This window comes from Malania oleifera, chromosome 1 (assembly GCF_029873635.1).
Source record: "Malania oleifera isolate guangnan ecotype guangnan chromosome 1, ASM2987363v1, whole genome shotgun sequence".
NCBI classification, from domain to species: Eukaryota; Viridiplantae; Streptophyta; class Magnoliopsida; order Santalales; family Ximeniaceae; genus Malania; species Malania oleifera.
Window position 1 is genome coordinate 108,391,461 of NC_080417.1, and position 72,089 is coordinate 108,463,549.

Sequence of the window (72,089 nt, forward strand, 5' to 3'; positions counted from 1 at the left end):
AGTTGTAAGGGGGAGATTTTTTACGCTTATTCATATTTTTTGCTCCTCATTTGTCATCATAAAAAAGGGGGAGATTGTTGACCTAACTGGGCTTTTCAATTTTGTTTTGATGATAACAAAATGAAGGATGTTTTAACATATGATGTTAAGTGATGTGTTTTAGGTAAAAGAACTCTCAAGATTGATAGGTTGAAGCTCAATATTAATATAGTGAAAGCTCCTTAAAATATTGAAGGCAATGAACGACAAATGAAGAAGTTTAAGGGCAAGCAAACTCAAAGTCAAAAGTGAACCTTAAAAGACTGAAGGAGGTTGAAGGATTTAAGAAGATCATAATTAGAAGAACTGTTGTAAGTACTTCAAAACTAAATGTCATTTAGATATGTGAAGCTCTTATAAAAAAAAAAAAAAGAAACTGATAAACACTTTGTTTTAAAGAGCTTAAAACATGTTTTTTGAAATCAAAGTAACAAAGGTCTTAAAGGAAGGAAAGTTTTCAAAATAAAAAAAGAGTTTTTGATAAGCCATGTACTTGACAGACGACTGTCTGTCTATGGACAGATGACTGGCAAGTTAAAGGGTTTAATCAAAGTGTTTTGAGTTTAAAATTTTAACTATGACAGACGATTGCTTATGTTCTGGAAGACGACTGTTAGTATTTTGGGTTTAAATTTTAATTATGACAGATGACTATCATGTCGTGGCAGACGACTATCACGTAGAACAGATTTCAGATCTCAACAGGAAGCTTCTTTTAAATTTTTGAATTTCAAAATTTAGTCAACAATTTTAATGTTTTTTCTAAGTTTACCTAATTTGATGTGGATGTTGATCTTTCAAAATTTTGAATTTCAAAATTTAATCAACAATTTAATGTTTTTTTAAAGTTTACTTAATTTGATGTGGATGTTAATCTTGTAAAATTTTGAATTTCAAAATTTAGTCAACAATTTAATATTTTTTCAAAGTTTACTTAATTTGATGTGGACGTTGATATTTTAAATTGTCTATAAATACCTGTTTGGGTAATGAAAAAAAATATGATAGAGAAAATATAAGAAAAGAGAGAAATCAGACAAAATTTGAAATTCATCTTGTGCTGAAAATTCTCCTGAAGTTTTTATTTGCTCACATCTTTTGCTGGATAGGAATTCTATAATTTTGGTAGATTGAAAATATCAAAATTTGGTTCCGTGTTGCAATTCCATTTCTCTTTTAAACGAACCATTGATGACTTCTAAAAATTTTAGAGTTTCATATATTCTCTTTTGCTTTGGTTTTTTGAAGTACAATTTACATCTCAGTTTGTACAACCTGCTCTAAATTTTAAGAGTATTTTTTGTAAGCAGAATTTATATTATATTCTTGTAGATTGTGATGATTCCAGGTTTGCTGGATCATTGGCTAGGTGAGGGATTATCGTTTAGAGAGGTGCTGCTTTAGCCTTTTGAATGAGTTTGTAAAGGTATTGTTACACCCGGTAAAGGAACAGATTTAGTGAATCCTTTGGTGGTTTTGCCAAATGCGAGGACGTAAGCTATGTTGATCCTGTGTCTCACTCTCTTTTTCCCTTACCCTTTATTTTCAGCATATTTATATTGCGTGAATGGTTTAAATTTGAAATCATATACACTACGTATATTTGGAAATCAAACAAACTTAAAGTTTAATTTTGATTTGGGTTGCGGAAACCGAAAGGGAGTTCGTTGGTTAAACCATATTTTACGGAAATCATACGAGAGTACGTTACTTGGTTAAAACACCCAAAGAAAATTAACTAAGAGTTTACTTGAATTCTAAATTTTGGGAAGAGTGTGGATGTGTGGTTGTAAATCATATAAAAGAAGCAAATTTATTTTAACAAGCATATTATTCAACTACAGGGCTTGATTCATATTTATAAGACATACATAAATAAACAACCATCCTAATTTCTTACTACTGTATATCTTAATTTTGGTTTGGTTGTTTGCTTTCGAATTGTATTTGATTAGTTTGGATAGTGTGGTTGATTGATGATTTAGTTGTTTAAGTGCTTGTATTGTTGATTATATAAAAGAAATCAAGTTATTGTGTATTTGATAAATTAAACAAACAAGTAAGAGAATTGATTAAATAATAAAAGAAGTTAAGAATTTCTAAAAAGATTTAAAAAGAAAGTTTTTAAATTTTTAATTCACCCCCTCTTGGGAAGCTATCCTAATTTCACTTTCTATGTATGTTAACTTAGATGATAATGAAAAGTTCATTTCTTTTTGTCTTTTATTCTAAATTCTATTAGTAATTATAAATAATATATTTTAAATTCTAAATTTATTAGTGTTGTCAATGTATCATATACCTACTCTTATAAGATAGATAAATAATTATTAATAAATGTATAGTCCCATTAATAAAATAAAAAATCTAATAAGGACATTACACATCAATATGTATTATGTATTAGTGAATGCATAAATTTAAATAAATTTTGTAGATGCTAATTAAATTAAATTACAAATTCATGAGATGATTCCAACAAATTAATTTTATTTATAAGATGATTTCAAAAATAACAATTATAAGTACAATTTTTATCTCATCAATAAAATTAAATGAAAAGAAGCAAATTGGGAATGTAAAGGTCAGCTTATATAAGTGGTTACAAAAAAATGTAATTAAGTTATGATAAGCGGCTATTGAAAAATTAAATCAATAACCAATGACTACTATAAAAACTAAACTATAAATTTATGATACAATTTCAAAATATTATCTATCAATTTCAAATAGTAATCATCTTATTAAATTATAAATTTACATGACAATTCCAAATTAATGAAAATAATTTTGAAAAATAGCACAATACTTTAGGTTTTCACCAAAATTAGGTCTAAAGAAAATGTTTGAAACATATGAAAAAAAAAATCGTGAAAATTTTGAGATGTATATCTAATTAATTACTTGGTTAAATTATTTTACAAACACTTATTCATTTTAAATTTAATTATGAATAGTGATTATTAAATATATTTTTATATTCATAACATAAATAAATAATTATGAATAAAAGAATACTCTTGTTAATAAAATAAAAAATTTTACAGTGAGTGTAGATATCAATAGTTATTAATAACCGTAAATTTAATTCAATTATGATTAAATACTAGATAAATCAAATTACAAATTTATAATATTCTTTTAAAATATGAATTATATTATTTATGCAGCGATTTTAAAAAAATAGTTATAAATAAATTTATACTCTCTTTATTAAAATAAAAAAATTAACCAGTATGGTAAACATTACCCTATACCGCGATTACAAAATAATTTAAATTCAATTATGATAAGAGATTATAGAAAATTTTAGTTCAAATGTCATTGATTATTACAAAATTTAAATTACTAATTTATTTTGCAATTTCAAAAAATTAAATAATTATTTATAAGTTAGTTTCAAATTATATATATATATATATATATTAATTGAGCAATTTAAAATTATTAAAAACAACTTTAAAAAACATCTCAACACTTAAGATTCCATGAAAGTTGGGTGCAAGAAAAATATTTGAAATATATGTAAATTATAGTCAAAATTGCATGGTCCGGTGAAAGTAGCAATCGAAAAATAAAAAAAGAAAACCTTAATTTCATTGTCACTTGAAATAATATAATTTTAAAAACAGTGAATACTATGTATAAATGAAGAAATTATATAAAATCAACAACTCACGTGCTATTTCTAGATAATCAATAATATTTTTAAATTTTGGATATTTTTAATTCATGAATATTGATTTAAAATAAATTTTCTGGCTCAATTTTTCCATTCAAATTTATATAAATTTGAACAGAAATAATATAAATTTATATTATATTTTATCTAAATTTATACATATTTAACTTTAAAATTTGAAATTAAGATCACCTAAGGAGATTGCGTTTAATTGACTGTGACTAAGTTGCATAATTTTATAATTTTTGATAAGACTAATATGGTAAACTATTGCGGGGCCCACTTTCTCTAGCGAAACGTAAAGCCTCCACGGTGGCACTAGCCGGCCTGATCCGTCTCTCGCTCCTCTGTGTCGCGTGGCATCTCCTTTTTACACTAAACCGCCGGGTTGGAATTTTCATCTCTCTCTCTCTCTCTCTCTCTCTCTCGCCTGTGGAAGCTCTGTTTCCTGCAAGCTATTCAACCAGTGCCCGATTATCAAAAACAGGTGTCTTATGTATGTGGTGCAATTTTTCTGTTCGGAATTCTCGATTTCTATGTTTTCCCAGTAAATGATAATGATACATGGGTACCTCGTTCATGGCTTTGATGTTCTTATTAGGTTGATTTATCATTCTCTGCTCTGAATCCTGGTACTGTTATGCTGCTTCTGATTTGGGTATTTTGGTTCCTGGATGGTTGTTGACTCGTTATTGTTTTGAATTCAGTTACTCCTGTATTTTAGTTCCTGGCTGCTGATTTGGGAATTTTAAACGTATTGGTGTTTGTTCTTCGTTTCTCCACAGTAGTTCTTTGGTTCTGTTTGGATCAATAATTTCATAACAGAAAACGAAGAAAAGGAAAATGAAATGAGACCAGTTTTCTATTATACTGTCTCTATCTCAAATACTGTTAACAAAAATTATACAAATGTGATTACAAAGAAGAAAAATCAAGAGTTAGAAGCATGAGTAATATAGTTAGTAAATTTGAGGACCACACTAATTCCTAGTTGTATGAAAGCAAAGTTCGGAGGTTTTTACAATTCATTTAAGAAAAAATCTAAGTATATAAACCAAATGGTCCAAATTAACAGGGGGGAAGCCATGTTTACTGATTGAATGATGCCTCTGAAAGTAAATGAGCTGACCTGGTATGGGCTGCTAACAGTGAAGGGTAAATGATCATCTTGTAAAGTATGGCTAGCAGCAAGGTGTTTTTGGCATTTACTTTACCTTTTCTTTTCCTTGATAATGCCCTTATTCAGCGAGAATTTAACCTAATAGATCATGAATAAGCATTGTAATGGTGAAATGACTTTAGAATTAAACTGCACTTTATAATTTAAATTGATGCACTTTGTTATGCTTTCAGCTTGATTCATTCAATTACTTCAAATTTTTTTCTGGTTAGATATCAAAATCATGTACTCCAATGGTTATACTGCCGAAGTTACAAGTCTGCCTGCTAGGGCAACGGAGAAGGATGTTTATGACTTCTTCATTCACTGTGGCATTATTGATCACATTGAAATCATCAGGTAGTCTTATCAGCTCTTGGTTACTGAATTCAATTCATTCTAATAATTCTTCATATCAAGTTTGGATTGTGATCCTCATTCTGTGTGAATTTACCTTTTGTTGTGGATTTATAGAACTGAAAGGCTGCTGATTTCATTATTTGAAAAAATTTTAGGTGTTTTTCTAGGACTTCGCTTATTCTTGATATCTCTGCTACATTTTTCAGTTTTCCTCGTTGAATGCGCATGGATTTTAAAGTCTTGATCGAGAGTGCATTTTAAAATCTTGATTTCAGGGTGCATTTATATGTTTATAGCCTTTAAAGGTGCATTTCCACAGGGAAACTGTTTAATAAATGGTACCATCATCCCAAATTACGATATAAAATTAGTTATATAATTGCAGAGAATGATAAAAATCTAATATTTTGATAATCATTTGTGCTTGTGGGTGCTAATTTTTTCCTTGTGATACATATAGGCAACTAAACTATTCCTTGGTGATTGTTTCTCTTGAAATTTTTGCCACCCATCTCTCATGAATAAATGATATTAGATAGCCTAATGGTCATAGGCTCATCCCACCTGACAATTGAACAGGGTTTAAACCTCACTATTCACCTCCTCCAAGTAGCTATCCAAAATAAATATATCATACAATTTTGATGAAGTTGGAGCCTTATGCTTACTTGGGTTCAAGTGGCTGTTACAAGATGTTTTGTCACCAGCTTGAGGAAACCAAATGTCCTGCAGAATGTTGCATTTAAAGTTTGAGCTTTTTTTGCTGCCTGAAATTTGTGCAGTGTCCATGAGTCTGGATTTTTTTTATTCATCCATGAAGAATTTTTTTTAGTCCTTATTTGATGGGCTATGATATTTTCTTTTCTTCCTACAACACCATAAATTAATAGAGAATTTCTATAAGATGTCTATAAAACAGGCTATGCTATATGAATCAAAATGTTAGGCAACTAATACGTAAGATGTCCAAAAAGTAATAGTTGCTAAAATAAGAATGCTGAGGTGTGCTAAGGTGGATAAATGGTATAACTCTAAATAATTAAATTGAGAGATGAACACATAAATTTGGCCTAGTACGTGTAGAAGATAAGGGAAGAACGGTTGAGATTGTTTGGGCACTTGCAATGTAGGTCAAATAATTTACAAGTGAGGTGAGCTAGTTAATTTAGTGTCCGTAGGGGGGCTAGGGGTAGACCTAAGATAACTTGGACTAAGGTTGTTAGGATTTAACAAGACTCTAAAGAGAAATTGGTTTAGATGCATGGAAAAGTGGGAGAGGATTCATGTTGCTAATCACTCATAGTGTGACTTATGGCTTGATTGTTGTTGTTGATGATGAAGTTTTGCATTTCCAAGTATTCAAAAAATCCTTTTCTCAACTTTTCTTTATCTTGCTTTATTTTGTTCTTACCTCATGAGAAACAAGACTTGTTTATGATATTGTGAGTTGGTCTTTTGTTCGAAGCAGAGCTGGTGAATATGCTTGTTCTGCATATGTGACTTTTAAAGATGCTTATGCTCTTGAAACTGCCATCTTGCTCAGTGTAAGTTTCCATTTGCTCCCCCTGGTAGGTTCTAATATCAATAATGACACACATTGCTTACATAAGAGTATTGCAAACATGTTTAAGAAATCCCATTGTTGGCGTTTTTGAATTGTGAAATATGGTGTACAAGCATTTTGCATTTGTTTAACTTCTGCAATATGATTTGAGTTTAACAGCAAGGACAGTCAAAAACTATCACCCCATCTCTAAAAACAACTGCTGTTGTGTTTTGAGCAACTTTACAGATTCCAAATAACTTTTTTAATGAAAAATAAAAAACAAAAATAATTTATACATTAGTGTGAAGACTTCTATCTTTCAGCCCATAAATTGACCCTTTTAACTTCTCCAAACAATCTGCAGAATTACTCTGGAGCTTCACATAGCAAGTGGAGCGGAATAATAATTCCAAATACTTTCCTAGAGTCTTATATTGTCATCATTTTTTGTATTATTTTGTTATTGTAAGAATTGCTAATAAGTCTTCTATTTCTTTGATAGGTAACCTTCTTTTATTGGTCATGGGGTGTCATATTTGAAAATAGTTTGGCTATACCAAGTCAACCTTAATTATTTAAATTCCTCTTAATTAACCATGAAATAAATGGTTCTTGGGCGAGGGCCCTCTTTTTTATTTAATTTACTCATGGACTCATAACCAGTGATACTATTCTTTTCTTGTTGGACTGGTCTTTGGGATGGGTTCTAGTCAATGTTGTTCATCAGACTGTAATTGAGGGACGATCATCAATTCACAGTTCTTATTTCAATCTAAAAAGAAAAAAGAAAGAAGAAAGAAATTAAAAATGAGAAGGTTATTTGCAAGGACTAACATGCACCCAAAGGTACTTAATTATTGAAATTTTGGAAAAGGTCCTCAATTAACATTGGATCTGTCTTTGAATTAGAAGGAGTTGGCTTGGTGTGCTCTGGTTGGTGCCCATTAGGGAAGGCCTACAAACCTTAACCTTCCCTAAAGAAGTGAAGTACCATCCATGTGCCTTCCCAAGACACACAAGAGTCAGTTTGTCACCTGCTCATTAGTTGACCATATATCCCATTCTTTTTTGCTTCCATTCCGACTGGCATAACCCTATTTGACAATGCTCATGGTTTGAAATAGTGGTAGAGGGTAGCGTAGCACAATAGTAATGAGTGTAGTGGGAAGTGGGAGTAGTGGATGCTACATAATAGGAAGTGGGTGTAATGCTGGTGAATACTTTTTCAAGCACACACAATCTTATGTATATTGGTTTATATGCATGTTTTAAGCTCTCAATCCTTTTTATTAAGGAGTTCTAGTGTATTTTGGATCCTTTAGTTCAACTTACTGGCGTTGTTTAGTAAGAGCAATAGATTTTACATTTGTTTTAAACAGCTATTAATAGAAAAATTATATTTTTTTCCCTTTTTCATTAATGATATGTGTGATAAATTAATTAATAAAATAGAGTACATTATCCACTCCATTAATCTATTAAGCACTTTTGACATACAAATTATACAATAAATTAAACAAGTTCTATTATTTTATTTGTTAAAGTAATAAAAATCTAATAAATTTATACCAACGAGTTATATTGTATAACTATAACCTAAAAGCTTTAAAGAATAGAAAAATAAATTACTAATATTATCAAAAATTAAATATACGTGTTTTTAACAAAATAAGGGTCATATTAAATTGTTCATTAATGCATCTCTTGCCATCATCATTCTTATTATAATCTTCTCAACCCCCTTTTCACATAGCTTATAGAGAATGTCTTATCAAAGGTGAAAAAAAAAAATTGAGAAAAATAAAATATAAAAAATATGCTTTTACCGTAAAAGTCTTATGGCCATTAAATAATGGTCATAGCGACTATTATGTAATTATCGTGGTTTGTAACGGCCATTATGCCTGTATATTTCCTTTCCACCAATTTAGTAGTTTGTAACGGTATCAAGAACCCAAAAGACCATTACATGATGGTGATACATAATGGTTGCAAAAGTTGTTTAAAACCACTGATTATATATGGTTTTAAATAGCGATGCGACCATCATGTAATGCCATTACATAACAATTTTTTGTTTTCTCGATACTGTTACAGATTGCTTAAATCAATGGGAAGAAAATTCATAGCTGTAATGGCTGTTGCAGACTGCTACCATTATGTATTGGCTGCTACGACTGTTACAGAAAAAAAAAATTTTATTTTTTACTTTTCATTTTTCTTTTTCCTCATTTCATGAGCCATTTTGGTTGAGCTATGTGAAGGGGCATGGAGAAAATTATAATGAGGATGATGATGCTATACAAATTATTTTTTTTAGTAACATTTGCACAAGATGCATTCATTAACAATTTGATGTGGACTCTATTTTGTTAAAAGAAATATTTATTTTGATAATATTAGTAATTTTATATTTCTTTTTCTATGTTGCTTCAATATTCAAGTTAGCATTTTATTTATTCAATGATAAATTAAATAAATTTATGTATAATAATTTTAAAGCTTAGGTTATAGTTATACAATATAACTTGTTTGTATAAGTTTATTAGATTTTTATTAGTTTAACAAATGAATTAATAGGATTTGTTTAATTTATGATATTATTTGTATGTCTTATGTGCCTAATAGTTTAATGGAGTGTATATTGTATTTTATTTTATTAATCAATTTTGTCACATATGTGGTTAATGAAAAAGTGAAAACGTACATAAGTTTTAGTGGTTTAAAACAAATTTACAACTTATTTCCCTTACTAACGACATCTATAAGTTGCTTAAAAGATCCAAAATGCACTAAAACTCTTTTTAGAAGAGTTGAGAGCTTAAAACAATAAAAAAAGAAGAAAAAAAAAAAACCAAAATACGTAAGATTGTGTGTGCTTTTAAAAAATTCATAGTTTTAGGTCTGCTCCCTTTAAAAAAATTCATAGTTATCCCTTCTCCCCATTATGTAACATCCGCTACTTCCACTTCCTGCAATTTCCATTACCGTTACCCTAGCTAGTGCTATTCAAAACCATGCAAATCCAAGATTTCACTAAGGGGAAAGGTAAAATATTCATTCGTCTAAAGTGGAAGGCATGAATTCGTCTCTAATGTATATTATGTGCCAAATATGAAAAATAACCTTTTAAGTTTGGAACAACTTTTAGAAAAAGGATATAACATCCATATGAAAAATCATAACCTTTTGAGATAGCTAAAATTGAGGCAAGGGAGGTTGAAACTAAATTTGGATGGGAGCAGCTTGGGGAAATCAGGGCTGGCGGGTGGTGGTGGCATCCTTAGAGACTGTACAAGTTCTTTTATTTTTGGATTTTCAAAATATTTTGATTCTTGTTCCAATAATGAAGTTGAATTGAGAGCAGTGATGGAAGAAATAAAGCTTTGCAAACAATTGGGCCATACTAGTATTGACATTGAATATGATTTGAATATTGTAGTAAATTGGATAAGATCCAATAAATGCTCTTTATGGTATTTATGAGATTTTTGGGAGCAGCTTATTGATTTATTGGAGGGAGTAGATTTTTCTATAAATCATTTGTATAAAGAAGGGAATAAAGTGGTAGATGCTTTGGCTTGATAAGGTGCCATAGGGAGGAATAATTTGTTTACAAATAGTAGTCAACTTCCTAGAGTTATCAAAGGTTTGTATAGATTGGATAAGATGGGTATGACTTATATGAGGTATGTTTAGTTGGTTTCCTTTAGGTATTGGTTTAGGTTTGTTTCCTTCTTTTATTTGGTTTAATGCATGGGGTGTTTTTTGGTTTTATGTAAGCCCCAAGTGTCCTTTTGTTTTCACAGTATTCCTCTGCCATACGTGAGGGTTATTAATAAACTTGGGATAGGGCCGCTATGTGGGTGGCTTCTGGCTCTTTTAAAAAAAAAAAAACTTCATAACCTTTTGATAAAAGATCCAAAAAATGAAAATTGTTTGGTGGCAAAAGTGATGATGACTAAAAATAAAATGTTTAAATTAAATATCCAAACTGGTGTTGCCAAATGTTTGAAGGCTTGCCTAAATGATTCTTCTCGGCTTTGGCATCTAGGTGTTGTTTGGTAATTGGGAATCAACTCTAGGAATCAAAATCGGAATGATTGACTCCCGTTCCTAACATTTGTTCTATGCTAATCTTATTACAAATCCCATTCTATGTAGGAATGGGATTCTACCTTTTACTTACTTTTTAATTCCTAACTTTTACTCTAGAGTCAAATCCTAATTCCTAGAAACATAACATTTAGTGTAATATGATAATTTATATAAATAATATAATATATATTACATAAATTTTAAAAATAATATCAATATTATGACATCATTATTAATATTTATTATAAATTTTATTATAAATATTAAACCATCATTATTAATACTTTTTATTATATATAATAACATTATGACATATAAAAATTAATAGAAATATATTATATGTTAAAATATTGCAATATACTTATGGTCTGATTATTGATTTATTATGCAACAATTTATAATCTTAAAAATGAAATAAAATATTTATTATTATCAATAATTACAAATATATAATAATAAAATTTAATAATGATATAGTTTAGAGAAAAAATATAATTATTGTATATTAAATATACATTGGCACATATATATTATAATGTAATATTATATATAATATAATAAAATATATATTATATAAATATAAAAAATAATATTACATAATACTATATATATTATAATATAAAATATTTTAACCATTTTTAATAATATTTACATTACATATAATAATATTATATTACATAAAAAGTAATAGAATAGTATTAAATTATAAAATACTATAATGTAATTGTGGTATGATTATATTATTATGTAGAACCTTAAAACAAGATAAAATTAATATTATTAATATCATTAATACAAGTATATGATAGTAAAGTTTACTAATTATATAATATGCAAAAAAATAATAAATTACTATTGTGTAATAAAATATAATTCTATGGTGATTATATTATTAATTAATATTATTAATTCAAGTATATAATAGCAAATTTTACTAATTATATAATATATGAAAAAGAATAAAATACTATTGTGTAATAAAATATAATGCTATGGTGGCTAATTTATTATATTATTATTTTATATTGAATAATAAATTATGTTGTCATGCTATAATATATGAGATTTTTATTTTTATTTAATAAGTTACATATTAAAATATAATACTTATGAAACATAAGATAAAATATGCTATTAATGATATAGTTAAAACAAAATAATACTAATAAAAAATATGATAAAATATAATACGCAAAGTATAATCAAGTATATGATTATCAAAATGATTTTATTGTAAAAAATTATTTGTTACATAGCATAATAAAATAATAATATGTAATAATTATATTTATAATATTATTTCATATTAAATTAATTGAATAAATTTTTTATACTAGCTAGACTCATTTGTGATTTCTATGTTTATATATTCCAAACACTATAATACAATTTTGATTCCGATTCTGTGTTGAACCAAACAAGAGAGAGGAACCTGGCATTCCGTTTTCGATCATAGTGAATTTTGATTCCGAGTCCGATTTCAGTTCCAACTGTAAACCAAACGCTACCTTCAGGTAAGTTATGGCCATTTGAATTTTAATAGTTTGAAATCAATTGTTGAATAATTGGGTAAAATGGAAGATCTTATCACAATGATAGGAGTTTCCCTCAATTTATGATATATGTCAAGTACATGCCAAGGAGTCAATGACCATAATACCCTTACTAGCTCTCACTTAGTAACCTAACATTAACACACTAATGACGCTAAATGACTAAAATAACCATCAATGCTCCCCTTAAGTTGGAGTATATATATGTATATATCATATGGTCCTAGCTTGTTACAAATGAATTTAACACAACCAACCCGCAAGGCTTTAGCAAAATAAATTAGGTAGTGGCAAATTAGACTTCACATGAATGGTGGTAATGAACTTCTACACAAGTTTCTCCCCAACAAAGTGGCAATCAACTTCAATGTTTTTTGTCTGCTCGTAGAAAATTGGATTGGAGGCAAAATGAATGGCATCTAAATTATCACACATCAACTCCATAGAATGAGAATGTGGAAAAATCACTTCTTCCAATAGGTTTTTCAGTCAAATAAGTTCACATGTAGTGTGTGAGGCATGGTCTTATACTCTAACTTAGCACTTGACCTAGCAACCACAATTTGTTTCTTTTTCCAAGAAACCAAATTACCACTAGCAAAGATGCACTACCCAATTGTGGATCTTTTGTTGGAAGGTGACCTAGCCTAACCTACATTAGTACATGTTTGAATACGAGTGTAACTTCGATTACGATATAAAAGACCTCTCCCAAGTGCACCTTTGAGAAATTTCAGGATGTGAATTATCGCATCCTTGTGACTTGTTCTTGGAGAATCAAGAGACTTCCTCAGAACACTTGTTGTGAAATATATATTTGGGCGAGTGACCATGAGATAATTCAACTCTCCAAGAGATCTCCGAATAGACTCCGATATCGTCCTAGGTTGGGCAAATATCACCCATATCTAGCTCTAGCCTTTTTTAAGGATCCATAGGTGTTTCAACGGGTTTGGATCCCAACATCCTAGTCCTAGATAAAAACATACTTCCTTTGTGACAAAATAGTTCCTACACAAGATCTCGATACTCCTATACCCAAGAAGTACTTCAATTATCCCGTATCCTTGGTCTGAAACTTAATTTACGGGAAATGCTTAAGGCTCTACATACTTTGATCATCATCGCCAATAATCACATTGTCATCCACATACACAATAAGTATAATCTTTTCGGATGGAGTATGATGACAAAATACAAAATGATTTATTACACACCGTCTAAGGCTACTCAAGTACTACTGCACTAAATTGACCTAACCATGCTCTGGGAGACTATTTAAAACCATATAATGACTTCTTGAGCCGACAACTAAGCCTGAACCCCTTAAGCAACAAACCCAGGTGGTTGCTCCATATAGGCCTCTTCCTTAAGATCACAATGCAAAAAAGCATTCTTCTCATTTAACTGATATAGAGGCTAGTCATAGGTGGTGGCTAAGGAGATAAATAAACGTACTGAGCCAAGTTTGGCTACAGAGGAGAATGTGTTTGAATAGTCCAAGCAATACTCTTGAGTATATCCCTTAGCGACAAAGTGATCATTTAATTGAGCCATATAACCATCTGGATTATCCTACACAGTGTACAACCAATGACAACCAACCACATACTCATCAAGAGGAAGAGGTATCAACTCCCAAGTTTCATTATCTTGTAGCATATGCATCTCTTCTACCATTGCTTACTCCACTTAGAATGGAATAGGACTTTAGAAGAGCAACATGAGATAAGAGTACTAACAAAACAGTAGTATAAGGTGACAGGAAAACATAACAAACTAAATCAAAGATTGAATGTTGGATACAAGTGTGTTTATCTTCTCAAATAGTAATAAAAAGATCAAGCACTTGGGAATAGGATCATCTGACAAGGGAACTAAAGGCATAGAAGTGGAAACTAGAGGTGGTTCCTCCTCCTTTGAGTCACTGTGTGTATACTTGCAAATTTGGATGATCCAAGTGACAAGAAGGATACAAACTGGATGAAGATGTTGGAGGATTGGATAAAGAAAATAGGTTAGGATCTGAAAGATTAAGTAGAGGAAAGGACTCATCAAGGTCAATAGAACTCAAGGAATCAAAATTGTATGGTGTAGAGTAAAAAAAGGTGACATCAGCAGAGACAGAGAGTTTGTGGAAAGTAAGGCTATAACATTGATATCCTTTTTGAGTATAAGAATAACCCAAAAAAATACATTTGATCACATGAGGATCCAACTTATTTCTTCCTAGATTTAATTGATGAATCAAGGACACATAGCTGAATATTCGAGGAGGAATGGAGAACAAAGGAGCCTTAGGAAAGATAATTGAATATGATATTTTACCAGCCAGAAGAAGATGACATTTTATTAATGAGAGAGCAAGTAGTGAGCATAGAATCACTCCAAAAAACATTGGGGACATTCATTTGATACAGTAGGGTTGAGTGACTTCCAGAATGTCTTTTTTTCAGATCTGCAACTCCATTTTGTAGTGGAGTGTGGACACAAGATGACTATGGACCATGCTAGAGTTAGTCATATGGACAGTGAATTGAGTACTTAAGTATACTTCTTAGCATTATTACTACAAAGTATCTGGATTGACATATCAAATTAATTCCTTATTTGAGAACAGAAGGCAAAAAAGATATTAAACAACTTAGAACGGTCTTTCATTAAATACAACCAAGTCATTTTGGAGTAGCATCTACAAATGTAACAAAGTACCAAAACCCAACTTTTAAGTGACACGACTAGGACCCCACACATTGAAATGAGCTAACATAAAAGGGACATGACTAGGACCCCACTCATTGAAATGAGCTAACATAAATGGGCTAACAACTCTTTTATTGACTTGAGAGGCAAAGGGAACAGGATGATGCTTTTCTAATTGACAAGAATCATATTCAAGGTTAGACATGGAACTCAAAGTAGGAACTAGCTGTGTTAACTTGTCCAATGACGGTAAACCAAGGTGATAGTGGATTTGATGTGGTGTGGCAGCAGAACTACAGGTAATAGGTGAAGAAATTGACTCAAAGTAGTAAAGTCCACTAGCCTCACGTCCTGTGCCAATTGTCTTCCTTGTCTTTAGATCCTGAGTAAGAACTGAATTAGGAAAGAAGGTTATAGAGCAATTTAGTGACTTTTTAATTTTACTAACAATCATGAGATTGAAAGGGAATTTAGGAATATGCAAAATAGAAGATAGAGAGATGGAGGGAGTAGGCTTTACTATTCCTATTCCTTAACAGCAGTAGGGACCATCAACAAGAGTTACTTGAGGTAGATTTTTAGAATATTGGAGAGTATAAAAGAAGTTGGTGACACCTTTCATATGGTTAGTAGCAACAGAGTCGATAATTCAGCAACTAGTGGGAGAGATATCAGATGACAGATAGACAATATGATTACTTTGAGCAGAAGATGCAATGTGATGAGATGCTTTTTGGGATGCTTGATATTGTAGGAACCTTGAATACTCCTCCTCTTAGACAATTATAGTACATTATTCACTCGAACAAGTGACGGATGAGGGAAATACCCTTTTGGGATTTGGGGACTCTATCCCAATACACATACCACCTCAATAGAGCAGCAGATCAGAAATACACAGCAAAAACATGTTTTTGGAATTCACCAACTTCATCCGAACGCGCACAATCTTTGACAACCAATGCAAACCACAAGCACAGGATGAACAAATAAAAAGCACTGCAAATACCACTGTTTTAGGCCCCAATAAAATTAATAAATATTACAACTTCAGGAAGCATCAAAACCATTCCATAGGTGCTATACATTAGCAACAAAAAAAGGCGAGGTCTATGCACTAAAAACATCATGAAAAGTTTCAACGAACTGCTGAATGAATTCAAGTTAGAAACATGCCTGAAATTAGCTTCGCGTGCCAGCGCATGGGGTCAGCCCTGGCTTCCTTCATCCGACACATGTGGCTGTAAGGGAGAAGCTCTAGAGATGGGATTTCAGTGGGGTGGGGGGGCACATTGGCAGTGTCTTCGGGTGACTCTGGTGTTGTTTTTGCAAAATCTATAGTGGTTTTGGTGTTCCTGAACTGGCAGTGTCGCCCCTCTTGCATTTCATAGCTGCTAGCTGTTTTTCAGGGCTATGGTGTTGCTGGAAATTCTTCTATGATGGTAAACATCCAGCAGATTCAGGGTTTTAGGCTTCAGTTTCGATGAAGGTATTTAGGTATCAGAACCATGTTCTTATGCCATGTTGAATAATTGGGTAAAATGGAAGACCTAATCACAATAATAGGTCTCTCCTAATATAAATCAAGTACAAAACGATGACCATTATACCCTTACTAACTATAACTTATTAACATAATACAGATACACTAATAATGCTAAATGACTAAAATAACTGTCAACATTGATGAACAACAAGAAGATGGTGAGAGATTTACCTTTGATTGTCATCCCCGCCAATTATGTGAAGGATGTGTTTTTTGTCAACAGTTTAGGAAGAGTTTCCTGAAAGAAACGGGTACAAGGGTGAAGAAGCTGCTAGAACTTACCCAGTATCTGGGCAATTGATCCCCCATCACTTGGTGAAGACAATTATTTTTGCTCTTAATTGATGACTTTAGTAGAAAATTTGGGTTTTATTTTCTCAAACAAAAATCAGAGGTGTTTAACTCTTTAAAAAAAAAAAAAAAAAAAAAAGAAAAATTCTAGATCCTTAATTGAAAAGGGAAAAGTGGCTATGAAATATAAGATATACAATCAGACACGGGGAGAATTCACATTAAATGAATTCAGACAACATAGTGAAAATGGAAGTCATCATCGTATGACGGTTCTAGGATCGTCTCAACAAAAATGTGATTGCGGAGCACAAAAATTGAACGCTCCTTAATATGGCAATAAGTATGTTAAAGAGTTCAGAAATGTCTAAAGAATTTTGGGCCAAAGCAATTGATTGTGCAGTTGTTGAACCAGTGCGCTAATAGAAATGTGTGATGAAACCCCCATGAAGCTTTGAGTGAAAAGAGGCAAAGTGTTTGTCATTTGTGAATGTTCGGGGGCATAGCATATGCGCATACAGCTTATCAAAAGCATTCCAAGTTGGATGACAAGAATGAGAAGCGTGTCTTTATCGGATATGACTCAAATTCCAAGGAACACAAGCTGCACAATCTAAGTACTGAAAAGTGATCATAAATTGAGATGTCGAATTCGATGTGAGCAAGGGTTTGGACACTCAAGTGAGAGGTATAAATCTTCATTTAAAAAAATGGGTAGAAAAAAGACAAATCCATTGAAATGCCTATTACTCCACCACTATCACTGCCATCACCTCATGGAAATCCATTATCAACATCATTGGAAAGAAGGCCACCTCAGATAAGAAGCCTTTAAGAAATCTACAAGGTAATGGAACATATGAATGACCTAATCATTTTTGTCGTTTTGCTGATTATGGACTGGATTTCAGTGAGGCAGTGCAAAATGCAAAGTGGAGAATGAAATGGATGAAGAAATTGTAGGAATCAACGAGAATGCTACATGGAAGTTGACCACTCCATCAAAGGGACATAAAGCAATTGGATTCAAATGTTTTTACAAAATGAAAAAAAAAAAAAAAGTTTAGGAGGGTGTTGGAAATTAAATTTGAATGTTCATTGTGTTTGTTACAAGCATTTGGGAAGTCTTTGTGAATTTGATGTATCTAAATGAACTCATGTACCTAGGTAAATAGACCACATTAAATATATTAGTTGTAGTTAATATTGGTTCATGTATAAGGCTTCATGAATAGCCTATGAATGGCCATGTACCCAAGCCATTTTCATCAACTAGAATCAAAGTTTCAAAGTGGTCCATCATTTCTCCACTGCTTTGTACTCATATTGAATTCTCGATTTTCCAGCAAGGTTAACCTGCCCTTCACATCCTGAACAAGTTTTGTAACAAGCAAATCTATCCCTGTTTTAGTAGAATGGTGGACAATCAAGTTTCTAGCTTTCCATATATAGTAGATGGGAGCAGATAAGAGCAGCCTGAATTTTGTGGAGGTAGCAGAATCTGGAGAGCCGGACTGTAGAATCCAACAAAACTCTTGATTCCAGGTAGGAGCCAGCTCGGGAAGATGAAAAACTTCATAAATCCTGCAATAAACAGAGGTGGAGAAACTACAGGAGAAGAAAAGATGGTCTCTTGATTCAGACATATTTTTTGCAGTAAGGACCTTGAGCATCAACAGCTGGATTCCATTTGTGAATCTCTGCTGCAGGGTCAGGAGCTTATTAAGAATAAGTCAAAATTAGACAAATAAGCAATGAAGGAGAACCTGGGGATGCATTTTTTGAACCAAAGAACTGTGTCCCAATTCACTGTACTGCTCTCTCCAATCTGAAACCAGTTTGACATTTCAGAGAAAGTTCCCATTGGAGGAGACCCGGAGATGCAATAAGGAACTAGAGAGTTGTACAAGCAACTGCATCCTTGAAGGATCTAATTGCAGCACTTGAGGTATGACACAAGTGCCATTGTCCTTGTGGGTTAATAGCAGCATCCACCAAAGAGTGATTAGTATAGCCAATGAGTTAAGAAATGTTACGCCCAAAGTATTTTCAGAAAAGTACTCTTGGACTTTCCCGATAAGATTACCATTGCCCCATTCCATTTTTTTCTCTTGGTCCGTTGAGCTAGACAAAACCATTATCCTATTCTTCTTCTCAATCCCTGCCCACCCATCCCTTTATTTTTATAGCATTATAAATTATTAACTAGAAGTGAAAAGAAAAGAAAGACAACCAGCAACAAGATGACAAAAGAAATCCAAACACACCACACAAAAGAAAAAAAAAACCTAATCCAAATCAATTGGAAAAACTTCCTCTTCCCATCATAATTTGTAGAGCACTTATTCACATTGACCATTTTTCATCTAAAATTTTAAATCTCAACCTTCCGATGACAAATGATTATATATTAGAATATCCTATTAGAGACTGGGGTCCTGCTATATTGCTGAGTAATAATGTGATTGAAGTTTTGTTCATAAAAGGTTTTAGATATGTTTTTTTAAAACTATATATATATATATATATATATATATATATTTTGTTACTGTTTGGCCTTCCATTTGGGTGTTACAAGCATATTATTAGATTAAACACAATATAAAGTCATGTTTAGTTATTCCCTGATGGTATGTTAGAATTGTGTTATGTCAGGTTGAAAGACTTTTGAAAAAGCTCGAGCTTGTCAGTTTTTGAGAACACTGCCTTTCGGCAACCTCTAGGTTTATACCAAAAGCTGTCACTGCTCCAAATGGGCCATGAATAAGGAAATGCAACTCCTTTTTCAATTTTGAAAACATACAATTTGCTTTAGCTTCTCTACTCATGACTTAATACTTCAATCAACTTCTTTACAGCACACTATAATGACATCGTGATGAACTGCAATGAGGCAGTACCGAGCCATCTTCATTCATGATTAGCTAAAATTAATATAAATTAACACTCATAAAAATATTACTTACATAAAAATGTTTGGTATTCCCCAAACAAATTTTAAAAATTAGCTTTAGCATTTAGATAAAAATGATATTTTGATAAAATATTTGTTCCATGTAACTTCATATTTGATGAAACTTGTTTCTTTATCCATTCATTTGTGTGTGTGTGTGTGTGTGCATGTGTGTGTAAGCAAGAAGAAGAATATTCAAAGCTTTAAGTACCACTAGGTGGAATTAGCCATATGAATCGTTTTTTAACAAATTTGCATGGTCTAGAATGTCAAATATTATGTGAATGGCCGAATGAATTGGCCTTGAGTTCTGTATATTATATATAGACTTTACAAGACTGCTATACATGGAAAGTAAATAAGGTCTAGCATGATTTTGGCCCTATACAAGTAAATTATAATCTGTCAAGCCCAGTACATGTAAACTAAATATATGTTAACTGTACAAAATAATGAATTGAAATATAAGTAAATAAATGTGGGCTGAAATAAGGAAAGAAATCTTTTTTCTTTGCTGTTTGTTGTTCCGTTGACAGCCCCCCTCAAATTGATGCGGGTTGATCAACAAACATCAATTTGCTATTTAGGAAGCAATGTCGATGACAAGTGAGAGCCGTGGTGAAGATATCCACAATTTGTAATTCAGTGCAAATGTGTGGAAGAGTGATAACACGAGCGTCAAATGCTTCACGGATAGAGTGACAATTGACTTCAATATGCTTCGTGCGCTCATGATAGACAGGATTGGCCATGATCTAGATAGCACTCGTATTATCGGCATGTAGAGGTGTAGGATCGGTCTCAAAAAAATTTAGCTTAGAAAGCAAGCCTCGAAGCCAAATAATTTCAGAACAAGCAAGAGACATCGCCTGGTATTTAGATTCTGTCGATGACTTAGAAACTTTGTCTTGCTTCTTACTCTTCCAAGAGATCAATGCATCTCCTAAGAACACACACCAACTAGTGATGGGGTGACGTGTATCCGCACAACCAGCCTAATCAGCATCGCTGTAAGCAACAAGGCGAGTAGAATTGCGTACAGGAAAGAACAAACCACGGGCATAAGTGTCCTGAACATAGCGTATGATCCTACAGATAGCAGCCAAATGAAGATGACGAGGAGTTTGAAGAAATTGGTTGACTTGTATAGCAAAAAGAAATGTCTGGTCTAGTAATGGTGAGATAGACAAGACTACCCACCAACTTCCGGTATAAACTCGGATCATGAAGTAAATCAGCCTCCTCTTTGCGAAGCTTGACATTTAACTCCATGGGAGTATCAACAAAAGTACCCTTCTGAAGGCTAGCTGTGGCCACCAAGTCACTAGCATACTTATGTTGATTGAGTGAAATACCTAAGGGACTACGATTCACCTCAAGACCAAGAAAATATGTGAGAGACCCAAGATCTTTCATATGAAAGGACTCTAAGAGATGAGTCTTGAGTTGGGCAAGTAAAGCAAAATCGGAACCAGTAATCACAATATTATCAAAATAACCAAAAGAACAACAATACTCATGTCGGATTTCTGAAGAAACAATGAATTGTCATACCCGCTCTGCCTGAATGAAAATTGTAATAAAGTGGTGCATAATTTATCAAACCAGGCCCTTGGAACTTGTTTGAGACCACAAAGAGAACGATGAAGCTTACACACATGTGAAGTTGGAGATGGAAACAAGCCTAGGGGTGGCTTCATATAAATACACTCTTTAAGATCCTTGTGAAGAAAAGCATTCTTAACATCCATCTGATGTAGTGGCCACTCACTGGAAGCAACAATAACCAGAATCATACGAACAGTAGTCATCTTAGTCACAGGAGCAAAGGTCTCTTTATAATTGACACCATATTCCTGATTATTCCCAAGTGCAACAAGTTGAGCTTTGTAACGATCCAGACTTCCATCAGATCGGACCTTGATTGAGTAAACCCATTTACAACCCAGAGGAACAATGGTGGGAGGACAAGGCTTAATGTCCCAGGTGTGATTGGCCTCTAGAGCGGCAATTTCTTCCTGCATAGCTTGTTGCCAACAATCATGCTTGGCAGCGTGTGAGTAGGAAGTGGGAATATCTAAATTGGACAATGCAGCAGTAAGAGCTGAAACAGAGTTACCAGAACTTGAAGAGGGAAACCTATGCCTGTTTGGGGGTATAGACACTCAAGAAGAGCAGCGTACCAAAGGCTCTGGAAGTGTTGCAATTGACTGAATTTGAAGTGTGGTAGGATCAGATATCGGATGAGCTACCGGAAGAGACTTTGGGTGGGGGTGCCGCATATACACAAGACCTGGTTTAAAACGAGAACTAACTGGATGAGGATTCGAGAATTGCTCCTCAAAGGAGGGGAGAATCACAATAGGAGAGGAGGGTACAAAGGACATAGGAAATAAATATTGATTTTCAAAGAAAATAACATTTCTAGAAATGCGTGTATGATGTAATGTAGGATCATAGCAAACAAATCCCTTTTGACACACATTGTATCCCAAGAATGCACATTGAACAAATTGAGCAGATAATTTATGTCGCTTATGAGGAGGTAAATGAATAAAACATACACAACCAAAGGTACGGAGGTTATTGTAACTAGGATGTTGAGCAAATAAACAGAAATAGGGAGACTCCATGAGTAGGACTTGAGAAGGTAAACGATTAATCAAGTAGCAGTTTTCATAGCCTCAACCCAGAACAAGGATGAAATAGGGGATTCCAACAAGAGAGTTTGGACCACATCTAGGAGATGACGATTTTTTAGTTCGGCTACTCCATTTTGTTGGGGAGTAGCAGGACATGAATGCTGATGAATAATGCCTTTAGAAGCCAAAAAGGCCTGAAACTTAGTAGACACATATTCACCACTAGAATCTATGCATAATGTTTTAATAGAAGCATAAAATTGATTGTCAACATACGCTAAAAACTCAGTGAAAGTACAAAAAACCTCAGATTTAGAGCGAAGAAAGTAGACCCAAGTAAATTTGCTATGATCATCAATGAAAGTCACATAGTATTTAAATTTTTCAAGTGAACTAACCGGGGAAGGTCCCCCAACATCACTATGGATAAGCTCAAAACACTGAGAAGCTCTACTAGCATACAAAGGGAAGGGAAGAGTTGAGTTTTGCTTTTACCAAGTTTGCAAGAGGCACACCCAAGAGATAAAGAAGAACATTCTTTATTACCAAGTAAACCAGAGTTCAATACATGAGATAAGATATGAGTATTGGGATGGCCTAAACGATGATGCCACACCATACTAAGATCGGAAACATTATTACAAGCAAAAGACTTAATAGAAGAAGCTAGAGAACGTGCTGGAATAGGCAAAAGTAGTGGAAACAAGTGCCCCACTTTAGGTCCCTTCACAATCGGCTCCCCCATTACCTGATCCTACACAACCCAACCATTACCAGAAAAATTAATAGCACAATTGTTTTCAACTAATTGACTAAAAGAAATAAGATTCATGGAAAGCTGAGGAGCAAGAAACACATTAGTGAACTTAGAAGAGTGTAGAAATCCCGAGTATCTTGGAGTAATTTAGGGAAGTATATATGTAAAGAATTATATATTCTTGAGAGAGATTCTTTTAGGAGATTATTTCCATATTTAGATTTTCCGATTGTATTATAAATATTGTGTATTGATTTGTACAAATTTATTCAAGAAATACAGAAATCATTCATTCTGATTTCAAAGAGGCATCTCCGACACAGCTATTGGCAAAGAACTGCCATTGGCAGTCTGAATAGCAGATTGACTAGCGTAGGGCCAAACATGACACAAGGTAGTGGGATTATTCATCATTGTGATTAGAGGCACCTGAGTCTACATACCAGAGATTAGTAGAATTGTTACCTTGGAGCCTCATTGCTGATAATGCCGAAATTGGCATCTGTTGCGCCATTTCGAGTGTGCAATCATTCACTGGAGGCAGTGCAGGAATAGAGAAGTTACCTGAAGAAAAGCCAGGGGCTGCAAAAGTCATTGTGGGGGGTACACTAACCGAAGTCTGGAATGCCTGGGCCTGACGATTTTGCGGGAGGATACGACATTCTTTGATAATGTGACCCTTCTTCTTGCAATAAGAGCATAATTTCTTGGAATAATTAGCAGCGATGTGTCCAAATTCTTTGTAGCAAAAACACTGTAAAGTGCTAGAATGCATAGACGGTCCTCATCGTTAAGCAGCATAAGCCACAAGGACAGACCTCGAACTACCATGAGATTGTGCCAGAGTAACTTGAGTACTAAGTCGTTGTTCTTCACGAAGTAATTCACCAAAACAAACATCTAGAGAAGAAACAGGAGAGCAATTTAGCAGAGACGAGTGAACAGATTCATACTCAGGGTAGAGTTTCATAAGAAATTGATCACGACGACTAGTCTCGTGAAGACGTTAAATAATGGGAAGAGAAGCCACAAGAACATCCTTAGTAACCAGATCAGAATATTCATTCCAGAGAGTCAGAAACCTTGAATAATAGTCTTTGATGGAACGATTGTCATGTTGAAACATGGCTATCACATGCTTTAATTGGAAATGATGGGCACCGTTATCTTGATGATATATTGTTTTTAAATAAGTCCACATGGATTGAGCGGTGTGATAAGGTCGCAAGTTGGGGACAATATGTGGCATGACCGAGCCAAGAAGCCAAGACATAATCCGAGCATCAAGCACGGCCCATGAAGGAACAACTGCTGACTCCTTGGATTTATCAAGATTGGGTGCACAATCTGTGCCATCAATATGACCCCAAAAATCTTTTCCCTTCAAAAGAAGTTCAAATTGAAAAGCCCACGTAGAATAATTGTTGCCCGTAAACTTGGCACACGGAGTCCATGCTAAATGATGGAGAAAATTGAGAAGCCCTAAAAGAAATAGACTGTGCCGAAAGAACAGACTAGAAAATCTAAAAGTCCAAAATAAACAATGCAGGTACAAAGAAAAATCAAGAACAACCTTGCTGCACTAAAAAATGAAATCTTGAACCAAAAAACTGCACTAAAAATTAAATCTTGAACCAAAAACCTGCTGTGCCGAGAAGATAAGTGCCAGAAATAGCAACACAAAATTGTTGCCTCCTTGCCGAGAGTCATAGACAGCAACAAAAACTGGAGAAATAAGTGGCAAACCAAAAACCTGCTGTGCTTGCTTGCTGAAAGTCACAAGCCTGCTTACCGAGAGTCACAAACAGCAATAGAAACTGGAGAAATAAGTGGAAAACTAGAAAGCTATTGTGCATGCTTGCCGAAGTCACAAACAACAACAGAAAACTGTTGCCTGCTTGTCGAGAATCACAAGGACATAAATTGGAGGAATAAATGGCAACCTGGAAACCTGCTGTGCCGACAGCCACACAGCCATAGAAGTACCGAAAGAAGAGATAAAAATTCCAGAAGTGAAAACAAAACCATAACAACCACGAAACCGAGATGACAAAAAAATTGAAGGGAAAAAAAAAACCTAGTAGTCGGCTGGCTCTGATACCATGTCAAATATTTTTTGAATGGCTGAATGAATTGGCCTTGAGTTCTATATATTATATATTGACTTTACAAGAATTCTATACATGGAAAGTAAATAAGGTCTAGCATGATTTTAGCCCTATACAAGTAAACTATAATCTGTCAAACCCTATACATGTGTAGAAATCCCGAGTATCTTGGAGGAATTTAGGAAGGTATTTATGTGGAGGATTGTATATTATTGAAAGAGATTCTTTTAGGAGATTGTTTCCATATTTAGAATTCCAGAGTGTATTATAAATATTGTGTATTGGCCTTGTACAAATTATTCACAAAATACAAAAATTATTCATTTTGATTTCATGGTATCAGAGCTAGGAGATTAACCGTAGCTATCAATGGTGGAAACTGCCGACCAAAGTAGAGGTTTGATGACCTTTGAATCTCACGAGGTCCCTCAATAGAGTTCCACAAGGTTTGAGAACTTCATGGGTTCTTCTTCGTCACTAGCGTCGTCACTGCATCTGGCCATCTTTGTCTTGATCAGTGCCTCCGCCAAAGCATCGCCAAGGCCCTTGTCGCCTTCTACCGTCGCCGAGCAGTCCAAGAAGGAGATCAAGGACAGCTTGGTCCACTACGACTGGGCCCTCCTCGTTGTTGATCCCCGATGGTGCGAGCCCTAGAAGTTCAGTGGTCGTAGTGCTCGCGCCAAGTTCCAGAAGTTCTACCACTACAAGGAACTGGAACCCATCCTCTTGCTCGGCCGCCACCGCTTCAACAACGTTGACATGCCCATCCGCGTCAAGGGCGAAGGCCACACCTCCTAGATCTACGCCATCCGCCTTCTACATTCACAAGCGTAGCATCGAACAGGTCCTCCGCCGCCTCATTGACATCAGACGCAAGCTTCTTCCTGATAACGCTGATTGTCGATCCGCGTTGTGTGGCCTAGAGGAGGAAGGAAAGACTGGAGCGAGACTTTGACGTCCGGCGAGACTTTGACGTCCGACGAGACTGACGTTTTTGGTTTAGACAAAGAAATTGGGATTGATGAGAAAATGTTGAGGCAGTTGGCGGACTAGACCTCGTTTAGTTATTACAGAGCTTCATCTTCCACAAATATTTCTTCGAGTTATTTAGCCCAAAGAGGAAATTTTTTGCAAGCCTTGAATATAACCTTTAGATCCAAAGCTCCTTGGATTATTGATTCTGGTGCTTCTGACCACATGACCGACGCCTATCATTTTTTCTCATCATATTCGCCCTGTGCTGGAAATTTGAAAGTTAAAATTACAGATGGATTACTCTTGTTTGTAGTAGGCAAAGGGAATATTCGACTCTTTGACTCTATCACACTAGAGTTCGTTCTTCATCTTCCTAATTTATCCAGCAACTTACTATCCATTAGCCAGTTAACTAAGAATTCCAATTGTTCTGCTAAATTTCTTCCCTCTCATTGGTTTTTCAGGAGCTATAATCGGGGAAGACGATTGGTAGTGCTAAAGAGTGTGGGGGACTCTACTAATTTGAGGAGGCTAATATGAGTGAACAATGTCAAACTGCTATTTGTGATTCTGCATTTGTTTCTTAGGATAGTGAAATTTTGTTATGGCATTTTAGGATGGGTCATCCAAATTTTCAATACTCAAGATGTTTATTTCCTTCCATTTGTTCAAATAAAACATTTTCTGAATTTCAATGTGAGACTTGTGAACTTGCAAAACACCAATGTAATTCCTTTCCAAAGTCCACATGCAAACCATCCAGACCTTTTACTATGATTCACAATGATTATAGGGGGGCCCTCACACTCGCTTAATCGTACTCACACGAAATGGTTTGTTTCTTTTATTGATGATCATACTCGTATTTGTTGGGTCTACTTGTTGAAAGATAAAATTGAAGTCCGTTCTATTTTTGTCAGTTTCCACTCCATGATTCAAACACAATTCCAAACTCACATTCTTTGAAAATTTTTTGGTGTACTGCATTTGTACATGTTCATGCTCACAATCGGGATAACTTAGAATCTCGTGCCATTAAGTGCATTTTTATTGGTTACTTTCCTACTCAGAAAGGCTACAAATTTTATGATCTTGTCGCAAAAAAATTGTTTGTTAGCCTTGATGTCACGTTCTTTGAAACCACTTTTTACTTTCAAAAGCCCTCTTTTCAAGGGGAGAAGTGGAGTGAAGATCGATTTTTTGATTTCTCTGTTGTTGAATCTGTGCCATATATTGAGTCTCCCATTGCATCATTTCTTGAACAGTCGTGTGCAAAAGATCACTTAAACATAGGGGGAGATGTAGAAAAACAAATTAACAAAGGAAATACTTGTTTACTCAAGAAAGCCAAAAACAAAGAATCAGGAGAATCTCATACTTGAGGCACCAAGAGAGTTGGAATTGGTGATAGCTCTAAGCAACCATGAGTCCACGCCCAATCCCAATTAGGTAATAGATGGCCATAAGCTTCCTTCTAATAAGTTTGCACCTGATGACATCAATTTACTCATTGTAGTCAGAAAACAAACTAGGTTATGTACTCTATATTCCTAGTCAAAATACAATAATACATGTCTTATAAAACTTTGTCTATAGGGTATCATGCTTTTACCTCTAACCTTGACAAGATAAAAATTCTAAAGAATATCCCGTAAGCCCTGGAGGTTCCTGAATGGAGGACAACTGTCATGGAGGAAATGTGGGCCCTGGAAAAAAAATGGAAGTTGGGACGTTATGAATTTGCTGAGAGGGAAGAAGCCAGTAGGTTGCAAATGGGTCTTTCACAGTGAAATATAAAGTTGATGGGACAATTGAACGGTATAAAGCCCGACTTGTTGCAAAAGGGTTTACACGGACCTATGGCATTGACTACATGGAGACATTTGCACTAGTGGCAAAATTGAATACAGTTCGGGTCCTCTTATCCTTGGCAGCCAACTTAGATTGGCCACTACAGCAACTCAACATTAAGAATGCATTTCTAAATGGCGAGTTAGAAGAAGAAGTCTACATGACGGTACCACCAAGCTTCAGTAAGAAAGGTGAAGAAAACAGAGTATGTAAACTAAGGAAGTCCTTGTATGGCCTCAAGCAATCTCTCAAAGCATGGTTCGACAGATTTGCGAAGGTGATAAAGAACCAAGGATATCAATAGGGGCAATCAGATCACACTATGTTCTTCCAACAGTCTGAAAGTGGTAAGAAAACAATTCTAATTGTGTATGCTGATGATATAATCCTAACTGGAGATGATATAGTGGAGATGGAAAGATTGAAGAAAGTCCTAACTACTGAGTTTGAAATTAAAGACCTGAGACCAATGCGGTACTTTTTGGGAATGGAAGTTGCTATATCAAAAATAGGTATCAGTGTCTCTCAGTGAAAGTATATCCTTGATTTCCTAATAGAAACTGGCATGCTTGGACGCAAACCTAGTGAAATCCCAATTGAAGCAGTAAAAAGGGTTGAAGACTGCGGAATACCAGTTGAAAAGGAGAGGTATCAGAGATTGGTTGGTAAACTAATCTACCTATCATATACCAAACCTGACATTGCATTTGTGGTAAGTGTGGTAAGCCAACACATGCATTCACCAAAAAAGACTCTCCTAGATGCTGCGTACAAAATTCTCAGGTACCTCAAGGGCTCTTTGGGCAAAGGACTCTTCTTCAAGAAATGTGAAAGCAAGGAAGTAGAAATTTTCACAGATGCAGATTGGGCAGGATCAGCAGAAGACAGAAGATCTACCACCGGATATTGCACCTTTGTATGGGGTAATTTGGTGGCTTGGAGGTATCAAAAAACAGAATGTAGTGGCTCGAAGTAGTGTTCAAGTTGAATTAAGGGCAGTTGCGCAAGGGATATGTGAAGGACTATGGTTATGAAAATTCTTGGAAGAATTATAGATCCTGTTGAAATTCCCTATCAAACTCTACTATGACAACAAAACAGCTATCAGTATCTCTCTCAATCCAGTTCAACATGACAGGACTAAGCATGTAGAAGTGGGCCGACACTTTTTCAAAGAGAAGGTTGAAGAAGGAACCATCTATATGACTTATGTACCTATCAAGGAACAAACAGCAGACATCTTTACCAAAGGGTTAGCTAGACAGAGCTTTGATGATTTCATCTGCAAATTGGATATGATCAATATCTATGATCCAACTTGGGGGGGAGTGTAGAAATCCCAAGTATCTTGGAGCAATTTAAGAAGGTATTTATGTAGAGGATTGTATATTATTGAGAGAAATTTTTTTAGGAGATAGTTTCCATATTTAGAATTCCCGAGTGTATTATAAATATTGTGCATTGGCCTTGTACAAATTATTCAAGAAATACAGAAATTATTCATTATGATTTCAACATGTAAACTAAATATATGCTAACTATACAAAATAATGAACTGAAATATAAGGAAATAAATATGGGCTGAAGCAAGGAAAGAAATCTTTTTTCTTTGCTGTTTGCTGTTCCGTTGACATAGAAAGATATCCTCAAAAAGTTGGGAGTGTTATCAAATCTTTCTTACTTATTTGCTCCAAGATATTCTATGTTGACCCCTACCCTTCTTACAACTTCTAACTTCAACTAATCCACTCATCTTTATTAGTTTTGCTTGGTCTACATTGCAAGTGCCAAAACTATTTCTGTCGCTCTTCCCTTATCTTCTTCAACTGTTACACCTTACCCATTGTAGTTGTGTTCATTCCTTGCTTTATGTTTTATAGTAACGCTATTAATCCATCTTAACATTCTCATTTTAAATATATTTATGCTTTGGATTGTTTTTTAATCATTCAACATTCTCATCCATCTGGCATTATTAAAACTAATTTTTCCAACCCCACCCTGACACTAAAGTGGGGAAAAAACAGATAATGCACAAAGTATGAGTCACAAATCCTAGTTCTGCCATATATTCAATGTACATATGCCTCTAGAACATAGTGCCTCTATTGTTGTGCTTGGATATTCATATTTTAGCCTACTAGAATTCACATATCTGATGTTTTCTAAAACTGTTGTAATGCTTATTCTGATCTAATTTTAATATTTCAGGGGGCTAAAATTGTAGATCAATGTGTACATATATCACGCTGGAGATCAGACACAGATGAGACTTTTCTTTGGGATGAGCATTCATGGAAGCTTAATGATGAAAATAGCTCAATGGTATACATTCTTTTCCATGGAAGCAGTGAGTTGCTTACTTTGTCTATTTTATGAAATCACTTTTTACACCAAGCTTATTAAACTTTAAAAATTCAACAAGTTTGTATTTTAGCCTCGTCCACATCCCCAAAATAGAAAACCCAACAATTGGCTCAGTAATATGCATTTTTTCTCCTGAAAGATGCGACTTGGTCACTTTGTAATTATATGTGAGTATCCTGGATATACGAGTACTCAAAAATTTGCTAGATTACTCTTTGGAATTGTATTCTGTTGAAAAATGATTCAGCAGCCTGGAGCATGTGCCCAACATGTTGTAGAAGGATGGATACTTTTTTACCTTCCCTATGAAATCCTTTGAACAAAATATTAGCAAATTTAACTAGATATAAGCAGCTTTTCCTTTTTCCCTTTTTTGTATTTTGGTGAGGAAAGGGATGATGCGGAAATACCAACATGTTGAATTCTCTAAGTTAAATAAGCTCATGGGAAAATAAGTGACTTTGATTTTTTGATATGCATGAGGAACAAGTTCCAAAGAATTTGGAAATTTTGGAGGCACAAGTAAAGTTATTCTGCTTTTTTTATCCTTTGCTCATTGTCCATATATACATACAAATATATTTATATAAAGTTATCACTTCTGTATTTATATCATTGTCATTTTAACTTGTTACTCAATTCAATGTTGGTTTGAATAATTCCATACATCTATTTCGGTTTGGTGGCTTTAGATGCCGCCCTCTTGACAATTTATTCAATTTGCATTAGACCAAATGTAAGCATTGTGGTCTTTGATGATTTTGCATCTGAAATGCAAAGTTCAGTGAAAACGACATTTTATTTTCTTGGATCCAATCAGAGCTTAAGCTTTAATATTTTTGCTTAAGCTAATCATTGTAGGGAAATCTTAGCAGGCAACTCATTTGAGCCAACACGTCTCTACGCCAGGGGAAGCTGTTACCGTGGCACAGGAAGTAGTAAAAACCATGGTAGCCAAGGGATATGTTTTGGGCAAAGATGCATTGATCAAGGCCAAAGCTTTAGATGAGTCCTATCAGATCTCAGCAACTGCAGCCGCTAAAGTTGCAGGGTTCAGCGATAAAATTGGGCTTACAGAAAAGATTTGTGTGGGCATGGAAGTTGTCAAGTCTGTGGATGAAAGGTACCATGTCTCATCGGTCACCAAATCGGCTGCTGTGTTTACAGGGAGAGCTGCAGTAACAACAGGGAGAACAGCTGCAGCTGCTGCAAATGCTGTGGTTAACAGCAGCTACTTTGCTAAGGGGGCTCTTTGGGTTTCAGATGTTCTCACTCATGCTGCGAAGGTTGCAGCTGATGTGGGACATCGTGGGAGTGAGAAGTAAAATTAAAGGTTGACAACGGTGAAAAGTAGGCACTTCCTTTTGCTTGATTATAATAATGAGGCATTGGGGCATTGGGGTTGTATATAAGTGAATGGTCTTCTATTGTGTATCAATGTATCTTAGCATTCTTCCTTCTTGTTGATCAGGTGAACTTGCAGTTCACTGCTTTGCGGGAATTCCTTCCATTTATTTGTCGAAATGTTTTGAAGATTCTTAGAGATGCTTGACAGTTGCATATGAAACAGTGAACACCTGCAGCAGCGTTCAAGCAGTTGTCTGTTGTTCCAGCATTGTCGCCTGATAACAGCTATGAAGATAGTGATGGGGGCGCTGATGGGTTTAGAAATTCTTATTTAGGCCCCGATTCACTTTACATCTTCAAAGATGAAAGCTTCGTTTTAAAAGAAAAAGGTAAAAATATGGGACTAGGTCTAGGTTGGATCCTAATATTTGAAGTGCAAAAGTAGGGGTGAGGAGAAAAATGTTGCGTTTGGTTGGTGAGGTCACCTAGTACAAAAACAGGATACTCATAAAAAAAGAAATTTCTGTATATGAAACTATTAAAATAAGTATTTTTTAATGTTTTACAAAAATTTCTTTATTTTAGGGGGGGGTATGGTATTATTGCCCATCTGTAAATGGGAATGCCGAAATATGTTAAGCAAATGCTCCCCTAACAGTGAGAAATCAAAGAGAATTTAAGAGGAGGAAAAATGAAGAGAGTAATTTTTAATGACAAAAGTTATGCAAAGTAAGGTTGCAAATGAATAGTCACTCAATTTAGGAGCTCGGTAATATTTTGTTCAGATCTCACCATTTCCTTTCTTTAGGCAACTTGACTATTTCATTTGTCAAAGGGATTTAATGGGAGGCATTCAAATCATCCTGGTCTTCCATAAGAACTCTACCCAAGTCACACTTGGAGATCTTCCATCAAAACACCGTTGCATGTCCCACTCACAGACAAAGCTTCATATATAATCGCTTGCTTGGTTACTCCCAATGTGGGTTAGGCGACAAATTTAATTGCTTTCATGTCTTGTTACTAACTAGCTTTAGGTTAAGTCTCTGCATTTACCTTCTAATACAAATTAAGTTTTGGATGGCCTTGGTATCTTCCATAGCACATATACTCCTATTGATCCACATATCCATAAACATTAACCCTTTATCTTGCCAACCTTAATCGGGTTCTTTCATCTGCTTCTCACATTTTGAGCAACTACTTTAATTGGTCCTGTACTCGAGGTAATTTGCAACTCAATGGAGCCTTGGCATAAGAAGCAAGTAATGTTGCCCTTACCATCAATGCCTTCCATATATGATTACTAAAGAAGATGATGTGTATCAACTCTCCCACTCTTGGGTTTGCCCCACTTGAAAGATTTTTTCTATTATTTCTACCCAATAAGTCACTCTCCTTAGGTCTAGGAATTTTTTTTTTTTTAGTGCAATTAGTCAAATGTTCTAGAGCAACCGTTATTAATTGTAGGCAAGTCTCGAGCTCTTCATATGTAGATGAAGTTCAAACTTTGTCCACGATTAATTTCAAATTTTCAAAGAATTAGAACAATTTGTCTTTAACTTGTTTTGGATATCCAACTTCAAACTATAGAATTGCTTCACATTTTCTCTTATTGTCTTGGTATGTTCAAGATCTTGTAAATTGTGTTGAGCATTGAATAACATTTTTTTTTTTTTTTTTATAAAAAAGTTGGGTCTATAATTCACTCCTCAACTCCTTGGAATTAAATAGTACACTAATTGTTCAGAATTTTATCATACATGATATGTTATCACGGCTTAGTGTCCAATCAGATACACTATAGCATGTATACTTTCATTTCCTCTAATTAAGTTGACTCTAACTACGTAAAATTATTCTATATCAAACCAAAAGTTTTCCAACTCCTTTGCATCATGGATGCTCTTGCTTCGATCTCTTTGCTCTATCATATTTTTGCTTTTAAAGAATTCATATTTGCAAAAGCATGAACCAACAAGTTTACCTTGGTGGTATGCTCCACTCCTCTTTTTTATGTGTAGAGTCTTTGCTACACAAAGAAATCTTTTCACAATTCATTAATGGAGCCTTGTTGTAGTTTACGAGATCCTTCCATTGCATCCATATAGTCTATTTGTTGAGCCAACCTTCATGGACACTGGCCTAATTGACCAATTTTGACATGTGACTAGATCTAACTCGCCAAGTTTCTTTGTGTTGGTACATGTCACGGTTCTTCCTCGTTGATACTTCACAATCACACAATCTAAAGGCAATCGAACCATGAATTGACAAACCAAGCTCTAATATTAACTTTACACTACAAAGATCTTTACATGTAGCATTAGTTTGCGCATAAGCTTAACTACGCAGCCAAAACTAGAACACAAATTTACACATGCTAGCACATTGACTAGGTAACATTGAATACAGAGTACGCAGTAAGCAACAAGAAAGCAAGTAGTAAACATGAGAGTCATGTGGTAAACAATTAAGTAACACAATTCTTCTTGCTACACTTTTTTCGGCAATGTGTACGTGGTAAGGTAGGCAAGTAGAGAGGTTAAACATAGTTATAATAGCTAGTGAATTAATTATATAGTGAACAATAAGAACACTCACACTCTCCTAAAGTTTTCTTTATGTAGATCTAATTTTGACACATAAACCATTACGATAAAGTGTCATATAAGACTGTTAAGGTGGATGGATGATATAACATTAAAGAAAAAAAAAAGAGGAAAGAACATATTTGTAATAAGTTAGGTGTAACTATTACAAATAATGAGATAAGAGAGCGATGACTTGAATGGATTGAACATCCATTACGTAAGTCAAATAGTATACGAGTGAAAAGAAATGAACTAGGTATTGTGGAGATAATAGGAGTGGAGGTGGATTTCAAATAACTTGGAATAAGATAATGGCAATTTAAAAATCCTGAATTTAAAAAAAATATTTAATAATTGCATAAAATGGAAAGAAATTATTCATTTAAGTCATCCCATCTTGTGAGGTTTAAGGTATGGTTTTATTGTTAATGTTGTGTGTGTGTGTATTCAATTTATAATCGGTTGGGGCCCGTTCTTCTTGAGACGTGAATTATTTTTTGTTCTTGTAAAAATACAATTCATTTGTTGAGTGGCGCAGTACTGGTCATGATCCACTCAACGCAATCAAACTAATGATGCTTAATTAGCCTCCATATGGCTGCAAGTGTCGAGACTTCCCAGTTCCCATCCAAATTGAGAATAATAAAGCATTAGTGCACCATATGCTGCACGCAGTCAGAGCCCCACTGCTCCCCCGCCCCCATGCATTTAGTTGCAACACGCTGGTTAGGCGCCATGCACGCTGCTCGATGCACGAATGGAGCTCAGCTGATGTTGGGGGTGAGTGGGTTGCTGTGCTAGCTCCCATTTAAAACGTTAATGCCCTTTTGAGTTTTGACCAACACCTTCCGACGACACGTACACCGTGGCCCGGATATGTCGTGGCTCATCCTCCACCCATTATCTCAACACGCTGCCGACATCTAAGGCGTTAGTTGCTGCCCACATTAATTTCGTTTAATTTAATTCAACGCTAGCTTCCTGCTTTTGGTTCGGTACAAACCATTTCACAAATCCATCTAATGCCCTTACTGGTCCGCCAACCCCCACTATATCAATCTTTTATTATATAATGATATATGTTATGTATTGAGCCTTTACGCGCCCCACTACCCAACTCTCAGCAGAGTGGTGCTTCTAATTGGCTATTCATGGGACTGGCCCTTTAGCACGGCCGGCCCGCCTTCTGTCCAACCAGTCATCTTAGTTTGAGTTGTTGCAATAAGTAATTATTATTGTGGGGTTTGGATTAGTGCTGGGAAGCATTGTTAGGGCACTGATGCCCTGTTTGGAAGGGTATGGAAGTGCGTCCCATTGGAGGAATACTTTCTCGTTACTTAATTTTTAGGTGTATGTCTTTGCTGCCATCTGCCTGTGGCTATTAACCCTAACTAAATGATTAGGACTGATAGGATGGCCACATGTCATGTAGCCCCTTGTGATTTTCAGAACTATACCTACCTAGTTCATGAATCATGACCTGCATAGTATCACGAGCTAAGGACATTATACTTACCTGTAACCGTTTGTCTAGTATGCTTGTGATGAGTTTCCATCATGTAAATACTAGTATAGGATTATTTTCTATTAATAGTGTCTTTGTATGTCAAATAAGACAGTATGACTCATCGGTCACTTTGACGTTTTCTGGTGCTAGAGTGGGAATGACCTAGAAAGCTCTTTAGGGGAGGGTGAGTTTTCATCGGTCATTGTAAAACTCACTACCTATTGTCAACGTGTTTAGCCTACTTACCTCCCTCGCTAAACACACGATGTCAACGGAGGTGTTGTTAATGAATTGCGTAGTTTTAATGTTTACTGCTTGCATGCCACTGCTTTCATGAATGCTTACTATTTCCGCTACCATTTGATTAAATGCTAACGAAAGTGTTTCGTGGATGAATGTTGGTAAACGATAGACTGACTAGTTAAACAAGAGTGCTTTAACTAGCGCCACATGGTCCTTTCACAATGGTGTAAAAATAGTCGGACCGTGACACTTGGTATTACAGCCAAAGTCGTGACACTTGGTATCAGAGCCAAAGTCGTGACACTTGGTATCAGAGCCAAAGTAGTGACACTTGGTATCAGAGCCAAAGTTGTGACACTTGGTATCAGAGCCAAAGTCGTGACACTTGGTATCAGAGCCAAGATTCAGTTATGCGAGAATTCAGTTACCTTCGTTGTGAGATTTGGATAGCTTTGGTAAGTGACTATGGCATCAAACAATGCTAAGAGGATCAGCGTGCTGGAAGCACAGGTTGAGGCAACAACCAACACTATGGCCGTAGAGGTGGCTTAGATAAGAGAACTTGTTGATGAAGTGATGGGATCACAAAAGCATCAAGCAAGTTTGATAGGCGACATGTTAGAGGACTTTCGCCATACAATTGAAACTTTACAGTCGCGGATGACTGATCTGGATGCAAAGCTAAATCTGACGGTTCTTACTATGGGGAACTCCAACACTCCAGGAGTTAGCAAGACCAAAGTACCAAAACCCAGGACGTAGAGGGTGCCTGGGATGCCAAGGGGTTAGAGAACTTCTTGTTTGATGTGGAGCAGTACTTTAGCGTTGTGAGGATGGCCTCATAACAGGCAAAGGTGGATACTGTGACCATGTACTTGGTTGGTGATGCCAAATTGTGGTGGCGTACTAAGTACAAAGATATTAAAAATGGAAGTTGTGTAATCGATAGTTGGGCAGATTTGAAGAGAGAGCTCAAGGCCCAATTCTTTCCTAAGAATGTTGAGTATAATGTCAGGAGAAAGCTGAGAGATCTCAAGCATACATGGTCAATTAGGGAATATGTGAAACAATTTTCTACTTTGATATTGGATATTTGGGGTATGTCAGAGAAGGAAAAGTTGTTCTACTTTTTAGAGGAGATGAAACCATGGGTAAGAACTGAACTTCATAAGCAAAGAGTTCAAGACTTGTCTACTGCACAAGCTGCTGTGGAACGCTTGACTGATACGCTGGTGATGATATCGCTTCGTCCAAATGGTTTGACAGAGAGGGAAATAGAGGAAATTCTTTCAAGAAAGGCAGGCCCAAGAGTGGGGGAGCTGACTCTAAATCATCAATCTCAAAGGAAGTTTCGTCATCTCAAGGGTTCAACACACCCAGTGGAAAGGGGAAGAGTAAAATTTCGTGCTACTTGTGTGGAAGACCTCAAAGAGTGAGTGAGTGTCAAGACAAGAGATTACTCAATGCCTTACAAGCTTCCACTTCAGGGCAAGTGGTAGAAAGCGAGGAGGAAGAGGATAATGCCCCAAGGGTGGGTTCAGTGTGGCTGGTGAGCGCATTGGAAAAGCGAGAAAAAGCACCGAAAGTTACATGAGCAAAAGGGTTAATGTTTGTGGACTTGAGGATAAATGGGAAGAGTACCTGTGCTATGGTGTATACCGGGGCTACTTATAATTTTGTTTCGCAATTGGAAGCATGGAGACTCAACTTATCCTTAAAGAAGGATATAAGATGCATGAAAGCAGTTAATTCTGTAGCCTAGCCTACTCTGGAGTAGCCAAGTAAGTGACTATGAAGCTTGGATAGTGGGAAGGTCATGTGGATTTCACAGCGGTGCCATTGGATGACTTTTCAGTCATTCTAGGAATGGAGTTCCTAAAGGGGATGAAGGTAGTGCTGATGCCTTCGGCTAGTTCCCTGTGTCTGATGGGAGATCACTCATGCATGGTGCAAGTTGTTGCAATGAAAGGAGGCGATGTGAAGTCCCTTTTAGCCATACAACTCAATGAGGGATTGGGTCAAGGTGAGTAGAAACGTCTAGCCACGGTGGTGGTAGACAAAGAAGTAGGCCAAGAGCTGGAGCCTATGACCATCCAAGCGGTGTTGGATGAGTACAAAGAGGTTACTAGATAAGCTGCCTCATAATTTGCCTTCACGAAGGACTGTGGAGCATGAGATCGAGTTGTTATCAGGAGTGAAACCACTTGCTAAAGGGCTATGTTGGATGGCGCCTCCAGAGATAGTAGAGTTGGGGAAACAGCTTGATAAATTGGAAGCGGGATATGTTCACCCTTACAAAGCACCATTGGGAGCATCGGTGTTGTTTTTGAAGAAACATGAAGAGCATCTACAGGAGGTGTTCAACAGGTTAAGGGGAAATAGTTTGTATGTGAAGAAAGGGAAGTTCTCTTTTGCTCAACAGAGCAACAAATTCCTTGGTCATGTGGTTGAACAAGATCGTATCCAGAGTGGTATGGAGAAGGTAAGGATGATTCAAAAACAAAAGATCCCCATGATAGTGAAGGAGATGTGTTTCTTTTTTGGCCTTACTAGATATTGCAGGAAGTTCGTTGAGGGGTATTCGAGGAGAATGACTCCAATGAAAGGACTACTGAGGAGGTATTATTGACTACACACACGGGATGATGTGGTTGATTATGCAAGAACTTGTCTCAGTTGCCAACAAGACAAGAGAGAGCGGAAGAAGTATGGTACTTTCATGGCCGCATCAAAGTACTGTTTGGCAAAGGAGATGACACAATTTTTCCTTGTGATTGTTGTGAAACATTGGGGTGTTCCCCAAGTTATTATTTGTGACCGAGACTTAATGTTCACTGACAACTTCTTGACAGAATTTTTCAGGATATCCAGGTTACATATTGACATCTCTTCAAGTTATTACCGACATACAGAAGGAAAGATGAAGAGATTTAGAGAGCTGTTTGATGAGTACTTGCGTCATTTTGTCAACGACAACCAGAAGAATGGGGTGCAACTACTTGATGTGGCTCCGTTCTGCAGCAATACCCAAAGGAGCTCAACAACCAACAAGAGCCCTTTTGAGCTTGTTACAGGCCAGTAGCTGTTGTTACCTCACACAGTGGGTGAGCCGTACAGGAAAAAGAGTCATAGGTCATACATCTTCACTAGAGATTGGAGAAAGAATGCAAAGTTTGCCTAAGCCTATTTGGAGAAAGCTTCTAAGCAGATGAAGAAGTTGGCAGATCTGGGGAGAAAATCGTAGTTTCATGCTAGCTGCCTTAAGTTGTTCAACGTCGACACCAATGAATTGAGCAGAAATCAATCCAATAGAATAGAGTTGAAGACAGTGCAACCTGACAGACGTGAAGTTGAAGAGATCTCTGTAGACAGAGAGTTCATATCCTTAAGGAAGAAGCGGCAGAAGTTCTTAGTGAAGTGGAAATGCCTTGATGACAAAGAAATCAGATGGATTTATATGGAAGATATTCAACCATTCGTGGACAAACTTGAAGTGTACCTACTTCCAAAGTCTACGAGGACGTTGACCGCATAAGTGGGGGAGAATGTCATAAGTTAAGCTTGTTCAGGGCATTATGCTTGCCTATGACTGTTTGTCTCGTGTGCTTGAGATGGGTTTCCATTATGTAAATACTAGTGTAGGGTTATTTTCTACTGGTAGTGTGTTTGTATGCCAAATAAGGCAGTATGACTCCTCGATCACTTTGATGTTTCCTAGTGTTAGAGTGAGAATGACTTAGAAAACTCTTTAGGGGAGGGTGAGTGTTCATCAGTCATTGTAAAACTCACTAACTATTGTCAACGTGTTTAGCTTACTTGCCTCCTTCTCTAAACACACGATGTCAATGGAGGTGTTAATGAATTACGTAGTTTTAGTGTTTAGTGCTTGCGTGCCACTGCTTTCATGAATGCTTACTGTTTCCGCTGTTATTTGATTGAATGCTAATGAAAGTGTTTCACGGATGAATGTTGGTAAACGATAGGCTGACTAGTTAAATAAAAGTGCTTTAACTAACGCCGCACGGTCCTTTCACAATGGTGTGAAAATAATCGGACAGTGACACATAGCATATATATTTGGATCATATCAGAGCAGATATATGCATTAACCGAGTGGTTGAGACTTGAGAGGTGATGGTAATATTGTGTAGTCTACATCAATCTTTGTTAGCTTCTTAATGGCACGTGTTGACATTATATACATATACATTCAATAGAACCAACACAGTATGCTATCATAATATTATTTCATACTTCACTAGAATCAAAGTTAAAGCCTAACTAAGATTTATGAATGAAGCTGATTTTTAGCCTTGATTATATCTTAATTTAAAATTAATTTATATGTATCAAATTCCATCCAATAAGATCAGTACATAATGTCATCATAATTTTAATCAGGATTAAAGTTAAAGGCTAATTAAGATTTATGAGTGAAACCAAATTTTAACTTTGATTATACCATAAGTTGTTGGAATATTTAAATGTACATATATATATATTGCTGTATATATTTTATTTTTATCAATTCTAGAATTATGTTACATTTTTTCTTTTACTTTTAGAGTTAAAATTATGAAAATACACCAAGTTTTCTTTAATGGAAAATGATTAATCTACTAATCTGAACGCACAAAGCTTTTCTACAAATAGCAATTCTATTTAGTCGGCGAACATGAACTTAATTAGTACAAAAAAAAAAAACCAACTAAAAGGTAAAAAAAAGCCCATAATTATACTTAATTAATTTATTTGTCAGAGTAAAAAAAATTAAGATAACTATGTCTAAATTACATATGATATTAAACCTCTTATTTTTTCTAAGTTTTGATAAACTATTTTCATTAATGTGCTCGGATATTATATGATAACTTTAATTAACTACATATAGATTACCTATTAATTATGGTGTTGTGTGTTGCGTACTAACGTCTTACTTATAAAATAGTTTTCTTTTCTTTATTTTAAGGAGGATCATAAAGAAATTTCTACATATTGCATCTTATTAATTGTAAAGGCTTGAACACACTTGAAAATTTATAAAATAAAACTAAACTAATTAAACTAAACTAAACTAAATAACCAACTTATATATTTATTGTAAATGGATAACACAAAAAAATCTAACCCATAATCCTATAATTTTTTTTTTTTAAAAAAGGAAATGATTGTGAAGAAATTATATATATTGCATTTTAAAGTGAACGCATAAATAAGTTAGTCTTTGTACTGTCAAGCGAAAATCATATTACCCCCTTATATTTTTTTGATTGATGCAATTGAGGACTTGTATTGTCAAATTTTGTATAATTATTATTGCTGCCTGAAAATCGAATAACCTTTAGAGACGCTCCTTGATCATGACCACTTGAAAAGGATAAAACAAAAATGACTTGGAGGACGCGGCGTGTACCCGGGGGATCATTTCGAGGCTTAAGTAAGGGACTAATGAGAGGCTTTTAAATTGCAACAGTAGAAAGAGTGAGTATGAGTAAGCTGTCTTAACTCTTTTCCAAGTGTCTTTTTATAGTGGTGGAGGTTTACCCTTCATTGATCTGATATTAATAAGCGCATTATTGTGCGTATAGGGGTTATAAAGTTTTATGGACATTTTTATGGTGTTTTTTTTTATTGTAGTCTTATAATTTTTCCCTCCTATGAATGTACATGTATTAAAGTTTGTATGTCGGATATGTAAAGAGGTTTAATGGTGGAATTGAAACTGTTTCTCCTTTTGAGTGAAGATATTTTGGGGTATATCAGTTGGCCCCCCCCCCCCTTTCCGGTTTCAAATTTTTTGAAACTCGTTTCCAAAGGTCGAAGACTTTAGAAAAAGTCGAGCCTTTTTTTTTTTTGGAACCCAATTCTTCACGTTTCGGCTCCATCCGAGCCTAAGGGCTGGATCTTTCGCCGTAGGGCAATAACTTTGTTAAGGGCCTTTAAGCATCATGAGTTGTGCTCATCTATTAAGGTTTTTCAATGAGTAGTGCTCAATCTTTGTTTTTCCTCAAGAGTTGTGCTCATTTAGTGAGCTAGTCTTCTGGTCTCAAGAGTTGTGCTTATCATTTGGGTCAATTCTTTGGTCCTCATGAGCTGTGCTCATTAGTTGGGCCACTCTGTTGAGCAATGCTGTAGAGACCTGGAAAAATAATAACAATGAAAATGATCAAGGAAAAGGAAAAGGAAAAAGAAAATAAAGAGAAAGAAAAAGAAAAAAAAAGAAATTTGAAAGGGGGATAAGCAAGGACTCATCGACGAGAAGATCATGAGAGGGGGAATTTCAAACCATTAAGGGTTTGTCGATGAACCCATTGTCTTTGTCGACGAACACCCTTCCTTGATTTGTTGAAAAGTACACGTGTCTCGTCAACGAGGACACGTGGCCAGCAGTATATATATAAATGTTAAAATCAGATTTTCATCGTGGAATTTACTCTTTCTTCACTCTCTCTCTCTCTCTCTCTCTCTCTCTCTCTCTCTCTCTCTCTCTCTTTTCATTTTTGGCTCAATTTTACCCTATTTCAACGATTAGGAACCACCAAGATGATTTAGGGATGATTCCTTACAAGTTAATCAGAGTGGATTGTTGATTTGGGGTCCTTGGGCACCACTCCAAAATCAAGGTAAGTAAGTTATTTTAGGATTTAAATGATTATTTAGAATATGTGGACTCATGAAATGTGTTAGATGATAAATATATTGGGGTTGAGTTGATTGAATTGGCAATAATGCGATTTCAGGGTTTGGAGTTCTGAACACCGTGAGCATGGTTTAGGGTTTTAGCAAGCCTCTCAGGAAATAGGTAAGGGAATAGATTAAGTTAGGTATTTTCGAAAAGTTAATTATCGAATATACAATATTTGATTCAAAAATTTATATAGGATTTAGTATAGTTTTTGGGAATACTGATGTTGAACTGAGGAATCTTTCCAGACAGATTTAATATTATTTTGTCAGCAAAATATGTTTTCTCATGCCAGATAATATATTATAGAGTAGTACTCACTTGTGTGTGGCATGAGTATAAATTTTACTATAAATAATGGTATGTCAAAATATTTTATGATTTCACAGAACAAGCATGATTTGATAACAGTTTTTAGAAAAATTATAAACAGTATAGAAATTATATTTTCAGTATATTATAATAGTCAACCGGCACAGATGTCGTGATATTCAGCCAGCGCAAATGTCGTGATAGTCAGCTGGTGCAAATGCCGTGATATTCACCTGGCATAGATGCCGTGACTAGATATATTTATAACAGTTATTTAGAAAATAATATCATTACAGATTTTACATAGAATCATGGAACAGTATTATTACAGCTATTTATGTAATATACTATATGATAGCAGAACCTTGATGGCTTAGTTTAGTTTCAGAGCACGGTACCATAGCTATCAGATCAGGTAGTGCTACCACATATCTCAGATAGAGTGTGGGAGATGGATAGTCGATTGATCCCAATGCAGTAGTGTGCCCCCTGGTAGTCTGGACCAGGCTGGGCAGGCCAATCATACTTACAGACTAATCAGTTTTGGCTTAACGAGGTAGGTCAACCATTGCTAGCTCCCGTCTACGGGCCACACAACCCAATCATGTGAGGGTAATACATGACATCAGCTAGCTATCCATCTAGGGTATGATTTCAGTAATATAAAAATGTAACAGATGATTTGTATGTATACTGAAATTTAGTATGATACAGTGTGTTATCTTGAATTATGATTTATTCAGATTTATGCAGAACAGTTTTACCTGACTAGTCAAATGTTGTTAAACTATGCGCAGATTTTCTTTACTTATAAGATATAATTTATCATGTACAATATATGTATATAACACAATAATACTCATGTTTCCACACAGTATGTAACAACCCGAATAATAATAATTTTATTTGAATAATTAAGAGGAAGAGAATTTCTAGGGGCCTCGTTGACGAACACAGGGGATTCGTCGACGAAGACATAAGAGGACCTCATCGACGAAGACAAGTTTTGTCGACAAGAAGATACCGAGAGGGGTTTTGGGCAGTCTGAATTTCGTTAATGAGGAGGTAAGGTTCGTCGATGAAATTACTAAAGGACTTGTTGACGAGGTTACGTGTCTCGTCGATGAATCTGGCCTTATAAAAGTGAAAAACTCATATTTTTATCCAATTTCAGTGCTTCTCTCTCTCTTCTCTCTCTCTCTCTCTCTCTCTCTCTCATACGGTCTCTCCCATTTCTCTCTTCGTTTCCGAGCCCATTTCTCACCGGATCGAAGATCTGAGGCTACCACGACCCTGTTGGCGAAGTTCTTTGCAAGTCTGCCAGAGCTGATCGTTGGAAAAGTTGGTTTGGATTTCATCTCAATCTCAAGGTAAAGCGTTTTATTCAGTATTTGTCTTTCCCTCAGTTATGAGAAATGTTATAAGTAAGAAAATACTGATATTTTGTTCCAAGATATTTTGTTTTCAGGATGTTGAGCTGGGAACCCTGTGGGTATAGAGCCAGAATTTTATAGGGGGCAAGTTAAGGTAAAGGAAAATATGCTATGCTAGGAACTTTACTTATGTTATCAGAAATATTATATATGTATGCATGTATACCAGATATTATACAGGATATGAATTTTTAAAGCATGTGTGGCCTGAGTATATGATATTGACATGGTGTTTTATGTAGTTTTTCAGTATTTCAAATTATACAGATATAGTGAGATAATTGCAGATTTTATATAGACACAATTTGCATATATATATATATATATATATATATAGTTTGTTTCAGATGATTATATAGACAGTTATATATATATATATATATATATATATATATATCAGTATACAGATATTTATTCAGAACAGTGTATACAGTGTATATAGAAAGTTATGTTTTTCCTAAAAGGCCATAACACTTAGATTATATAGAAAGAAAGTACAGACAGATTACACAGTTATAGCATCAAGATGCTACAGATATTACAGTATATACAGTACAGTAATATAGTGTTATGGTTATTTTGGAAATATAATGAAAACAGTATAAGAGTATAGTACGTATATATATATATAGTATCGGATCCCTGTGGAAAGATTACAAACAGATACAGCACAAACACAGAATACAGAGCACGGTACCGTTGCTAGATATGGATAGAGTGCAACCACATATCTCTGGTAGTGTGTTGATACCGTCAGCCGTGCTCAGAGAGTATGCAACTCCCCAGTTCGCTGGGTTGAGGGGCCGATTTGATGAGGTAGCAGACAGTCCCGAGCTTAGGAGTGTATGCAGTTTGGCTAGGCTGGAGTAGTGTAGAGTATAGTGACTTACCTGGAGGGCCGACTAGGTTAAGTCCCTCCTATGGGCCGCACAACCCTGTCATGAGGGGTCAAATCATGACATACAGAGCCCCAGGGAAAGAACACAGTTATGTATATTTATATAGTTTTACAACTTTTATTGTATATAGTATGATATAGCACTATGAATGATAGAAAGTTTAGATGTTACATTTTGGTATCAGAGCCTAGGTTGTTAGGTTCTGTAGACTCTAGTGTGCAGCGAAAAATAATACCAGAATATAGGAAAAATATTTGAAGTTTTATTCTGTGATCTGGATACAGGATTTCGTGGTAGTTTATGTGTTTTTCCTGGGGTGACAATTTCAGGAAAACCATAGTAAACTATCGACGAGTCATGTGTGTAGGTTGCAGGATTGGATTGTGGGATAGGATTAAGGGGAAAAGTTGATGTGTAGGAAATAAGATTCTGAAAACGGTGTTCTATATGTTTGTAGGATGGATCCAGGAGGAAGTAGCGCTCACACCAGTGGGGATGATGGAGTAGGTCCTTATGGCATAGGAGGTGGAGATTCATATGCTGTGCTTCGTAGTGTGGCTCAGCAAGTTATGGATGAGATAGCACGGAGCTCTAGAGAGTAGGGAGGCCCATCTCCAGTTCAGGGGTGTATCATAGAGAAATTCATGAAGATGAATCCGCCATCATTTTTTGGAGCGACCGATCCTGCAGTTGCTGAGAATTAGATGTAGGAAATAGAAAAGATTCTGAGAGTACTTCACTGCACTGATGAGCAGAGGGTCTTATATACTACATATAGGCTAGTAGGGGGGGCTGACAGATGGTGGTCAGCCACCAGACTGTTGGAGGAGCAGAGGGCGATACTAGTGCAGATGGCTTGGGCCCGATTCAGGGACATGTTCTTTGATAGATATTATCCTACTTTAGTCAGAGATGCTCGAGTATAGGAGTTTGTGAGTCTGTCCTAGGGGTCGTTGACCATTCAGCAATATGTTGCAAGATTTATTGAGCTATCGTGTTTCTGCCCCTATGTTGTCCCAAATGAAGCAAAGAAGGCTAGAATGTTTGAGAGAAACTTGAGGCATGATATTTATAGGCTAGTGGCATACTAAGGATCCAGAACTTCTTAGAGTTGGTTGTCAGGGCTATTATAGCAGAGGAAAGTTTGCCTAGGGAGACTGAGACGCAGAGTCAGAGAAAGAGGACGGCGCCCTTAAGTTTTCAAGTGGGTCCTAGCCGAGGCCCTTGGAGAGGGGGTAGATTTGGCAGAGGCCAGAGACAGATGGTAGAGCATGGTGGATTTCAGGGCGGACAACTTCTTGCCATTTGTGTTAGATGCGGACGTAGACATCCTGGTGAGTGCCGACTGGGGGAAAACGTTTGTTATCGATGTGGGAAGCCCGGTCATATAGCTTGATCATGTCAGATGCCGTCGATTTATGCACAGGCTCTTAGACCATTTTGAGGTGGATACCAAGCACCTCGCGGTGGTCAGCAGAGGAACACTGCGTCAGCAAGGGTCTATGTGTTGACACCGGGAGATGCTGAGACGACTAGAGACGTGGTCATAGGTACTCTTACTACTTTACCATATAAAATTATTGTTTTGTTTGATACAGGTGCTACCCACTCTTTTATATTGGCGAGATATGTGAAAATAGTTGGAATAGAGACACAACCATTAGATATATAATTTTCTATGGGTACGCTGATGGGATCTATTGTTAGATGCAGGAGGGTACTTTGGAATTTTCCACTAAGTATTCAGGAGAGAGTGCTTTTAGCCGATCTTGTGGTCCTGGATATGCAGGGATTTGATGTGATACTGGGTATGGATTGGTTAGCTATTTATCACACTAGTATTGATTGCCATTAGAAAGAAGTAATTTTCAGACCCCTGGGTGAGCCAGAATTTAGATTTACGGGTTCACGCATGCGTGCCTCGCCACAGCTGGTGTTGGCTATCCAGGTGAGAAGGCTGCTACAGGATGGTTGTCAGGGGTATGTCGCATACATAAAAGAATTTCCAAAAGAAGCATTGAGACAAGCTGATATACCAGTAGTGAGAGAGTTTCCAGATGTATTTCCAGAAGAATTACCTGGTTTGCCGCCTGATCATGAGATTGAGTTCACTGTAGACTTATTGCTGGGATCTACACCAGTATCTAAAGCACCGTATCGTATGGCTCCAGTCGAGTTGAAAGAACTGAAAGATCAGCTACAGGAATTGCTAGATAAGGGTTTTATCAGGCCCAGTGTGTCGCCCTGGGGAGAGCGCCAGTTTTGTTCGTGAAAAAGAAAGATGGAACCATGAGGTTGTGCATTGATTATAGGGAGATAAATAAATTAATAGTCAAGAATAAATATCCTCTCCCTAGGATCGATGATTTATTTGATTAGCTCCAGGGGACTCAGGTTACTCTAAAATTGATCTGCGGTCGAGTTACCATCAGGTGAAAGTTAGAGTAAAGGACATTTCGAAGACCGCTTTCCGTACTAGATATAGGCATTATGAGTTTTTAGTGATGCCATTTGGGTTGACTAATGCACCAGGTGTTCATGGATTTGATGAAACGGGTATTCCATCAATACTTAGATCAGTTCGTAGTTGTGTTCATCGATGATATACTGGTCTATTCAAGAAGTTTTGAGGAGCACGACCATCATTTGAGACTGGTCTTGCAGGTATTAAGGGAAAGGAAACTACATGCAAAATTCAAGAAATGTGAGTTCTGGTTAAGGCAGGTTACTTTTCTCAGTCATGTGATCTCAGAAGCAGGTGTATCAGTTGATCCAAGTAAAATAGAGGTAGTGGTGAGTTGGGAAAGGCTAGGGAATGTTCAGGAAGTCAGGAGTTTTCTGGGATTAGCAGGTTATTACCGACACTTCGTAGAGGGATTTTTCAATTTATCAGGTCCATTAACATGACTTACGAGAAAAAATGTAAAATTTGAATGGACTAATGACTGTGAGCACTGTTTTCAAGAGTTAAAGCAACGACTAGTTTCAGCTCCAATACTGGCTATTCCTTCAGGGGAGGATGGGTTCGTAATATACAGTAATGCCTCTTTGAAGGATCTTGGATGCATGTTAATGCAGTACGACAGGTTCATTGCATATGCGTCCACGCAGCTTAAAGAATATGAGAAGAATTATCCTGTCCATGATTTAAAGCTTGTTGCAGTGGTGTATGTTCTCAAGATCTGGAAACATTATTTATATGGTGGCAAGTGCAAGATTTTCATGGATCATAAGAGTTTGAAATATTTCTTTACCCAGAAAGAGTTGAATATGAGGCAAAGCAGGTGGCTAGAGCTTATTAAAGACTATGATTACACAATTAGTTATCATCCAGGAAAAGTGAATATGGTGGCAGATGCTCTGAGTAGGAAGTCAGGGGGATCAGCATTGGTAGCCATGGAGATTCCACATTCAATTTTAATGGATTTAGAAAACCTCAGTATAGAATTGGTAGAGAAGAGTCCTTAGGCAGTTATTGCCAGTCTAGTGGTTTAGCCTACACTATACGAGAGGATTAAAACAGCTTAGGGTGATAATGCAGAGTTGGCAGCGGTGATGGCTAGAGTATGTGATGGTCAGGGTGAGGAGTTCAATATATCATATGACAGAACTCTGCGATTCCGTACTAGGCTATGTGTTCCTGCAGATACTGAGATCAAGAGAACTATACTAGAGGAAGCTTACAGATCCCTATACACGGTCCATCCCGACAGTACTAAAATGTATGGGGACCTGCGAGAGTATTTCTGGTGGAGTGGAATAAAGAGGGAGATAGTCGAATTTGTTCAGCAATGCTTAACATGTCAGCAGGTTAAAGCTAAGCACCAGAGACCGATAGGACAATTGTAGCCACTGTTCATTCCAGAATGGAAATGGGACCATGTTTTGATGGACTTCGTTACGAGGTTACCACTAGTACGACAGGGACTGAATGCGATTTGGGTGGTTGTAGATCATCTGACGAAAACCACTCATTTCATCCCTATTAAAATTATTTATTCCATGGATAGACTAATAGAGATATATGTTCAGGAGATTGTTCGTGTTCATGGAGTACCAGTATCCATAGTCTCCGATCGAGATCCTTGGTTTACTTCACGATTCTGGAAAAGTTTTTAGGAGGCTATAGGTACACAGTTAGGTTTTAGCACTACTTTTCATCCCTAGACAGATGGTCAGACTGAGAGGACGATTCAGACACTAGAGGATATGCTTCATGCTTGTGTGCTGGATTTTGCAGGCAGTTGGATTCAGTTCATGTCGTTAGTTGAGTTTGCTTACAATAATAGCTATCAAGCTAGCATCGGCATGACACCTTACGAGCATTATATGGCAGGACATGTCGTTCTCCTCTTTTCTGGGATGAAGTAGGTGAAAGGTGAGTTTTGGGTCCTGATATAATACAAGACACGTCTGACAAAGTCCGATTAATTAGAGAAAGAATCAATACAGCATAGAGTCGGCAGAAAAGCTACGTAGACACTCGTCTCCGATAGTTGGAATTTGATGTGGGAGATCGAGTATCTTTAAAGATAGCTCCTCTGAAAGGAGTTATGAGGTTTGGAAAGAAAGGCAAGTTGAGCCCTAGGTATATTGGTCCTTTTGAGATACTTGAGAGAATAGGGTCAATTGCCTACAAGCTAGCTTTGCAGCCAGCTTTGGCTCAAATTCATGACGTGTTTCATGTTGTCATGTTAAGGAAATACATCCCAGACCCATCGCACATCCTTAGCTATGCAGAGATAAAGCTTAAGGATTCATTAGCATATGAAGAAGAATCAGTACAGATTTGGATATAAAGGTTCAGACTTTACGCACTAAAGAAATACAATTAGTTAAAGTTTTGTAAAGGAATCATGCCATAGAGGAAGCTTCTTGGGAGCTTGAGGAGTAGATCAGATAGAGATACTCGCAGTTGTTCCAAAAGGTATAGAGGTACTCAAGTAAAGTATAATAGTTAGATAAGTTTCTTTTGCAGGTACATGTATGAATCTAGTTCGTAGATAGTTTTTAGTTTTATATGTGTAGTTTCCCAGAACATGAATGTAACTACGGTATTCCTCTACCACAAGTGAGGGCAAGAAATAAAATAAGTAGACCTTTTTCTTTTATGAATGATGGAGTGTATAGATGGAGACACAACTAGTAAATTTCGATGAAAAAATTTTATAAGGAGGGGAGAATGTAACAACCCAAATAATAATAATATTATTTGAATAATTAAGAGGAAGAGAATTTCCAAGGGCCTCGTCGACGAACACAGGGGATTCGTCGACGAAGGCATAAAAGGACCTCGTCGACGAAGACAAGTTTCTTCGACGAGAAGATACTAAGAGGGGTTTTGGGTAGTCTGAATTTCATCGATAAGGAGGTAAGGTTCGTCGACGAAATTACTAAAGGATTCGCCGACGAGGTGATGTGTCTCGTTGACGAATCTGACCCTATAAATAGTGAAAAACTCAGATTTTTATCCAATTTCAGTGCTCCACTCTCTCTTCTCTCTCTCTCTCTCTCTCTCTCTCTCTCTCTCTCTCTCTCTCCCTCTCTCTCTCTCTCATACGGTCTCTCCCACTTCTCTCTTTGTTTTCGGGCCCTTTTCTCACCAGATTGAAGATCTGAGGCTACCACAACGCTCTTGGAAAAGTTCTTTGCAAGTCTGCCGGAGTTGATCATTGGAAAAGTTGGTTTGGATTTCGTCCCAATCTCAAGGTAAGACGTTTTATTCAGTATTTGTCTTTCTCTCAATTATGAGAAATGTTGTAGGTAAGAAAATACTGATATTTTGTTCTGAGAGATTTTTTTTTCAGGATGTTGAGCTGAGAACCCTGCAGGTATAGAGCCAAAATTTTATAGGGAGCCTTTCAAAGTTAAGGTAAAGGAAAATATGCTATGCTAAGAAATTTACTTATATTATCAGAAATATTATATATGTATGCATGTATACCAGATATTATACAGGATATGAATTTTTAAAGCATGTATAGCCCGAGTATATGATATTGACATGGTGTTTTATGTAGTTTTTTAGTATTTCAAATTATACAGATATAGTGAGATAATTGTAGATTTTATACAGACACAATTTGCATATATATATATATATATATATAGTTTGTTTCAGATGATTATATAGACAGTTATATATATATATATATATATATATATATATATATATATCAGTATACAGATATTTATTCAGAACAGTGTATACAGTGTATATAGAAAGTTATGTTTTTCCCAAAATGCCATAACACTTAGATTATATAGAAAGAAAGTACAGACAGATTACACAGTTATAGCATCAAGATGCTACGGATATTACAGTATTTACAGTACAATAATATAGTGTTATGGTTATTTTGGAAATATAATGAAAACAGTATAGGAGTATAGTACGTATATATATATATAGTATCAGATCCCTGTGGAAACAGTATAAGAGTATAGTACATATATATATATAGTATTGGATCCCTGTGGAAAGATTACAGACAGATACAGTACAGACATAGAATACAGAGTACGGTACCGTTGCTAGATATGGATAGAGTGCAACCACATATCTCTAGTAGTGTGTGGATACCGTCAGCCATGCTCAGAGAGTATGCAGCTCCCCAGTTCGCTAGGTTGAGAGGGACGATTTGACGAGGTAGCAGCTAGTCTTGAGCTTAGGAGTGTATGCAGTTTGGCTGGGCTGGAGTAGTGTATAAGTATAGTGACTTACCTGGAGGGCCGACCAGGTTAAGTCCTGCCTACGGGCTGCACAACCCTGTCATGAGGGGTCAAATCATGACATACAGAGTCCCAGTGAAAGAACACAGTTATGTATATGTATATAGTTTTACAGCTTTTATTGTATATAGTATGATGTAGCACTATGAATGATAGAAAGTTCAGATGTTACACACTGATACTAGTTCGTCTCCTTTACTGAGAGATGTCTCACCTCAGCAATACAAACATTTTAGGAAACCCAAACAGACGAGCGGAGCAAGCTTCGAGATAGAGGAGGCTGTTAGTGCTACCCTAACTGAAGGGTAAGTAGTTGGGTTGAGATCACGATGGATTTTTGGGGTATGACCCTAGGATATTTATGGTCCTTTTTGGGATGTATATGTGTATTTTTGGTTATAGTAAAACTCTGGTATTGTATGTAAGGTTAAGTATATTATGGTTTCCGCTGCATAGTTGACATGTATGCCTAAACAAGTTGATCCCCAGTACCCCTTTGGGTTCGGGTTGACTTTGATTATGTTTTATGGTATCAGAGCATTACTATTATTATGTGGAAAATAAAAATACATAGTAGAATTTTCGGGGCGTTACAATTGTGGTATCAAAGCCTAGGTTGATAGGTTTTGTAGTGCATAGCTAAAACAATACCAAAGTATAGGAATAGATTTTGGAAGAGGATAGGAAATGGGTAGATTAGGATTGTAGTGATTCAGTGTTGGGAAGTTACGATGAGAATTTAGGGTTTTGTTCCACAGTCTGGAAGCAGGATTTCTGTAGTGGTTTCTATGTCTTTCCTAAGGTGACGATTTCAGGAAAGTCATAGTAAACTATTGTCGGGTTGTGTTTCTAAAATTGCAAGACTGAATCTTAAATTGAGAATAAGGACATTAGGTTAATTGATGATATGGGATTTTAGTTAGATAAATACATAAGTTATGTTATGAAGATAGGGTCCTTAGATTATGTTTATTTTATTTTCAGGATGGACTGTAAGGGTAGCAGTGCTCACGCCAGTGGTGATGATGGTGCAAGGCCCTCTAGAATAGGTGGTAGTAATTCAGACGCAGTCCTGCACAGTGTAGTTGAGCAGGTTATGGTTGAGATTGCATGGAGCTTTAGGGAGCAGGGAGGCCCATCAGCGGACCAAGGCTGAACTATAGAGTGGTTCACCACGATGAATCCTCCAACCTTTTTTAGGGAGTGCGGACTCAATTGCAGCGAAGAACTGGGTATAACAAATGGAAAAGATACAGATTGTACTACATCGTATCGACGGGTAGAGAGTATTGTATGCCACCTTTAGACTGAAAAGGGAGGTTGAACATTGGTGGTCTGCTGTGGGACTTTTGCAAGAGCAGAGACTGGTACCTGTAGCCATGACTTGGAGCCAGTTTAAATAGATGCTCTTCGATCGATATTTTCTTGCCACCACTAGAGAAGAAAAAGTGGAGCAAAAGTGGGCATCTAACAGTCTAGAAGTACGTAGCGAAATTTATTGAATTGTCCCGCTTTGCCCTATACATCCTTCTTGATGAGGTAAAGAAGACAAGGAAATTTAAGAGAGGTCTCAGGCAAGAAATCTATGAATAGGTGGGAGTTTTGAAGATGCAGGATCTCGCCGAGTTGGTGGATAGAGTCGTTGTGGAAGAGGCGAGCAAGCAGAGGGGAGTAGAGGTGTAGGGCTAGAGGAAGAGACCCAAACCTCCTAGATTCTAGGCGGGTTCTAGCTAGGGCCCATGGAGAAGAGGTGGATACAGCAAGGGGTAGAGGTAGGAGATGAAGAGCCGAGAGATGTAGGGCGAGCAGACTTATCCCTTTTTTTCAAGTTGTGGTAAGAGAAACATAGGAGAGTGTCGAGTGGGGAGAAATGTCTACTATCAGTGTGGTAGATCGGGACACTTGGAACGAGACTTTCCTGCATAGAAAAGTTATGCTCCTGCTCCTAGACCATTCCGAGGAAATATCCAGGCGCCCCGATGCGTTAAGCAGAGGAATACCGCGTAGGCGCGGGTCTACACACTGACGACGGGAGATGCTAAGGCAGTTAGCGATGTGGTGACAGGTACCATTAATATGCTTTCAATTAAAGCTATTGTTTTATTTGATTCATGAGCCATACACTCGTTTGTATCTATGGGGTACATTAAATTATGTGGGGTAGAAACTCAACTGTTAGACATTAAGTTGTTAGTAGCCACACCGATAGGGTCAGTAGTAAGGTGTTGAATGGTGCTTAAAGGCTATCTAGTAGACATTCAGGGGAGAGTATTATCAGCTAACCTAGTAGTTTTAGAAATGCATGGTTTTGATATGATTTTGGGAATGGAATGGTTAGCTGCTAATTATGCCAGCATCGTCTGTCTTCAGAAAGAGGTGATATTTAGACGTTCTGGAGAATAGGAGTTCAAATTTGTGGGATCGTGCATGCGTTCCTCACCACAATTAATGTTATCTATTCAAGCGAGGAGGCTATTCCTAAACGGATGTCAGGAGTATATAGTCTGTGTAGAGGAAGTACTAAACAAAGAATTCAAACTTACTGATATTCTAGTGGTGAAGGAATTTTCAGATGTTTTTCCAAAGTAGCTACCTAGATTGCATCCTGACCATGAGATTGACTTTGCCATTGATTAACTGCCAGGGATGACAACGATTTCTAAAGCTCCCTACAGAATGGCTCCAACAAACTTGAGAGAGTTAAAAGATCAGTTGCAGGACTTCTTAGATAAAGAATTTATCAAACCCATGTATCACCCTGGGGAGCTACAGTTTTGTGCGTAAAGAAGAAAGACGGGACGATGAGGATGTGTATAGACTACAGAGAAATAAATAAAGTAACAGTTAAAAATAAGTATCCACTTCCCCATATATATGACTTGTTCAATCAGTTCCAAGGTACACGGGTTTACTCAAAGATTGATCTACGCTCTAGGTACCATCAAGTGAAGGTCAAGGCAGAGGATATCTCCAAGATAGCATTCTGAACTCAATATGACCACTATGAGTTTTTGGTCATGCCATTCGAACTAACGAATGCTCCTACTACATTTATGGACCTGATGAACAGAGTTTTCCATCAGTACTTGGACCAGTTCATAGTGGTTTTCATTGATGATATACTAGTCTATTCGAGGAGTTTTAAGGAGAATGAAACACACTTAAGGCTAGTACTTCAGATACTCAAAGAAAGGACATTGTATGCAAAATTAAAGAAGTGTGAATATTGGTTTAAGTAAAGTTGCATTCCTCAGGCATGTGATATCCGGGGATGGAATCTCAGTAGATCTCAGCAATATAGAGGCAGTGGTGAATTGGGCGAGACCAAGGAATGTTCAGGAGATTAGAATTTTCTTGGGACTGGTAGGATATTATCGTCGGTTCATAGAGGGATTTTCTAGGCTATTAGGGCCTCTGACACAACTTATCAGAAAAGAATTAAAGCTGCTCAGGTGAAATATGTGGAGTTAATGAAGATTATGGATAAGGTGTAGAGTGGATAGGGGGTGGAGTTTAGTATTTCATACGGCAGAGCTTTGAGGTTCAGTACCAGACTCTGTGTGCCTGTAGATGCTAAGATTAAAAGAATCATTCAAGAAGAGGCGCATCGTTCCCTGTATATAGTACGTCCAGGGAGTACGAAAATGTACAGGGATTTGAGGTTATTTTTTTGGTGGAGCAATATGAAGAGAGAAATTGCGGAATATGTAGAGCAGTGTTTGACATGCTAGCAGGTAAAGGCTGAACATCAGAGATCAGCGAGACCATTGCAACCACTTCACTTCCTTGAATGGAAGTGGGAGCATATTTCTATAGATTTCATATTAGGTTTACCGCCAGCACTGCATGGACAGGACGCCATCTGGGTAGTCGTGAATAGATTGATGAAGACTGCTCATTTTCTTCCCATAAAAGTTAACTTCTCCATGGGTAGATTGGTAGAGCTATATGTATAGGAAATAGTTAGATTGCAAGGAGTGTCTGTGCCTATCATTTTTTACCGAGATCCACGTTTAACGTATCAGTTCTGGAAAAACTTATAAAGAGCATTGGGGTCCCAACTAAGCAAGCGACGGAATTTGATGAGGGTGATAATGTGTTCCTGAAAATTGCACCGATGAAAAGAGTAATGAGATTCGGGAAGAAGGGTAAGCTTAGCCCTAGGTATATTGGGCCTTTTGAGATATTGGCAAGAGTCGGCCCAGTTGCCTACAAGTTAGCGTTACCCTTAGTGCTATCCAAAATTCACGATGTATTTCATGTGTCCATGTTGAAGAAATACATCTCAGACCCATATCATATAATAAGTTATAAAGCACTGGAGATGGGTGAGACCTTATCTTATGAAGAAATACCAGTTCAAGTCTTAGATCATAAAGAGCAGGAATTACATACCAAGAAAATCTCACTAGTGAAAGTGCTCTGGACGAATCATGTAGTTGAGGAGGCTTCGTGGGAGTTGGAGGAGGAGATGTGTCAGAAGTACCTACACCTTTTTAGTGGAGTTCAGCAGTAGTTAGAAAGGAAGCTAATGGTTCTGGTAAGAAATCATGTAAATAGGTAGGTTTTTGTGATGGTTAATCAATTGTATGTAATAGTTTTCTGTTTTGGATGGTTTTGGGAGAGTTTTGTTTGGTTATTGTAATCTCCCAAGACCGTAAATGCAACCATGGTATTCCTCCACCATAAGTGAGGGTAATTAATAAAATTTCAGTATTTTTCCTTAATGATTGCTACAAGGGATAAATAGAAAATTTCTAGAACGAAATTTTTATAATGAAGGGAGGATGTAGAGACCTAGAAAAATAATAACAATGAAAATGACAAAAGAAAAGGAAAAAGAAACAAAGAGAAAGAAAAAGAAAAAGAAGGAAAAAAGAAATTTCAAAAGGGGATCATTAGGGACTCGTCCATGAGTGCAAGAAAAAGAAAAGAAAGAGAAAGAAAAAGAAGGAAAAAAAATTTAAAAAGGGATCAGTAGGGACTCGTTAACGAGCGCTCCGAGAGGGGGAATTTCAGACCATTAAGGGTTCATCGACAAACCAATTGTTTTTGTCGACAAACACCCTTCTTTGATTCGCAGACAAGTACACGTGTCTCATCGACGAGGACACGTGGCTAGTAGTATATATATGTTAAAATCAGATTTTCAGCATGAAATTTACTCTCTCTTCACTCTTTTTCTATAAATTATGGTTCTTCCTCCTTCTATCTTCATTTCCGGCCCAATTTTATCTAGTTTGAACGATTAGGAACCACCACGATGATCTAGGGATGATTCTCTACAAGTTAATCGGAGTGGATTGTTGATTTGGGGTCCTTAGGCACCACTCCAAAATCAAAGTAAGTAAGTTATTTTAGGGTTTAAATGATTATTTAATATGTGGACTAAGGAAATGTGTTAGATGATAAATATATTGGGGTTGAGTTAATTGAACTGGAGATAATGCGATTTCAGGGTTTGGAGTTCTGAATGCTGCGGGATTAGTTTAGGGTTTTAACAGGCCTCTCAGAAAATAGGTAAAGGGATAAGTTAAGTGAGGTATTTTTAGAAAGTTAATTATTAAATATACAGTATTTAATTCAGAAACTTATATATGATTTAGTATAGTTTTTAGAATACTGATGTTGAACTGTGGAAACCTTGAAAACAGATTTAATATTATTTTGTCAGCAAAATATGCTTTCCCATGCCAGATAATATATTATAGAGTAGTACTCACTTGTGTGTAGCATGAGTATAAATTTTACTATATATAATGGTATGCCATAATATTTTATGATTTCACTGAACAAGCATGATTTGAAGATAATTTTTAGAAAAACTATAAACAGTACAAAAAATTATATTTCAAGTATATTATGATATTTAGCCGGCGCAGATACTGTGATATTCAGCTGGCACAGATGCCGTGACATTCACTCAACGTAGATGCCACGACTAGATATATTTATAATAGTTATCAGAAAATATTATCGTTAGAAATTTTACATAGAATCATGGAACAGTATTATTACAACTATTTATGCAATATACTATATGATAGCAAAACCCTGATGGCTTAGTTTAGTTTTAAAGTATGGTAGTGTAGCTATCAGATCAAGTAGTGCTACCACATGTCTCAGATAGAGTGTGGAAGATGGATAGTTGATTGAGTTCAGTGTAGTAGTGTGCCCCCTAGTAGTCCAGACCAGGCTGGGCAGGCTAATCGTACTTACAGACTAATTAGTTTTGGCTTAGCATGGTAGGCCAACCATTGTTAGATCTCATGTACGGGCTGCACAACCCAGTCATGTGGGGATAATACATGACATCAGCTAGCTATCCATCCAGGGTATGATTTCAGTAATATACAAATATAATAGATGATTTGTATGTATATAGAAATTTTGTATGATACAGTATGTTATGTTGAATTATGATTTATTTAGATTTATATAGAACAGTTTTACCTGACTCGTCAAATGCAATTAAACTATGTATATATTTTCTTTACTTATCAGATACAGTTTATCATGTACAGTATATGTATATAACACAATAATATTCATATTGTCACACACTGATATTAGTCCGTCTCCTTTACTGAGAGGTGTCTTAATCCCAATTATACAAACATTTCAGGAAACCCAAACAGACGAGTGGAGCGAGCTTTGAGATATAGGAGACTGTTAGTGCTATCCTAACTGAAGGGTAAGTAGGTGGAATGAGATCAGGATGGATTTTTGGGGGTATGACCCTAGGATATTTATGGTCTTTTTTGGGATGTATATGTGTATTTTTAGTTACAGTAAAACTATGATTTTGTATATACGGTTAATTATATTAAGGTTTCTGCTGCATAGTTGACATATATGTATAAACAGTTTGATCCCCCCATACCCCTTTGGGCCTAGGTTGACTTTGATTATGTTTTATGGTATCAGAGTTTTACTATTATAATGTGGAAAAGAAAAATATATAGCAGAACTTTCAGGGCGTTACAAGTGCTCAGTCTTTGTTTTTCCACATGAGATGTGCTCATCAAGTGGGCTGGTCTCTAGGCCTCATGAGTAGTGCTCATTAGTTGGGCCACTTTGCTGAGAAGTGCTCAGTCTTTGTTTTTCCTCATGAGTTGTGCTCATCTAGCGAGTTGGTCTTTGGGCCTAATGAGCGATGCTCATTGTTGGGCTAGTCTTCAAGTCTCATTAGTCGTGCTCATTTAGTAGGCTGGTCCTCGGGCCTCATGAGTGATGCTCATCTGTTGTGTAGCGGCCCGAACCTAGCGGGGCTCGAAGTGCTATCCTCCATATATATATATGATACCATGACTATAATGACCCAAACCCGAAGTGGGGTACCAGGTACACGTATCCATAATTCATTTTAACAAAGCAGCGGAAACATACATAATAAATATAGCGACCCGAAAATTTTCACTTAAAAACCTCTTATACCACCTGAATATTTCGTAATATAATAAACACTGATATAGATAGTGGAAGACTTTAAATGCATATTACCAGAATAACTAAAATATCCCAATATAACAATAAATCCATCCTAGTATCTCAATGAAGTTCCCAACTCATCAAAACATAATTAGAATATCAATAATATCTTTAATGTAAATTTAATACATCCTTAAGAATTTCAAGTTAAACCAGAATAAAAAAATTAACAATTAATCTAAACCTCTCTATCTAGTCCCACTCACGCTTCCACTGTGCTACTCTGATTACTATCGTACTCCATAGGGCATCTGAAAATAATTGATCGTGATGGGGTGAGACACTTCTCAGTAAGACGAAATACATTACTATTAGTGTGTGGGAGATGAGTTCTATTGTGATAATTATTTATATATGTCTTTTATATTACCCCTAAATATACTCAACATCAGTATAATCAATATGATGCAGTTAGATACGTCTACTAACATAAGTTTTACAACATATCACACACAATGTAAAACAGTTTATAATAAATCTACTAATGTAACGTTTTACAATACATCACAGATAATTAAATTTACACTTCTATAACACTTCTGTATGCCACACACGACTTCTCTTTTGATTTATACACCACATAGGTCTTCGGCATCAATATAGACTTCACATAGAGCTTTTATACTGAGTATCACCCCTTCAATTTATATGCCACACAAGCCTTCGACATCAATATAGACTTCACACAGAGTTTCTATACTAAGCATCACCGCTTCAATTTATACGCCACACAGGTCTTCGACATCAATATAGGCTTCACACAGAGTTTCTATAATGAGCATCACCACTTCAATTTATACACCAGACATGCCTTCGGCATCAGTATAGACTTCACACAGAGTTTCTATATTGAGCATCACCACTTCATATTTTTCAATCAAATGCAAAATCTAACTTACCATTTCATGATTAATGAAATTAAACTGTCATATCCCCATATCCATATCAAACCTGTCATTTAATAATTTCACAGTATTCCCACTATGTACATATATCCATAAACTAGTATTACGCCGCATACTCACAATATCATACCATAACAATTTCAAAAAAATTCATATAAAATTATTTGTTAATTAATCTCATGTGACACGGCTATATGTTAAAATTTTCATTTAAGTAATCCATCAGGAAAAAGTGCGCATTTCTAAAATCTGGTCCTATTATTTTCTGAAAATTCTATTTAATTTAAATATGCAATTTTTCCTAAAATAAAGGCACACGAACCACCCTCCTGGTTATTCCCAAATATGTATAACACTCAAAAATGACCATTCCATATGCTCAAATCACACAAAAATTCAAATATGGCGTATACGTATAATATCCTAAAATTCGATTTAATTTAAACATGCACTTTTTCCTAAAATGGAGTCACACGAACCACCCTCCTGGTTATTCCCAAATATGTATAACACTGAAAAACGACCATTCCATACTCCCAAATCATATAGGAATTCAAATACGGCATATACGTATAATATACTCAAATTTAATAAATTCAAAATGTTTAAAAAATTGACATAATGTATTCCCCTTACCTGTTTGCTGAGAACATGCCTGCAAGGATCCTAAATCGACGCCTGTGGCGTTCGCACAAATGCTTGTATTCACATGCCTAAGTTTAATTAGCTCAACCCCGAAATTATAATTATTTTAAAATTTCCTAGGCTCACGTACTCCAATTAACCGGTTAAAATTAAAACCAACCTAATATCCATATACCCATATTCTCCAATTTAATCGGTTAATTTTTAAAAACAATAGACATAATTTGTTCTTCTTACCTTAACCTTGGAGTGGTGCCTAGGATCCCCAAATCAAAAATTTGCTCTGATTAGAATGATAAGGATCGAAGCTAGGACCCCGTAGTGGTGTTCGTTTTTCGTTTTGGCCGAGAAAGGAGGGAGAAATCTAAAGAGAGAAAGGAATGTATGGAGGAGAGAGAGAGAGAGAGAGAGAGAGAGAGAGAGAGAGAGAGAGAGAGAGAGAGAGAGTGGGGTGAGGGTGGGGGGGAAGAACTCTCTGGATTCCAATTCTAGTTGGAATCCCACAAAGGAAGATCAAGTGTGTATATATATAATATTATAATATTATTATATTATATTTTATTAATATATTATTATATTATATTATTCAATTAATAATTATTATTATATAATTAATTAAATTTATTAATTAATTATAATTTAGAATTTATTTATTTATTTATTTTACACCTACATGCATATTATTTTCTAGGGTGTTACATTCTACTCTTCTTATAAAAATTTCATCCTCGAAATTTGCTAAACATAAGCCCAAATAAAATTCCTTCTTCTCCTACCACCAAGAACTTTATAGACGAGTCTTAGAGTTACAATATCCCCATCCCTAAATTAATTCATTTTCGACTCCTGCCTCCAATTCATCACATGAGCAAGTTTCTAACTCCCGTAGTATTGCAATCTTAGTTCTTAAAATTATTTTATCATATTTAAAATGAACATATTCCCACTAAATACTCATAATAGATGCATACTTAGTTTTGCGTTTTGCTAATTAAGCAAGGCCTCTCATCTAGAATGTATCTATCAGCTTTTAAAGAAAGGAGTGCTCAAGTAGTACATTAGACTTCATAATAGGGAATCTTATTAGTAGTATCACGACAACCAATAATCCAATAATTCTTAGCATATTTGTTAAGCCTAAATCCCTAATACCTTTGTGATCACTTTTAAAACCTCCCAGCACAAAACTACACAAGGAAACCTCAGTGACAATCTTATCCTACAATAAAAAACTCTTGTATTATCCATGAAGACAATAGGAAACTCGTCATCATAGGCGGCACTCAAACTTAGTTTATTATTGTCCTATTCCAAGATATTAAATTCCTGTGTGCACACACCCCTATAGATACAATCATAAGTTAATTAAAATTTAATTCACGATCTAACATTGACATTTTCACTTATTCTACACACATGCATCCTCGACTCTACTACTCACTAAAATACATCACCAAAATCTCATTACATCTACTATATGAGTCCGGACCTCAAACAACCGTAAGCTCTATGCATCCACTTTCTTAACCCTATTATAGGTGGAAACCTTATACAATAGGCCAATCCCAACTTAAGTGATCTCCAAAACCTAAACAAGGGTTGTCAGATATTTTCCCAATACAATTGGTTTGTCTACAAAATAACTTTTAACTCAGACCTTATCATCGACTTCCAATTCAACTTCAAAACTAGTGTATCCTAGACTTCTGAAGATTTGCTCCCAATGAAATCACCATAGATAAATAACCAAATATACTGTTAACATTAGGAAGTTAATAATAATCTCTTGATAACAAACTACATTATTTTTCCACTATCAAAATAATTCAGCCTCAAACTTTAAAACATATGATACGAATAACAAAGACCACAACTATTTTTCTTCTTCTACTAACTCAACATGTTGTGGGTTGAACCCCAAATGCAGTGGTTTAACAATTTCAATAACAACTTCCTCAATTACCCTTATCTCACTGGTTAACCTCTCTTTGAATACACCGAAAGGAATATCTCTTCTAACTAACAATGTTTAGCCTATAGAACAATACTCATTTAGAACCACCGAAATTTCCACTATACTACTGTTTACTAAATTTAATCAACTTGATAGGACCTCCTTCCAATCTCGAAATAACACAACTACACTCGTCTTCTCCAAACCCACAGTCACCTACAACTCTTGCAAGAACCTTTACTATTCATTCGTAAACCCAACTCTATAAGCTTACCATTCTAATTTTCTTTTGTCCCCATCCAAATCTTTATCTCACTATTTTTATTTTTTATTTTTATTTTTTTGCAATGAGTACCTTTCTTAAAATTTTAAAATGAAAGCAACATTCCCAAATCCATTTAACCACCAAATAAGGAAATCTAACTCCATTAACTGCAAATTTATGTTTTCTCCTCCAAGCAACCAAAACACCCCATCTAAACTTTTCCACTTGCAAATTGAAGGGTTCTCTCCCAATCTGACACTATTTTGGGAAAGTTTCACTTCCATACTATATATGTGCGTTCGTTTATTTGAATTATAATTCTATACATTAAAGAACTTTGTTGGTTTCCAAACCAAATTTCCCTTGGCTTATCAACCCAATATACTAGATTATCTTGTTACACAGATGCAAGCATTGTAACTTCCAAATATGAGATGACTGGTCCAACTGATCATGGGACGAGTCTTAAGACACCTTATGCATTGCAGTGTCTTTTACATGCTAATATTCCCTTGGGTGTTGCATACATTTTTTATGGGCTAATAATATGATTTCTTATTGTAGGATCTTCTCACACTCACCTAAATTAATTATTTCCATATCCTTCTATGTTTGGCCGCATTTAATTTAAATTTATCCCATTATTATTATTATTATTATTATTATTGTTATTATTATTATTATTATTATTATTATTATTATTATTATTATTATTATTTTCTTGTTTTCTTTAACCAATTAAAAAGGTCCTCGCTCTTTGAAATTCTAAATTCATTGGATGCTTGACTCATGGGCTATAAAAGAATATCTTCCATTCCTCTTTTACTCGAACAAAATCTACATGTACTTCCGTGACATTTTTATGATAATCTGGAATTGAATTGACCCTCTACTCTCCTTAGAAAGTGATCTAAGGACCCATGGTTGATTTATGGAAAGATTGAGTATTTTCTTTAAGCACAAGAAATACGAGAGAGAATGACATACACCAAAGAACTATAACTTTCCCTGAAACCTTAGGATAATCAGTATCCACAAGGACTTCACCATTAAAGAACCCCTGAGATTTCTAAGCATCTAAATCTGAAGGTAACCACTAACATTCTTTCATTTGCTCTCAAATCCACACACACTAAACCATAAAGGAACCATAGAGAGCTAGGAGTATACTCTAATGTGCAAAGATGCACACATTCCAAAAATGCACAAAATTTTATTTCATATATTCCAGTATTGCAAATAGTAGTTCATTCCTTGCAGTGACTATTTACACATGAAAAAGATCATAGTGCAGCATTCCAGAAGAAAAACGTAAATGGTTTGTCATGACTTTTCTGAAACCATTGACTGTTCCAGAAAAATCATTGTAAACCCTCGATGAATTTCTGCTTTTGGCTGCGAGAAAAAACTCCAAAATTCCAATTTGCTTGTTGTACTTTACTCCACTATGTATTGTATATCTGATTGCTCCTACAACACTCTGCCTATCCATTCCTATCCTCATCCTACTTCATACCTATACTTTGGTAATAATCATTCCTAGAGTCTACAAAATCTGTATCCTAAGTTCTGATACCAACTATAGCGATTCGAAAAATTTCACTTAAAAACCTCTAATACCACTTGAATATTTCATAATATAATAAACACTGATACAGACAACGGAAGACCTTAAATGCATATTACCAAAGTGACTAAAATATCCTAATATAAAAATAAATCCATCCCAGTATCTCAAAGAAGTTCCCAACTCATCAAAACATAATTAAAATATCAATAATATCTTTAATGTAAATTTAATACATCCTTAAGAATTTCAAGTTAAACCAGAATAACAAAATTAACAATTAATCTAAACCTCTCTATCTAGTCCCACTCACGCTTCCACTGCGCTACTCTTATTGCTGTCATACTCCATAGGGCATCTGAAAATAATTGATCATAATGGGGTGAGACACTTTTCAATAAGACGAAAAACATTATTATCAGTGTGTGGAAGATGAGTTATATTGTGACAATTATTCATATATGTCTTTTATATTACCCCTAGATATACTCAACATCAGTATAATCAATATGATGCAGTTAGAGAAGTCTACTACGTAAGTTTTACAACATATCACACAACGTAAAGTAGTTTATAATAAATCTACAAATGTAAGGTTTTATAACACATCACAGTTAATTAAATTTACACTTCTCTAGCACTTATATATGCCACACAGGCCTTGTCTTTCGATTTATACTCTACATAGGCCTTCGGCATCGGTATAGACTTCACATAGAGTTTCTATATTGAGCATTACCACTTCAATTTATACGCCATATAAGCCTTCAACATCAGTATAGAATTCACACAAAGTTTCTATATTGAGTATCACCACTTCAATTTATACGCCACACAGGTGTTCGACATCAGTGTAGGCTTCACACAGAGTTTCTATACTGAGCATCACCACTTCAATTAATTCTCCACATAGGCCTTCGACATCAGTATAGACTTCACATAGAGTTTCTATACTGAGCATCACCACTTCATATTTCTTAATCAAATGAAAAATCTAACTTACCATTTCATGATTAATGGAATTAAACTGTCATATCCCCATATCCATATCAAACCTGTCATTTTATAATTTCAAAGTAATCCCACTATATACATATATCCATAAACTAGTATTATGCCACATACTCACAATATCATACCATAACAATTTCAACAAATTCATATAAAATTATTTGTTAATTAATCTCATGCCACATGGTTATATGTTAAAATTTTCATTTAAGTAATCCATCGAGAAAAAGTGCGCATTTATAAAATCTAGTAATATTATTTTTTTAAAATTCTATTTAATTTAAAAATGTAATTTTTCCTAAAATGGAGGCACACGAACCACTCTCCTAGTTATTCCCAAATATGTTTAACACTCAAAAACGACCATTCCATATGCCCAAATCATACAAAAATTAAAATACGGCGTATACGTATAATATCCTAAAATTCTATTTAACTTAAACATGCACTTTTTCCTAAAATGGAGGCGCACACGAACCACCCTCCTGGTTATTCCCAAATATGTATAACACCGAAAAACGACCATTCCATACTCCCAAATCATACAGAAATTCAAATACGGCATATAGGTATAATATACTCAAATTTAATTGATTCAAAATCTTTAAAAGGTCGACATAATGTATTCCCTTTACCTATTTACTGAGAACGTGCATGCAAGGATCCTAAACCGACGCCCTCGACATTCACACAAATCCCTATATTCACATGCCTAAGTTTAATTTGCTCAACCATAAATTATAATTATTTTAACATTTCTTAGGCCCACGTACTCCAATTAACCGGTTAGATTCTAAAATAACAACCAACCTGATATCCATATACCCATATTCTCTGATTTAATCGATTCATTTTTAAAAACAACAGACATAATTTGTACTCCTTACCTTAGCCTTGGAGTGGTGCTTAGGATCCCCAAATCAAAATCTGTTCCGATTAAAATGACGAGGATCAAAGCTAGGACCCCGTGGTGGTGTTTTCTTTTTGCTTTGGCTGGGAAACAAGGGAGAAATTTAGAGAGAGAAAGCAATGGGCGAATGAGAGAGAGAGAGAGAGAGAGAGAGAGAGAGAGAGAGAGTGGCATGAAGGGGGGGAGAACTCTCTCGATTCCAATTCTAATTAGAATCCAGGAAGGAAGATCAAGTATATATATATATATATATATATATTAGATTATAATACTATTATATTATATTGTATTATATTAATATATTATTATAGTATATTATTTAATTAATATAATTAATTAATTAATTTTAATTTATATTTTATTTTATTTTATTTTATTTTATTTTACACCTACATGCATATTATTTTCTAGGGCGTTACATTAAACCCGAAATACTATACTAGAGTTCTAATACCACCATATTTACTCATGTATCTCCAAGCATTCATATTGCATCCCAAGTAGACAAAAACATATTTATATACATATTTGTGTCTCACCAGCACTTACACTAAGCTATAATAACTAAGCCCTCCTTCTGACACTCGCTAAGCTCGGCTCCTTGGATTTCCTGATATGTTAAATAATATTCGAGTGAGACACTTCTCAGTAAGACGGAATCGGTTATTATCAGTGTGTGGTAACATGAGTTTTAGTGTAGTAAGAATACATCCATTAATTAATTAACTTTATCTGAGAAATCATGTAAAACTATATTCACCCCTATATATATTAGAAAACACATATTTTCTTCTCAATACATGCTTTGGTTCAATAAATTTCTCTATTTACATAAATCTACATATATGTATTTTCCATAATACAACAGATAACATGATCTCAATTCTCAACACATACTTCGCAGCAATCCCCCATCGTTTCTTTTAAGCATTCCTCCCCATCGATTTCAGTATAAATTTCACAACATAATTCCTATACTAAGCATCCCTTCCCATCATCTCAGTACAAACTCCACAACATAATTTCCATATTGAGCATTCCTCCCCATCGTCTCAGTACAGACTTCACATCATAATTTCCATACTAAGCGTCTATTTACTTTTTGAGTCCGATCCCTGTTTTGATGTTGACAAAGCACATTTTTCTTATGTGTGTATTTAGCATATGAACTGGTCCATTAATTTAACACACATATAAGGAACGATGATGGAAGCTTGCATAACATAAAGCCTATATGATCAAGCGCATTCCATGAAATCAGAAGAGCAAAAGAAGAAGAAGAAGAAGAGGACATTTATTGTTTTATCTTGTAATACATTTAAGTTTTATTTTTAGAATTTGGTCTGTCATAATGCATACATCTTATATGATATGATTTGAATGTTCAAACAGAACCATAGACTGACTGTAGGGAACCAAAGGCCATAGAAAGATCTTAGGACATTGAATTTTTCATCGAAAACCTTTTTCATAAAATTTAATATATACAAAGGTTTTTAAATTTCCTTAGGATTTAAATTGGGGCAAAAACAGGTCGATCAATCGACGCTGGGTTTTTTGGCTTAGTTAAAAAGCCTTGGTCAACCGACCCCTTATGTACTAAATGATTCGGTTGACCAAACCTGCCATGTGAGGCATATGTTGTGAAACCTCGGTCAACCAAACCATTTACTACTTAAAGAGCTCAGCCAACCGAACAAGGTCAAAAGTCAAAAGTCAATCATTAACATGGCTCGGACGACCAACCGAAGTTTAACATATCTTCCACAGTCGACTGAAGTTAAAAACTTGGCCTTCCTACCTTCCTCAGCCGACCGATAAACTTAGTTCAAAATGCCCACGGTTGACCGAACTTGAAGAACCAGCAGATCAGCCTTAAGCCCAATCGACCGAACCTATGAAGGTTTGGTTTTTCTCCTTTGGCTCAGTCGACCAGTGTTTCCCACAGTCGACCGAACCCCTTCTGAAAATCAAAATACATTGTGAGTGTTCAGCCGACTGGCACTTTAAGACAGTTGACTGAACCTCTCAAGTTGGGTTATTTTTCAGCACTAATCACGTTTAATTTTTAATTAAATAAATTGAAAAATACCGAGCATGTCCCCAAATGGTCATATTTTCTGAAAAACTATATATACCCCTTCGTTAGCCAAAATTAGTAACTTTGATTAACCAATTTTTCTCTCAAAATTATTTTCTTAAATAAAGTTCCCCACTAACATTTTTAATTGCAAATTCATTTTTGGGTAAAATTTTACACTCTCCAACTCTCTTTATTACTCTTTGAAAAATCTTTTGCATGAGAGCGTTTTATTTTGTTTGGGCATTTCGTTTTTCAAAATTACTCTCTTGAACTTTTAGTTTGAAAATTATTTTTGAGAGTAAGTTTAGAATTCTTCCCATATTATTTCTTTGATAAATATTTTGTAGAAAAACACTTTGTAGCCTTTGAATCTTTGCACTTCTATTGCAAGATTCAAATGCTCAAATAATATTCATTGCACAAATATTTCTGAGCTTAACTTCTTACTTCTCCAAACATTTTTATTGCAAGATTTTTATTGGAGAACATAATTATCACATTCAGATTTTGAAAACACTTATTGCATATTTCATTTTGAAATCAAAGATCGTATGAATTTTTGTGTGCAAAAATTAGTTTTAAGAAAAACATCTTTACTCTATTGAGCATTAATTTCATATCATATGAGAGTGCATTAGAGCTTTTAACGTGTACATTTCTGCTTAAATTTAGAAGCAAGGTAATATGTACAAAAATGGTTTTTAGTGTACCAGTTGGGTTCAGCCCATCAATTGAACTGGAGAGTCTCCGCCTTGTAAGGGAGACCAGTTCGGTTTAGCCCGAAAATAGAACTGGGGTGTCTCCCCCCTTTAAGGGAGACTAGTTGGGCTCAAATTGGTAATTGAGCTGGGGTATTCCTCGCCTCGTAAGGAGAGGTTTGTAAGTGGCGTCATTCCGCCTAGTTAAAGTGAACAAATAGTGGAATCCTTAGGGGGTATGCCCAAGGTGGGAACATAAGCTGGTTTGGTCGAACCTTGATAACAAATATCATGTGTTTCTCTCTTCTTATCTCATTTAATTTCCACACTTTAATTTTCATATGTGTATGTCTGTTCATTTACAGTTATAATTATTTACATGCACACATTCAATTTAAATGAGATTTGCGGAACTCATGTATGTATGTATGTTCAATTGTTTTACATACATGTGTATATGTTGAATGGGATATGATATGTGGTGAATCGGTGCTTAGTTTAAATTAGCGAAGAAGTTTTAAAACCTAATTCACCCCCCTCTTGGGATCACACCAATTCCAACGACATCCCTTCCCATCAGTCTTAGTACAGACTTTACAACATAATTTTCATACTGAGCATCCCTCCCCATCAGTGCTAGTATAGACTCATGTTTCTCATCACAGAATTATCAATAGTCGTTTTAAAATTTGGTATACTGTCATATTCATAAATCAATATAAAACATGCCATATTCATAACTCTGTATAACACTATCTTATCATAACTCGATATAAAATCGTCAACATCATTCTCAACATTGTTTGAGATCAGTATAAAACCATATCTTTCACTGTATAATACCATAAAAATATTCTAACCGATTTATTTATATATTAACATAATCATTTCTCATGCCACATAATTTGAGTGATAATTCATAATATAATTAATTGTCCGGGGAAAATATATTTTTCTAAAAACAAGGGTATGATCGTCTCTAGGGTTTACTTTAACTCAAAATATAGATTTCACGGTAAAAAGGAGATGATTACCCTACTCAGTTTAGTTTTCCCCCAAGTATGTATATAATAAAAAAACCATCATTTTCATATGTCTGAATCATTCAGAAAATCTTATATAACATTCCTGTATCCAAATACTCTAGTTTAATCGGTTCATATTTCAAAACATCTGACATAATATATTCCCCTTACTTTATCTCTGGACTGATGCCTACGATGCCCAGACAATGAATATGCTCCGGTTAAAACACTGAGGATCGGAGCTAGGACTCACGGTGTTTGTTTTTTAGTTTGGCTGAAAATTGGAGAGAAATTGAAGAGAGAGAGAGAGAGAGAGAGAGAGAGAGAGAGAGAGAGAGAGAGAGTAACCGCAACCCTAGAGAGAGAGAATAAATTCCCCCCAAAAAAAGAGCTAAGGTCCAATTTATAGGTTGCTGTCCCCGACGAAACCGTCGACAGTTTTCCTGAAACCATCGACGGTTTGATCTTTTGCCTCACCATTTTTACCGCATATTTACATTTAATGGCTCTTGATAATTTGAAACCATCGGTGGTTTTCCTGAGCTCTCCAAACCATCGACGGTTTGGTCTCACACCAAACTAGATTTTCCCTTTTATTATTATTATTATTATTATTATTATTATTATTATTATTATTTTCCAAGTCTCTACATGTTAGGCCAGTCTTTGTTGGAAATATGGCTCATATTTGAGTGGAATGCATACGCTGGGGAAAGCATCATGAAGCAAAGAACAAGAGAGAAGTTTGCAGGAATAAACCGTCGCTGATTTAGGTGATGGTTTGCTTGAGAGTTTCATCATCGAGGGATAACCATCGACGGTTTCACTATAACTGTTGACGGTTTCATACAATCTGCAGAAGAAATGCCCTCGGCTTCAAACCGCCGATGGTTTGGCTGAAATTGTCGACGGTTTCGTTCAACGTAGGTTACGATTTTTAGATTTGAAGATCATGTTGACTTTTTAAGTCCGATCTCTGGTTTTGATGCTGATGAAACACAAGGATCTTATGTGTGCATCTAGTTTGTGAGCAGGTTTACAATACAGCACACACATGAGAGTGGATTTATGGAAGCCTAAGGAACTTAAAGATCATACTCCTGGCATATTCAATGAGAAAATAAAGAGCATAAGAAGAAGACTTGTTTGTGCT

The 72,089-nt window shown here is 35.7% G+C and overlaps 1 protein-coding gene across 10 annotated transcripts; it reads left to right on the top strand.

The window, feature by feature from the left end:
• Nucleotides 1–4,029: 4,029 nt before the first annotated feature.
• Nucleotides 4,030–32,226, top strand: LOC131153246 (binding partner of ACD11 1-like). 10 transcript variants are annotated; one of them, XM_058105476.1, is made up of 6 exons: nucleotides 4,049–4,217; nucleotides 4,323–4,353; nucleotides 5,114–5,240; nucleotides 6,709–6,784; nucleotides 30,475–30,588; nucleotides 31,506–32,226. In XM_058105476.1, the coding sequence occupies exons 3-6, from the start codon at nucleotides 5,125–5,127 to the stop codon at nucleotides 31,953–31,955; spliced, it is 756 nt and encodes a 251-aa protein (XP_057961459.1). In that variant the 5' UTR covers nucleotides 4,049–4,217; nucleotides 4,323–4,353; nucleotides 5,114–5,124; the 3' UTR covers nucleotides 31,956–32,226. The 10 variants fall into 10 exon arrangements, with proteins under 10 accessions (XP_057961441.1, XP_057961467.1, XP_057961459.1 ...); XM_058105442.1 differs by having other exon boundaries at nucleotides 4,080–4,217; nucleotides 31,503–32,226; XM_058105491.1 differs by having other exon boundaries at nucleotides 4,080–4,208.
• Nucleotides 32,227–72,089: the final 39,863 nt, after the last annotated feature.

Excerpts from the sequence above, each read along its gene's own strand:
- LOC131153246 (XM_058105422.1), top strand. The coding sequence starts at position 5,125 with ATGTACTCCAATGGTTATACTGCCGAAGTTACAAGTCTGCCTGCTAGG. Across the intron at positions 5,241-6,708 it reads GATCACATTGAAATCATCAG|AGCTGGTGAATATGCTTGTT; the intron begins GTAGTCTTATCA and ends TGTTCGAAGCAG. Across the intron at positions 6,785-30,474 it reads AAACTGCCATCTTGCTCAGT|GGGGCTAAAATTGTAGATCA; the intron begins GTAAGTTTCCAT and ends TTAATATTTCAG.